At 41.0% G+C, this 72,089-nt stretch overlaps 1 protein-coding gene across 1 annotated transcript; it reads right to left on the bottom strand.

The window, feature by feature from the left end:
* Positions 1-7,054: 7,054 nt before the first annotated feature.
* On the bottom strand, positions 7,055-50,914 carry rtn4r (reticulon 4 receptor). The gene is made up of 2 exons (XM_078251315.1): positions 50,382-50,914; positions 7,055-9,118 (listed from the first exon to the last, which is right to left on the bottom strand). Exons 1-2 carry the CDS (start codon positions 50,401-50,403, stop codon positions 7,737-7,739), a joined length of 1,404 nt encoding a protein of 467 aa, XP_078107441.1. The 5' UTR covers positions 50,404-50,914; the 3' UTR covers positions 7,055-7,736.
* Between the last annotated feature and the right edge of the window lie 21,175 nt (positions 50,915-72,089).

Here is a 72,089-nt window from a genome sequence, read left to right on the forward strand (position 1 = left end):
AACAGTGATTTCTATTAAACAAAAAACAGCAGCAGTGTTGAATTTCACTGTTGTGAAATAAACAGAAGAATAAACAGGGAAGCCTGAGCAGTGATAGCCACCATAGCTGAATCACTAACAACAGACAAACATGAAAACAGCATTGTGATTTAACCCTTTACTTTCTGAAGAGATTTTCAGACCAGAGATTGATTGGGTTTAGTACAGCACTTGCTGTCTCTTGAGACAGAAAACCAAAATCTAGGAAAAGGATGCTGCGGTGGGACATGTAGGTAACAACTGTGCCATGTATATTGGTCTATCAGGCAAACGTGCATAAAACATGCTTTTCTGTAAGCCTTATTCAGACAAGAAGTCTCAGTCAGAAGACATGAGATTTTATATTAAAACTCTAAATTCTAGTGGAAAACATTAGGGCTTATTATTATTATAGGTTATTGTTATAATAGGAAATGTTTAGAAATATTTAATCTGAATACAAATTCTGACATGTATTGTCACTGCATATTATATTGTAAAATATGCAGTGTGACAGAAGAATGTGGGATACAAGATACTTCTCATTCAATTGCAATAATGTATTTAAAAAAGTGAAAACATTGTTGGACCTAGAGCCCCACCAAAAAATAGTGTTTGATGGTCCATGCCACAACTTTCTCTTACATTTTTATGATTTTTTGCCCAGCCGCGACAGCCATGCTGCATGTTTTCACCTTGTGAAAAGAAACGTCACACCCCGGGATACGATCCACGGTCTCTGGGGGACACGCGACAACAACAACGGGACGGCAGAGGTTGGGTTTAGGAAAATAAGAACAGGGAAAGGACATCTCACACGTTGGCCATGATCCCAGGTCTCCGGGGTGAAAGTCCTGTGTTGTTTGACCCATTCACCACCCCAACAAACCTCCTTACGCGGATTTTCGGCATTTCATACTACTCGCTACCGTAGTCATGCTGTGATCACGACATATGCTTCCCATTGAAATACATTAGTTTACATTTTTGTGCTGGCCACCACGAAAAAAAATGTGCCCGTGTTTTCATGAATCAATAGATTAAATAATGTGACCATTTCACAAACTGCCGTTAGACAGGGTTGTACCAAAAGTCTTTTCGAATTCTTTTGAACATTACAGTATAAGTGTAGACATAGAATAAAGGAGTAGCAGGCCCTTATGCACAACAGCACTTTTAACAGTTTAACATATGAATGGAACTCAGACAGGGAGTGCTTTTTCGATGATTGTCTGAGCAGATATACACAAGAGGTTAGAGTGAGTCAGACACAATTACTTGCATCCTTTCAGCCTGCAGCTGCTTGTGGTTCAGCAGAGTGTGACTCTGTTGGAGGGCCTTGTTGATTTCCCCTGTTGATTCCTACTCAAGATCGATATCTTCTCAGGGCCCCTCCAGTCCTTTTACTTTCCAGGTTAATCAACGACAATGGAAAGCTCCAGGGATTTGTATTCCCTTCATTCGAATCCTATCACTTACATGTAAGATACATTGAAGGCTGTTGACACGACTTTGATCAATTTGGTACAGAATATAAGTCTTTACATTATCCTGGCCTGTGGACAAGCCAGCATGGACCCACCACAGGCAACCCGCCCCAGAACTGTATGACAAAGTGACAGTTCAAAAGCTTTAATTATTATGTATTCAAACGTTAAATCTGGTGCCATGTCAAGAAAGCAAAACGGTACTTAATGTGACGCCTTGAGGGTCTCTTCTGCTCTCAACGTCAAGTGTGTGATGTGAGAATTCACTTTTATAGTACCACAGCATTTTCATTTTTCATACACTGTTTAATAATTCATTCAAAATTACATGAAATGTGGTAGTGTTTGTGATATACATAACTAGGTCTAATGATATGCATAATTTTCTCAAGCTGCCGGGGGCATTTTATTCAACATCTTCATGTGCAGCAGTCACTTAAGACTTGTAAATATACTTCATGTATGAATGTTGATGTTGACCTTGTTTTAAATTGCATATTATAGCATAATCATTGATTTGTTTGATCTTTCAGAAAGCCTTAGGAGACTATTTATTGCTGCTTTTTCACTGCTCTTTGTGCTCTTTCATCATTTCACTGCATTTGAGCTCACATAGGTCTTATCTGTAAGTTTGTCCAGCACTGCAATGCCAACGTCCTGAAGAGGCTTATGAGAAAACAAACAATATCTGGACGCCTGAGGTTTGGGATGAGGCCAGATTTGAGAAAGCAGTCGGTCATCAGCTCCTTACAATCCTGAAAACAATGAACACGCCACAATAGGCCCACCATCTGTTTGGGAGGAAGAATGTTGTTTTGCTCTCCATGTGGTTAGTGAGAAATACTATGACCTGCTGTTATTTGCTAAATTGAAATGCATTTTGGTACTCAGAGCAGTTTTGATGACACAATCTTACATAGAATATAGTCCCTTCTACTGGAGCCTTTCTTCACCTCCTTAAAACAGTATTAATAGTATATATAACAAGTATTAAGTACAATAAGTTTGTCTTTACTATTTTATTCTTGGGGTACTGGGGCTGCAACAAATGATTTTTTTCATTGGTCAATCTATTGAATATTGTTGTGATTATTTAGTCAATAAAATTGTTTTTAAAAACGTATATTAAAATTTAGGGCTGTCAGCATTAACGCGTTAATCGCGATGCGATTAAGGGCCGAGCATAATGCGTTAATTTTTTTTAATCGTATTAATCGCATGCCGCCATTTATTAATTTATTTTCACTTCACTCGGCTTTGCGTCGTGCCTAACAAACTACTATTTTGCCGTACTTCCCTGGAACACATCCGGTTGGTGCCACTGATATGTCTGCACTTCTCTCTGATGCTCTGAAACAGACATTACAGGCAACAGAAACCTCGCTGCACGTGACGCTAGTTAACACTATACTCGACAGCAGCTAACGATAGCCTACCGCTAGCTAGTAGCTGGAATAAACACGGTTAAAATGCTGACAGCTAATGCTAAACAATGTAAAGTTTGTCTGTATTTTACTGTAGAGGATTCAACACCGGGATGTAACAATCTGCAGCTGCTGTTGTCAGAAAAAAACAGACGGTGCGTCTGGTAATTTACAGCCTCGTGCTGCATTCAAAGTTGTTAAATTCAAATGTGTGACTAGATTAAATATATAATAAACAAATACAAATCTTAAAATCAAGTTCATAAAGTCACTTTCTTTGCATTCATTTGATTCCCAATCAAGATACACTGGTAAGAATTGTTATACATTGTTAATATGTACTTAAAAACAGTTCTGAAATGCAAAATAATAGAATTTTGATAAAACATGCGATTAATCGCGATTAACTATAGAAATTCAACGATTAATCGCGATTAATTATAGAAATTCAACGATTAATCGCGATTAAGAAAATGTAATCGTTTGACAGCCCTATTCAAATTTTGAAAAAAAATCTTCAATTTGCAACACTACTTTTCCACCACTGTAGCCTACGTACAGCGGTACTTACTTAAGTAAAATTACTAATAGCACACTGTTAAAATACTACAAGTACATTTTCTGTCATACCGTTTTTTCTGATTCTTCAAGGACAGAAAGTGCAGTTTAGAAATCCCTCCCCCTGCCAGTGTGCAGTGTGTTTAAAAATAAAATACATTGTGTTCAATGGAAAACAAAGTTGTTGTTTTTTTACCCAGACATTTAAAAAATAATACATTTATAGCTGTCACTACAATACCGTGATACTGTGATATTTTTGCTTAAGGTTATCATACCGTCAGAATCTCATACCGGCCCATGGGGAGCTTGTCACTTCCGATTATGCTGCGTTCCATTGTAGGCTACTCGGAAATTGGGAACTTCTGACGAGGAAAGATGCAAAGAAACGGTATGTTAATCGGGCACCTACATTTTATTACTGCTGACTCACAATGGCGGACCAACAGACGAAAGAAAACAGTTCAACTTCCAAATAAAAGTAAACAAAAAACTAAACACCCACACCCACAAGAGCACCGAGCTGATGTTGGCTGAGATCACATCTAAACTTTTGCCATTGACTGCGGCCGGTCTATGTGTGCAGCTTAGGTGGGACACAAACGCCTCTGGCTCGGTCTGCCCTCTCTGTAATGAACCACCTTCTCTCCACGGAGTCGCCTTTTTGGACGAACATTCAGGAAATGATAGCCAGGCTGGAAGCCACCAGTAAAGCCTTAGAGAAGCTGGGCTCTCTTCTCCGCCCGCAGTTTTTCTTCCCTGCACATTCTGATGCTCAGGCTGGTTCAGATGTTAGCACTGTTAGCCATGTTGTGTCAGCTCATAATGTTGGCAATGTGAGGCGCGGATGGGACCCTTTCCTCCTCGGGTAAGACGAATAAGGGGAAGGCGGTGTGTGCTGCCCGCTCTTCCTCGGCCTCCACTTCATCCAGCCCAGTCTCATGGCAGTTCGTGAAATGGTTACGTTATTGAATCTATTGATTCATGAACAGGACACGATTGTGGTGTTTTTTTCATGTGGTGATTACGAATTTTAATTTAATGTATTTAAATGGGAAGCATTCTTTGTGATCACAGCACGACAACGGTAAGGAGTAGTATGAAAAGCAGAAAATCCACGTAGGGTGGGTGGGTCAAACAATACAGGACTTTCACCCCGGAGACCGGGGTTCGCGTCCAGCGTGTTGCAGTTCCTTTCCCCATTTTTCTTTTCCTAACCTCAACCGTCCCGTTGTTGTGGCGTTTCATGTCCACGTTGTTGCTTGCCACAGAGACCGCGGATCGTGTCCCTGCACCGTGTTGTTGTTGTCGCCGGCGTGTGGAGTTTAATTTCCCCGTTGTGGTGTTTAATTTACCCATTGTTGCGTCCCCCAGAGCAGCCCAGTGTCATGGCAGTTCGTGAAAAAGTAACGTTTGAAAATTGTGACCTGTACATAAATAAACAAGAAAATCGTGAGCTGTACACGAATCAATAAATAAAAATAACATGACTATTTACGAACTGGCATGAGACCGGGTTGCTTCATCAACTAATGTGTTATCACATATCACAGTTTGTGTCACATTGGTTAGATGCCCACCGCCGCTTGGCTAAGTACACTAACGTTACCCGGGATGGGCGTGCACTGGCTCATTTTTACTGCTAACGTTATGTGGCTAACCTTGCTAACACGGTCAACAGTACGTGCTAACGCAGCTAGCGGGATTACTCCAGAGGGTGTCGGGGAGGCGCAGTGTGTAAAACTTCATGCCTCCACGACCCCCTTGGTAAGTAATCCCACTACATTTACACAGAACATTTTGAGAATTAAACACTTCATTTCCTGCATTCTGGTGAATTTGTATGCACCTATTTCTACCTTTTTCTGAATCAATTCATGCTGGAACTATCTTTTTTGTAAAGGGAAACATAGATTACAATCCAAATATAAAAACATAATGGAAAATATTGCAATAAGGCTCTACTATTTATTCATATCATAGCATCATTTACTCTTCCCTTCTCTTTTGCATCTTTTGTTGAGGAAGTAACTTCCTTAAATGTGCATATGACAATTATTCACCTCAATGATACATTAATCATACATACATTAATTCATTTTAATTTATTAATAAACCCCTGGACTGTAATATTGTTAAGTTTGAGCAAGAGTTCTGCTCATGTTCAAAACTTTTTGCACACTCAAAATATATCTGTGTTCTCTGAGATTTGGAGGCGTCGTGATATTTTGAGAAAAATAAAGTTATAATAGTCACTATATTTCAGAAAATAATCTACCTGCACCATAGTCTGCTGTGCTATACGTGATTGTTCTGCTGATGCGGTAGATCTCAGATCTTCTGACAGACACAGAGCCACGTTTGGGTCTCTGGTCTCTGAATGAGCGAACGTTTAGGGAAGTGTCTGTACGCTGCTCTATGCTCTTTTTTTTTCATTGGTTGTTGCGTTAAATCTTACCCAGATACAATAGTGCTATTTTCTGATTGGCTATTGTGTAGCCCCTTTCTTTTTTTTGATTGGCTGATAAGTGGCAGGCTCAACTAAGAACTCCAGGGAGACGCACTTGATTCCTGCCGGTTCCATAGCAAGAGCGGCGCGCCAGAGAAATGTTGTGCGCTGCGGCATATTAAATATATTATAAAATAGTTTTTCCGCGTGAGAAATACAATGTGTGGCGGGAGTGCATGACAAAAGACTGAAATGAGTGACTGTCACGCTCAATGCGTGACACTTGAGAGCCCTGCAGTTGACACTGTTCGTTTTCGAAAGGAACTCTGGGAGATGAGGGCCCAGAGTCCCACCTGCAATTACATCTTACCGCCAAAGCTGCCGCTAGAAATAACTAAAATCTTACTGACTAGAACTTTAAAGTATGAAAAGTAAAAGTACTTATTGTGCAGTAAAATGCTCACTGTCAGTGTTTAACTATTATATATGATGTTTTTGGATTAATATCACTGCTGCATTCATGTATATGTTGCCTTTTACTGCTGTAGATGGTTAAGGTTGGGCTCATTTTAACTCCTTTATATACTGTTCGGTAGTTTAATCTACAGCAATGCATCATATTCTATAAGATCATCATATGTTTGTAACATTGATGTCCTGTGAGAACCAGGTATCTCTACAAAGGTCAACCTTTGTGTCAGAAAAACAGCCCTGTTTTCAGCTTTGTGATGATGCATTTTCCTGCTAATCCAAGAGGCTTTTTTAATAGTTTATTCAGCTTCATAAGTAGGATAATTTTCTCAACATAAAGGAACACTTAATCCTTCAGTTCATCACAAACATTCAAAATCAACACATCTGGAGATACATGGTTTTCACTGGACAGGAAGGGGATGATACTGTTGTGGAGCATACGGTACAATATGTGCCTCTGAGATGTAGTGAAGTAGAAGTAGAAGTTAGCAGATAATGGCCAAGTACAGTACTTGAGTAAATGTACTTACAGTAGTTACATTTCACCACTGCAACACAAGACAAAGGCAGCAAATCATCGCATTTAAGACGTCAGAGTCCATGTGTTCTGTTGTACTGGAAAATACCACACAGTATCAAAAAGATCTAAGAAATAAGAACTTTTATTCATAATATATTCATACTTGTACACAAGTAAAATAAAATGCATATCTATGGTTCCATTGCAATCTCCATACACAAATTGACAGCATTCTTTTGGTAAATGCTACCCATAAACCCTTTCTGTCATGAAAATAGAACAAAAATGTGGGGAGATAAAACTTTTGTTTTTATAAACATAAAAAACATAACATTACCCAACAAATGCATCACTTTGAATAAATAATAGGGGGGAGATTGTTTATCTTCAACGGACCCAACATTCTTTGTGTGTGCTCTGTCTCTGATTTCCTGTATTTGTTTTTTGTTCTTGTTTCTTTTTTTCGTCTTCCGGTGGTCTGTCTAAGCAGTAAAAGCTTTTGAGAGGGAAAAAGTGAGGAGTCCTCGAACTGTAGCTTAGACACAGTACAGTTAAGTACATAGAGAACAAACAATTTTGGGCACCAATTAATTATATACATTAGATCTGTAGTGTTCTGTAAAGGCATCCATTTTGTTAAATGTAGATGAAGTCTTCATCATCATTGTTTGTCCACGCCCACAGTGGGTCAATGTGACTCCTCACTTTTCAGTCAGTGTCTGTTGTAGATGTCACTGTATCTTCTGTTATCATTGTCATGAGCATCAACAATCTTGAGTCCTGTGTTCAGAGTGAAATCAGGAGTCCTAAGACATGGCTAGCGATATCCAGATCATGGGAATGAAGAGAAAGTGCAGCACTTGCAAAGTAGAACCTCGGCCTTTGATGCAGTGGGCGTCTGATTTGGGCTTTTTGGAGCACTTCTTTTTCTTTTTGTTTGATGCTGTTGATGATTCCAGATTGTCTATAAGGTCAGGGTTTAGATTTTCCAAAGACTTGTCCAGGGTGTTGGACAAGGTTCCCAATGGTCCATCATTCTGCTTGTTTTGGGTCTCGTTTTTTGTTCGTTCCGGCTCCTTATACTTAGTCTTAGACATGTTCTCCTTTTCCTTAAGGGGGTTGTTAGTGATTTGGCGGCTTTTGCCAGACAAAATGGAGGACTTGTCATTATCTCCAAGGCAACATCTGGGAATGGTGTCCCCGAGAGGATTTTCAGTGGAAGAGAATTTCCCAGCCTGTCCCTTGGAGTTGAAGAGATTGGTCTGGATTTGAGGCGTTTCCACACACCCCTCCAAGTCTTCACTTTTCAGTCGTTTCAGGTCCTTTCCTGCCAGGAATTCGGGAACAATGCACTCCAACTCTGAACTGGAACCTTTGAAGCGTTTGAACCAGTCCCACAAGGTCCTCGCCCGGCAGTCACAGATCCACTGGTTCCCGTTCAAACGCAAATACTGGAGAGACTCCAGCGCGTCCATGGTTTCCCCCGTCAAGACAGTGAGATTGTTAAAGAACAAGAACAAGGATTTCAGCTTACCAAGATCACTAAAAGCCCTTGGTTGGACATAGATAACCCGGTTCTGGTGTAGCAGCAGCCTGTCCAGATTGACTAAGCCTCGAAACATGTTGTCTGTTACTATCTTGATCTTGTTATTGTGTAGATAGAGATAGGTGAGGTTGGCAAGGTCCAGAAAGGTGTCATCATGCAGGGTTAGAATGTTATTGTCCTGCAGGTAAAGGTACTGTAGGGAGAACATTCCTCGGAAAACCCCAACGGGGAGCTCTGACAGGCCACACCTGTGCAGGTGGAGGGTGTGCAGCTTAGTTAAGCCCCGGAAGGCTGTAGGGTTGATGGTGCGGAGGTTGCTGTTGTCTCCAATGTCCAGTTCCTCCAGTCTTTCCAAGCCGTAAAAGGCACCAGCCTCGATGTAGCTGATGTTGTTGGAGTATAGCCATAGAACAGTAAGATTGTGGCAAGAGCTGAAGCTGGTGGACCTCACCACCGTTAGCTTGTTGCTCTGAAGGAATATCCGTTGGCTTCGCACAGGGATCTCAGTAGGAATGGAAAACAGTCCGTGTTGTTGGCAGGCCACAGTGGGCTTGGGCTCACTGTAGCACACACACTTGGCAGGGCAGCTGTCACTTTGAGGCACAATGTTCAGCCACATCACCAGAAACAGGAGTCGCCCCCCTACGCAGACAGAGAAAAATCAGTGGTTAGTAAATCATGTATGTAAATATTAAAAGTCACAGTTCTAATATAGTCGCAGAAATTTGTAGAAATAGATTAATTCAGGTCAGGATGTAATATGCATAAATCTTTGAAAGAACACAGTACATTTTAATCAGACAACATAATTTGAGAAAAAGAACATGAGGATAGCTATCATAAAGTGTAGAAGAAACAGATGTCTAGTTTTTGTTATTTTTTATATTTATATGACTGAAAATAAATTTTTGAAAACAGTATGAGCAATAATTGATATACACAATGTAAGCCTATGATACTGCACACACCATTAAATCAAATAACTGAAAGTTTAAAAAACAAAAACATTTTTTGTAAAGTTCAGCACATTACTACAGAATAGGGAATTCTCTACATAACAGTGATTTAGCATGCATTTTAACAGTGATGTTATTTGGATCTGGGGACACATCTCCTCCCTGCTACTTCTGCTGACATGAGGATCTAAACAGCTGAAGAGAATCCTGTGAAGGCAGACTCATTTAAAAATGATTGGGTGACTTTTATGTGGAATTAGCTTGCTCTAATAGGACGGACATAACTGATGGTGTTTCAGCATTCCTGAGGTTGACATTTAGCAGAGGCTGAAGCTGGGAGATAAGCTTTCATGCCAGGCTGAAAGATTGATACCTAGGGCCAAGGTGGAAAGATGCCTACAAAGGCCCTGCTAGAGTTTCCACTGTGCAGCCATGACTGAAGCATTTTTTTCTAAGTGCAGCATGAAGATGAGATATACAAGAGTTGTGGTAGCACTCAGGACGAGGCCCTGAAGGCATCCATGTTTAAAATAAGGCGTGTTCATGCATTTGCTCACATTAATTATTTCTGCTTGTCCTCTGCCATGGATCAGCTTGATACACAGTGGAAATAGACTGGATTACCACATGTAAATGATTACTTCTGACATTTACTTTGTAAAAATTAAGTGCATCTATTGGGGCTCAGACATTCCTTCATGTAGAGCCTCTGGTGTCAAAGTGTCACAGGCATGTCTAGTAGCAGCATATAATGACAGGTAATGCTTCAAATCTCTGAATCCTCTTCAGCTCCCTGTCCTTACTGAGGATTTCCAATCTCTGCTCCCATGCACATGTGAGGAATCCCAGGCTTGCAGGCACGACAGGTAGCAAGGCTCTGGAAAATGCATGAGCCTTACTCAGCCCTCCTTCCATTCCCACTCTCTCTCTCTTCTCATTCCTCTGAAATGTGTTGTGGTGCAGCTCATCTCTGGACCTTGTTAAATGGAGCTCTGGTGTGGCCTGACAGCAGCCCTCTGCTGCACTTTCCTTCCAATCTCCCTGCTCAGCCGTCAGACTGCCACCGGAAAGCTGTCAAGACTTTCCACTCTTTCTGCATCGCAGCACTTTTCCCTCAGCACTGCCTAACAATAGCCATATTTTATCACACAGCACGCTTCGTGTATCTCCTCTGCTGTCTTCATCCCCCCCCCCCTTTGCTGTCTATTCATTAACAGGGTATTTCCACCCACGCGTTGCATGTCAAAGCCTGGTTTCCTCAGCTCTCAGCATAATATGTCTTGTCTTTGTTAACATCTGTTGAATGACAGCATAAGCCCCACAATGTCATCAACTCCGTCCCAATCACCTCTTTCCCACTAAAACCATCTTCTGATCTGCATCATGATTGCCTTACCAGATGTTGCAAGCAAACATCTGGGATTCATGGCTTCCTGAAATCTTTGTACTCTTTCGTTATCACATTTCTGAATAACCTCTGCATGACTTCTTAGTTACACATCTCACCTTCACTCTAGAGACTTGTATCTATGGACAGCTGATGTACAGTAACAGTGGCGTTCACACCATTGATTGGTCAACAATGTTGGTCTTCCCCCTTTTATTTTCATCACTACTGTGTTGTCTTTGTTCCAAATCTAAACGGTTGCAAAGATTACACAAAAAGGAACTTATGTTTAGCTGTCCTCACAGCTGTTGTTGACACAAACTTAAATATCTTAAAAAACAGCAACAAGGTTGCGGGTAAAAAATAATAAAAATAATGAATTCCTTATCGTCCTCTGCCAGCTTTGGTTTCAACACTTAATCTTCCCCTATCTGCTGTGTCAAAACATGGCACCAAGCACTGCCTTCCTGTTTCAGGCCCTGCCAGTGGCCTTTCTTCCGAGTGCTATATTATTGTACAGTAGCAATCATCACTCTCTTTCAGAGGAGACATTCCTCTTTGTTTCCTACCAACTGACACCATAGCCCCTTCAGCTTTAAGTAAAGTACGTCACATCACCCACTCCTTGTCCTCCAAGAAAAGCACTTCTATTTACAATATGAGCCTGACGATATATAGCAGTTTAAAGAATTGTGGCCGACCAGTATTCTGTTATATAGCTTCCCTGCTCGACTAATTAAATTGTCTGTCAAAAGAATTTCTCCAAAATGATGTGATGCTGCTGAGGCACTCTGATTAGGACATAAAATTGGGTTGATATTGGTCTTCTACCAAAAAATTGGATATTGGCCTCTTAGTGTCCCTTTCTTTGATTGCAAAGGTCAAGATTTTATTCAACCAGCTTCAGACCTTGACAATCTGAAAGACCTGCAATGAAACCTGTGTTTTCCTTCCTTACCAACTCACCTAAAAGACTTGCATTAGTATGGATTTCAGAGAGAGTTTTGTCCTATGGTCAAAAGAACGATTCAGGCATGACAGTGAATAAATAATATCAGCTAACTGCAATTTCAATCGTAAAAAATACTGGTACCAGTTCTCTAGAAGCAGCTAGAGAAAACATTCAGTAGCAAAACAGAAAGATGCTCACAGGAGTGGTATGAGTGGCACAGACAGCTTTGTTTACTTATTGTATGAGTGCATCACTAAGCCGAGGAGTCTAGCTCATTTGCATGTGTCCCTGGCATGTTTTGGAGCTCTAAACAAACTATCAGCGCTCCTCTGTCTTATTGTGACAATACAACACACATTTAAACCCTTCCTCATGCTTTGAAACCCGCAAAGAACACAGAGGGCATGTCGGGACAGCACATTCAGAGGGCCCTGCGATTCATCACGGTGGCTTTACTTTGAAGGCCTGGGGATTGGGCAGGGACAGCTAACATGACAGTCTTATCCCCTTGGCCCAGAGTGGAAGTGATGTCTCTGTCAGAGATGAATCATAGTAGTTCTCCAGAGGATTCTCATAGCCTCTTTCTGAAATCATGCATTATTGTGTTGCTCCGAAGCGGGCCTGCATTTATTCATAGTCATCCTCTCTCTGAGGTCATTTATCTTGTGTGAACCCGTCCATGCATACATACATTGTTTTTAAACCATGTTGAAAGAAATAACAAATAAACATAAATAGACAAACTGTACAGGATATGACAGTTGCATGAAGCCCAATTTTAGCACAGCCAATGCAGCTATAAATGACTTTGTGAATTGAAAGTAATATAGGGCAGTAACTCGGTGCAGAACTCACAAACAAACTTCTTACAGCTGGAACACACCGCACAAGCAAGTGTCGCATAGCGTATATAGGTGCCTGATCGTGCGCCTGGCCATTCATACCGGATGCGTATTTCTATGCACTGGTCACCTCTCTCTCTCTCTCTCTCTCTCTCTCTCTCTCTCTCCGATAGAAAGAGACAGGATGAGTGGGGAAAACTGTGGTAATTGTAGCTTAAATGTGGCTGTGTGTGTGTGTGTGTGTGTGTGTGTGTGTGTGTGTGTGCGTGTGTCTCTCTCTCTCTCTCTCTATCTCTCTCTCTCTCTCTCTCTCTCTCTCTCTTTCTGTCTGTCCGTCGGTCTCTCTCTCCGTGTGCCTGATCGCGTGCCTCGCTGTGAGTAGTCAAGACGGCCAAAATCACCATAAACCTGGCTGTTTTATTTTAAAAGTGTTTATTTTGGTAAAATATCCAGCTGCTCTGTGATCTTCCTGTATGTGATTACCTGCCTGGCTTGACACATACGCTTGCGTATCACGCAAGAAATAAAGGAAACTATCGCTTCAGTGTGCAGGCCTACGCGGACGTTACGCGTCCGGTGTGGCCGGACAGATTGGATAACATGGGCGTTGAAATAAAAATAGCTGCGCTACACTGCTATTATGAGGACATTTTTTTCTTTAGAATTCCTACTTTATATCTTATTTTTTTAAACTACAGTTTGCCTCTTTATTATATAATTTCCAAGTTTAGCGTTTATACCTTTAGATAGGCAGGTGATTGGGACAAAAACATTTTTTGTATCAATTATACTGTGTTTGTCTGTGTTGGATTTGTTGATTTCTGTTTTTTATTTCTCAGGCCTGTCATCAATGGCTAACTGTTCTGCTTCCTTTTGCTCTCCCTTCTGGTACTCATTTTTCATGAGGTCAATATGGCTATCTAGCCATGCTAAATCCTTTTTAAATTTTGCATAAAGTAGGTGGTTAGTAATATAAAAATGTTTCTTAATCACACTCACCCAGAACATCAGCCATGTTATTTTTAAGTTCAGGCCCACCCTGATGATTATGATTGGTTCATGACAAATAATCCTGCATTTTTCTTTTCTCAGATAAGTGGGATCAGTCTGACACTTCTCCTGTGACTTAATCCATTGTAGAAACTGACACACAGACAGTGAACAATGGGGAAACTGAACATATATTTATGTTTTTTTTAATTTCTGAGTGATTCATCAAGCCTTCACTTTTGGCTCTGATGGGGTTTTGAGTGATGCCGTCTTGCATATAAAGCAACTAATTACATACTCTTGTTCTTGTCAATGAATCCCTTTGTCTACTTGTACTTTTCTGAGTACAGTGCCTCTACTTTGACTCAAGTAGACTTTTTGATAAAGTACTAATTTTGAAAGGCAAGAATTACAGAGTAGCCTACAGTTACACTGTCATGGCAGACCAGGAGAATATTCCATTTTAGATGGCTTTGAACCTCTTTTCATTCATAAGCCCGTAAAAAAGGTTTTGTTAAAGAGAATATATGGTCTTCACTTTCAAGCATCACTGAATTGCAGAGGGACTGGTTGGTAGGAAAAAGGTTGGCCCTTTTTTTTTTTGCCTTTTATGGCTACCACATTGACCTTCACAGTGTTCAAAAGAGCAACTTTTTTTCTTTAACAACACAATTAGTCTTACTTCAAGGTCAAGTTATATTTCTTAATTTGTTCATTACAGTACTTTTTCAGCTGTGATGCTGTCTAATTTCACTTCTGATGTGTTAGCCACTACGATGTGATTCTGGTTATAATAAAAAGTGCACAACCATTTACTTTTGACTTAAATAATGAGTGGATGTAATGTTTATTATTGACAACGTTGCCTATATTTCTGTATCTCAATGGAAACATGAGTCATCTTCAATCCACTTCTTAAAAGAACGCACAAAACAAACACACAGACCAGCACACAGGGACAGATTTGTGCTTGCCCGTACAACATTGATGAACCAGATGCTATAATCTTAAATAAAGATGCACACATCAGATCAAACAGGTTATTTAGGACATGATGGACCAGAGAGTCGAACTAGAGTCCCTTGGGTAACCATGGAGTGTTGCATGGGCATCAGTGGCGGCTATAGCATGCAGATGCGAGGACACAATTAGAAGACGAACAGGGGGGACGTATGAGGTCCTGTTTGACACACATCTGACACAGCACTTGCCCAAGCAGATGGCCCATGAATAACTGAGGGAACAGAGGTCGGCAGGCAGAAGGAACTACAGAGACAGGCAACAGTGTGTGTGTGTGTGTGTGTGTGTGTGGGCTATATAGATCTGTTGTTAGCATATATGTGAACGTGTGTGCACTGCACAGTCATGGGAGAGTCTTCATGTCTGTGAGAAAGGCAGAGGGCTGGCGATATCCTGACAGTGAGGGAATGAGCTTGCAATCAGGGGGCTGTCAGATCGAATCCCTGCTCGACTGGAGAACAATTGGAAGCGAAAGTGGAAGGGAAGAGTTCTCCCTTTCAACAACTGACATCAAATTAGTATCGAGCCTTGAGTGATGCACTGACTCAGTCAAGACTGTGTTGTGTTCAACATTTACAAACTGTTGTTGCTGTCCACAGTGGTATAAAAAAAACTTGATAAAGTAGATCTACTCAAGTACTATACTTAGATACAATTTTGAAGTATTTGTACTGTATTTGTACTTTAATTGTATGCCACTTTAGAATTGTACTTCACAACATGTAATATCCAAATATTGTTAGTTATATTTAACATACATCATCAGCTCATAGGATAACATACCTTGTTAAAGACTAAATTACCTTATAGTAAAGGTTAAGGTAACGCTAAAAGTTCACATTTGCTCCACCATAACCAGCCACATTAAAATTCTACTTGCACATTCATTCTTCAGTAGTAATAATTAACACAGATAATTCTGACTGCATGCTGTAAGTGGTACTTTTACTTTTGATACTTTAAGTGCTGTTAATACTTATGAGGTTGTTGATTCTTACTTGTAATGGAGTGTTTCACTTTGCAGTATTGCTTATGATCGTAATTTAGTATTGCGCTTCTATCAAATATGCAGTGGGGGACCGCAAAAGCTCCAAAAACAATTGATCCCATAACTACTACTGCAAATTGAACACCAGACAGGAAAGGTCTATAAACGATGGTTATTGCCTATATTTTTCAAACCCAATGATAGTGTGTATTGCAGACTTTCCGTTACAAATTTATAGTCTATAAGCTAAGGTTGAAATACTTCGGCGTTGTAAACTAAAAAATATCTCAGGCTTGACAAAGCTCCTCCAGAGCCACAGAAAACATTATTTCCCTTACTTCTTACACCACTGACTGTATATATTATGGGCAGCACTCCTACAACTATAAATCAGATTAGTTGCTAAAATTACAATGCTTTTTCTTCTTAGTTGCATTTAAAGCTATAATAGAGTTATATATAATATATAATAGCTGAAATAGAGTTAGGTATGGTATGCCACTACAGAGGATTAATTGTTGAGTGGGGGCGAAGCGCCATTGGATTAGGGGGCAAAAATTGCACATTTCTCACAACACTATTGTATAGTTGGCAGCAAACCAAGTTGCCCTTAGTGCTGCTAAAGCTCACTATGAAATGTTCCACGGAAGGCGTTGGGAGTCAAGTCTACCCGTGAGGTTTAGCAGACTGGCTCAAATCCAGCTTTGTGCCCGCCTCCACATGTCACAGACATGGGCAATTTCCACATATAAAACCATGTAAAATGCATAATTCAAGTATCGTAAGTGGAAAATAATGCAGGCGTCAGTTGAGCATGAGTGTGTGGGGGTGTCCAGATGCACTCTTCAGGCCACAGAGGAGTGGAAATTTGGAATGCCCTACTTTGGGGTTTTGTACCATGCGGGCTGCCAGTGGTGCAGCCAAGGATTTTTGCTTAACAGAGTGAATAGGGCTTTATCTTATCTATACATGGCTGGAGAGAAAATAAATGAGGGCAGCTGCTACAGTACTACATGCCCCATGTGTCTCGGTGTTGCTTAGCTCTCAGGCAGACATTAGCACAGATGTTAAAAACATTTTAGGAGGCATCCTCTTTTTGTTTTTAACAGAACATGTCATCCTCCTCAAGTCCTTAAGAGGATTTGTGTGAAAATATAACCTGCACAGAAATACACAAACATGAGAAAACAGCATTATATCAGTTGGGACTGGCACTCCTAAGTATCAAGTATCCCATTCAAGTGCTACAGCTGAACTCTAAGCTGTTTGTTTGTTCCTATAAGTCATTCTATGTCTATTGTGCCATGCAGGATAGCTTTGACATGTCATTCTTTTGTATGTGAGTGGTAAAACAAATGTAAATGGGAAAAATGAATATGTTTTGAAACATATTACTTGTATTTGAAATAGTTTTTAGTTAGTTTCTTTTTTTATTTGTTTTTCAGCTAAACTTAGACCCTTGATAAACCTTTTAGGCTTTCGGCCTCTCTTGCATATTCCGTTATTATTACTAGTGTTCTTTATGTGCTTATGAATGAAATTAATGAAAATACATGTTCATACATGTTTAAGGAAATGTTTTATGCATGCCCATAAGCTTTCAACACCCCATAGAATGGAAAGAGGAGATTGTGATATGAGAATATAAGGACATTTTATACCTTAGTTCAGTAAACACATGATGATAGTTAATAATGATGCTCATTTTGATGATTTTAACTTCTATTTATTTTATCCTATTTTGATTTGAATGTTTTGAGTTCTGTCACTACAGGTTTTTTTCCTGATATATTTGTTAGTTAGATAGTTTCTAGCGTTTCATGTTTGCTCTTTAATTAGCGACATACATTTAATAAGAAATTGATTTACTATGTATTGTAAACATACATTGATATCACTGGATTTACTAAGTGGTGTTGATTCCAGCAGTATGTGTATCAGGTAGTCGTGACTCTGAGAAGTAGGGGTGTATCATATTTTGAATGAGGTCCTTACATTTCAGGTGTTTTAAAAAACACCACTCTCAAAACTGGTCTCTAATGCAGTTCTGGGGCTCTCATGTCAACAATTTGAAATTGGTGAGCATGCGAGCACTGCACTGGCACAAAAGTAAATGAGGCCTAATGAATCACTGCTGTATCAACTAAAATGGATAACCGCCCCAGTACAGTAAATATCGGATGATAGCTTCAGATAATGCTAACACCTCCTCATGTGAAGTGCCAGCTGGAGAGGGAGACAGCAGTGACAGCACCCACAGGCAGCCTCGTATATTTGGGCAAGTGAGGATGAGAAAACACATTGAGGTGGTCTGCGCAGAGAACACGCTGTAATGAGTGGTTACACAGTTTGATGTCATTGTAACCTGTCTTTGCTGTAGGCATAGTTGAGCTCTCAAAGAATGGTGTATTATGTTTTCCAGGCCGGGATGTAGAGCAGGTGCAAACATTATCCACTTCACATCTTTCTGACACCTTCATTACTACAAAATTCCTGTATTTGGCAGCGACCCTCTTAGACTGGCACTTGTTGTGCTTGTTGAAGAGGAACTAGCTCCTGATGGAGTGTTGTGTTTGTGTGAGTTACAATTGGGGGAAAATACAGGCACTTAATCTTTGACCAGTCTAGACTAAACCAAAGCCATTTTGTAAGTAATCCATGTAGTTGGTTTGGAGAATTGTTGTGTAAAGTGTAGCTGTAGGGGAAACCAAAAAGGATTTCTAAATTGCCAGCCCCTTTGTTCTTGACATGGGTGCTCTTTACCTTGCAAAGCCCTTGTTCCCAGGATAGAAACAATTGCAAGCACACACATTAGTCAATCCAAGGTTATGCATAGGTGAATGCACCCTACTGTACAGCAAAAAGTGGTATTTTGAGTGGGAGATTTCTCATTAATGTGAACAGGCAATGTATGATACAGGTAGATCCACTGCCTGAGGCAAGATGTGGTGAAAATGTGCCTGACAATTCTTCACAAGACAAACCATTATTGACACCCTTTTTACTGTCATAATGTATCATCTAACCTTCTTCTGTCTTCTCCAGTTTCGCAACATTGCACCCTGCTGGATTAGCTAGCTGACAATGCAGATCGTCTGCAAATGTGTCAACTGCAATCACCTCAGACTGACTGAGACAGGGCAAGCCCAGAAAGACATGTTTTAACCGGTGAGTGTAGCTGCAAAGAACTGCAAACTCTGAACTCATCTTCACTGGAGTGGATATAATACCTACAATGCCCACGTCTTGGCACGCAAAAACACACAAACACATACATGTGTACACAAATCCATATGGTTTTAAAGATGTGAGCAAGCCATTGCATCTGCTACCCCAATATTCACACATTTAATTAAACGTGCATGTTTCTTTTTTCCTTTTTTACCTTCCTTTCCTTACATTCTTATTAATAATACAAAAATCAAAATGCATTGATAAGACTAGAGGACACATCTGTTCCTACATAAGTCAACTAGGTATTTAAAGCAGTTAATATTAATATAGTTATATTAACAATGTTTAAATCACTACGTGACTAACGGAAGATGGACAAACTTAGCAACTAGCCGGTGAACATAGCAAAGCATTTAGCAGCTAAAGAGACTCCTGAAATTCATGCATTCATAGCCAGAAACACAACTCCAAAAGAATGCTAATGTTGCTCCATATTTGGATAGATTGGATAAAGTAACACAAAAAGGGAAATGTTTGCCAACAAGTTTGCCATATCAACTCAAAAGTTGTTAGTACAGCTTGTTTCCCTAAAGGGGCAAGAATATTGGTTCATGCAGGTTTAAAAAACAAGAAAACCAAATGTAGTCTGCATTTTATTCAACTTATTTTGGCACATGGCTTTTGAGTTTAAATACAAGTTTAGCAGTTTTTGTACTTAATAGGTTTTTAATATTTACTTTCCAATTATGTAGTTTTTGTTGTGGACTTTTATCAAATTTCTATGTTGGTGGAGCATCCTCATACTTGGCCATATGTGTCTAGTTCTTCATTGGATAACTGATAAAGAAAACAAGATAAGTATGCATTAAAACACCCTGCACCAAAACAATTTGTTTGAATAGAGTGTCAAAGTCAGTTAGTGTTGCAGTAAGTTTCCACACTAAAAATGCAGACAGAATGAAATGAAATAAAAGATAAATGAGACAGATATATTGGATGTGGTGGTCAGGTGGTGACCACTTTGCAGTTTGTGGTGACTGACAGGTTTGTTGTTGTTGTGCGGGTGGTATTTACATGCTCTATTTAATCACATCAGCAAGTGTCAGCATGTTTAATCTCTCAATTCATACGGCATATTCGATTGCTCCATCTCACACGACACATGCTCTCAAGTATCATCTCATATGGTAGCCATTAGTTATCCATTATCTCGAACAATGACTGTTTAATTTCTTTTTGGTCCCTGTGCATGACTCATCAGACACGCAGTGGAAGGAATCCAGAGACACAATGTGCCCACAAGCATCTGTAAGAAATCGCCAGAGGAAGAAAGATTTCCTGAGGGTAGCGGAAAATGAAAGGAATCAAATAAATAAATAAATTAGGTAGATTATTGTGCAAGCGTTAACTAATTCTGGCCAGCTTTCTTGTAGATACATCTATTTTGGATGTGTAGGCAGCCCTGGAGGCATGTTGACCTGAAAAAGACAAACCTCTCCCTTCCTTTCATCTTTTGAATCAGTTTCTGCAAGCAAATGTATTAGGGCCAATCACACGAGGCCTACTTCTGCTGTTCTGCCCTGTAACAAGAGCAGTATTCTCAGCAGTGTTTTGCTCCCATCACATTGGATTTTTTTTTTTACACGTCTTTTCTTCCATACTAGTGTTGTCAAAGGGATATGTTCGGATTTGTTGCGCAATGGAAACTATTGAAAATTCAATAAATATATGTGGGGGCTACAATATTCTCTATGAGCGGAGGTGGATTTTTGACATTAGTGAGGCACAGGATCTCATATCTTCCCCTGCCTCCGCATACATCTGATTCATTCTCTATCCTAGACCTTCCACTTAAACCTGATGCATGTGAAAACTGCAGCTTTGAAATGAATTTGGCCATCCTCTGTTTGACTCATATATACAGTATTTACTGCATATATTATTAAAGCATAATGGAGAATAGAGATCTTCAAGCACATTAGGTCTCTATTCTCCGCTGTGCTTTGAAGTAAAATGGCAACCATTGCACAATCGTGACTGAAAATGAAACAACACTGGAGTGGAGTTACAGAATCGGTTGAAAACAGGAGGTGAACAAAAAGATCATCTTTATTTGTAGAGAAAATGGGGAAAAGAAAATCCATGATGAAACTCAGAAAAGGGAGGGAAAGCCAAAAAGGGCCATGCCAGAGTAAGTCACTTTCACGTCGAGGTTACAGCTTGTCAGAAAGGTGAGCAAGCTTTCCAAACTTGAATTTTATCGACCATTGCTTTGAATCCTGTCCAGAAGATAATGGCCATCTGCTCCTCTCTTTCAAAACTTACAATTCGAAGCAGCAACTAGGCAATGTTATCTTTCTGCAAGAGATGAGGCACAAACTGAATGCAGGATGTCTGCAGTGCACCACAGCAAAAGCCACACTTAGTGACTTTTGGAGCTCTATGCACCTCCCATTTGGATTCATCTTTAAAGCAACACTATGTAACCTTTAGCTACAGCTGTAGTTCCAAATAGACAACCTGTAGGGGGACCGAAGCGGTGGGTAGCGCGAGCTGTAGTTCCAATGAGACAACCTGTAGGGGGACCGAAGCGGGAAAAGTTACATAGTGTTGCTTTAAGTTTCAATGGGTAAGAGAATGGGATAATGGGCCCTTGCAGCAGAAATTTTCTTTAGGGACATTTTCACTTCTTCCTCACCTTGCCTCCTAAAAAAAGGAACAGCAATGGCTGCGGCCTGGCTGGTTTAATAAGCCCACTTCTGAGAGGGTCTTAGTGAGCGCCCCCTCCATTGGAAGCATTAAAGGAGAAAGACTTGCATTATTTACCACCCACCTCAGTACCGCCGCACCCTGCGCAGACAAAGCGACCTACTGCAGGAAAATGGATTTTTCTACAGAGGAGCTCAGATAAGAACGATAGAGGGAGGAAAGGAAAGAAAACAGAAAAAGGAAGGGATGAAGACTGAAAGACATTAGGAACATTCCCACTCAGCCAAATTCCAAATCAGTTACATTTCTTCGCACAGGCCTTTCTGTTATTTCCTCATCTTCCTCCCTGTTGGCCTGATAAGGGCAGTTCTTTACATCAGAGGCCTCCACGGATAACTCACCTTTTTCACTGCAAAGGTCTAACGCTGGCCCATAACTCAGTTCAAGCTGGGAAGTTATCATTCCTGCCCTTTATCTCCCAGGTGAGGAATGATCCAAGGCTAAGTGCCATGCCAGTCTGCCCCCAATATGCCCTCAATCTCCTTCAACATTTCCCTCGCACCTCCTTAGGCTGCATCCAGAGAGATAGGAGGAGAGCTAGTGACGTGTGAGCGTCGGTTTCACAACACCTCACAGCAGAGTGGCCATCAGATAAGACCAGAGTAAAGATCCAATAGTGGAAAGTCTTCACAGTGGCGCAGCAGTATCTGAGCGATGGGTTGGTCAGGCTATCTCCCAACACCACTCGCTTCTGAACGAGTGAGCCACAAGATGAGAAGATGGGGTAAACACGTCAGCATATGGCAACCACCTGAGACTTTACCATACCTCCCAGAAAACAAAACTCTCCCGCAATCTGCACACATCACTTCCCTGGATTTCAACACAGGTGTTTGTGTGTTTATGGGGACTTTTTGGAGTGTACAAGTGTATGTGTGTATCGCTGTTGTTGTCACAATCCCAAAACGACTGTAGCACTATAAGTGATGCGCTGGCGCAATTTGCGCGTCACTGTACTGTGGGACGACCCAACTGACAAGACTCCCTGCTTTGCTGCCTGGGTAATGAGTCATTCCAGCCCTGGAGAAAAACAATCTGGTATTTTTAAACTGCATCCTTCAGCTGTTCCTTGCTCCCTGGAGCTCCGGCTTGTGAGCTCTTGCTGGCTTGTAAAATGAATGCCATTTCTAGTTCTTGTGCTAATGGGCCTGATATGTCTGAATAATACAAAATCATTATAGTGCTTTCAATGGTACTTTTGGTTCATCTATGCCCTACTGATTAAGACTCAATGCTCTGCACAATGCAACACAATACCATGTGTGTGTGAGTCCAAAACCTAGACTGGTGTTATTAGTGTGTGTGGTAAGGTTAAATGCTAAAAAAAGGGAACACTATTAGTTTAACCAAAGTGTGACAAAGCATTTTTCCAATCTACCCAAGTGTCTCAATTTCAGGAGCGAAACAGTACCGGACAAGCATGTGAGTATTGATTTGTTGAACAAACGTGGGGAAAATTAAAGATATAAAACTAAAGAGATTCAGTCCCTAAAATTACACGGCACATCAATAATTAAAGAAGTCAATTCTAATCTTACAAAATCTTAGCCTTCTTTTATTTTTTAGCAAGTAACTGATGACCCGATTTACTGTTAAAACCTTTGTAAATGCTAGTGTTCTGCTTTGTAGTATTTTCCTTTTCATATATAGAAAAAAATCATCTACATGACGACTGGTTACATGACAGTTAAGTTTAGCCGAGGAAAGGTGATTGTGAGCCAGGTAGAGAGCACCGTGAGGTCCTGGTCGTTTCAGCGGGCGTTGCCATTAAGTTTAGCAGACAACAGGTCACAATTAAATATCAAAGTGGAAATACCTCAATATTGTACATATGTACAGCAATTGGGTAAATTACTGTCATAGTCTTTGGGATTTTGCTTCACTCACTCTTCTGCGTCATGTCTTGTTTTACTTTCTGTCTGTGTTTTCGAGCCTGTTTACCATCGCACCTGTGTTTATGCATTATCACTTCATTCCCCACACCTGAGTTTCTCCGCCCATCTCTCCAGCTGCACTTCATGCCCTCGTTAATTAGTTTTAAGCCATGGCTTTCAGTTCAGTCTTTGTTGAATCCTTGGTTTTAGTTGAGACCAGTTTTGCCTTTCCTGCACTAAACCTGCAATAAAGACTTGTTTTCATGTTCCTGTTGTCTACTGTCTCCTGTGTTTGGGTTTTCACCTGCTCCATTCAACTGTGACAGTTAGAAATTACTTAGTGTTTTGCAGCAATGCAAAAGTAACTAACAGGCTTAAATTTAGATTTTTAAATGAATATGACATGATAAAAAGAACTTCCATGGTTCAATGATCAACTTCCACATTTCTTGAGGTTTTTATAGGTTATTTATAACCATAACATAACCATACCCATAAGATATCGCTCACTCGGCATGGACACATCCAAGGGTCTGGTTACAAGAAACCATCAAGTCTTTTAAGTTAGTCCACTTTTCTACTTAACATCCTTTGATTGATTGTTCGTGTTAACTTATGTGGCAGAATGTGTATTGTATTAGCTGGTGGTTTGTACAATTGCCTCTTCACATTATGCATGCGTTTGCTACATGTGACATGCGGTTCTGTCAATAAAAAAGAGAGAAAAAGAACAGAATGAAATTCCTCCTGATCCTCTCTCATATAAAAACCTCTAAAGTCACTCTGCATCTGCATTCTACTTAGAGTGGTGCAAGCGTTGTGCCATATCACCTGAGCAGCCATCACCTGACAGCAGGAATTTCAATCACTCTGCTGAGCTCGTAACCCCGTCCCCACCACCGCCCTCTCCCTTATTCCCTAACGCAGCCACCCGCCACTGTCATGCTAATTTACTAGTCTGCACTGATGTGAGCACTCACGTTTTATAGCTTTCTCATAGACCCCATCATGGGCTGGCAATTAAAGTTATGCATGGTTTCAAACAGGAGCACAAACTATGATAATTCTGCTCTCCCCTGAAGAAAATCCGCTCAATCAAAGGTCATGAGACAACAGTGCATAGTTATACACTCGTTTTCCAAAGAGGAAAATAGCTTCTAGGCAGAAAGCATTGAGCGTTAGTTACAGTACATGTAGCTTCACAGGTACACCAGTTCATTTCTACAGGGTATCTACAAATAGCTATGCAGCAACTGAAGTGGTTAACAATAGATTATGTTTGCTCTTCCACTTTTGTTGGCTATATCTATGGTAAAGGGCCTCCGGTAAAGTAAGGTAAACAAGAAAATAGAGGCTCTGTGTCTGCTCAGAGCAACAAATCATTCTCCCAGAGATTATCATTAGTCTTACCAGCCAGCAGAAAGCAAGAGAAGAGGTTTGTGCTGCAATTAATTAAGCACAAATTTGGTCATAAAGAAAAACACCAAATCACAGTGTGTTTGTATGAATCCAAGTTAACCAACAGAACACCCTGATCGGCTAATCTCTACATAATATCCACAAGCCTCTGCATGAGCTTTTGAAAACAAAGCACTATGCAATTTCAGAGCTCATCAGGAGCTTATGAAGCTTCCACACTTTTCTCGAACATGACATGCCATTTATGATTAATGACATTACCAGCTGGGCTAAGATAAGAGCTCAATTAGCTGTGTGGGCAAGGACCTTGACTCTATCTCCAATGACTAATACCATGGCTTTTGTTATGATTAGCAAGAGCAGACTTTTAATCTTGGCTTCTGAGTGCCTGGTATTGGATTGAACACAACTGATTCATTAGCAGTTAAAAATGCACTTCTGTGAGTGGCACAATTCAGCGCTGCATGATGGTGGCGGCATGGATGTTTATATTTCCCAATCTTCCAATCTCTGCCATTTATGTGCTTTGGCAGTATCAGTGGCAACACTCATTGGCAGACAATTAAATTCAGTCTTTTAAGTGAAATGAATCCATCAACCTTGTTAATATTATAGCAAGAGGGGCCCCTTGTCATCAGTAAGCCCACTCACTCTCTCGGGATGTGTGTGTGTGTGTGTGTGTGTGTGTGTGTGTGTGTGTGTGTGTGTGTGTGTGTGCGAGTGTGTGGGGGACGGGGAGGGGGGGGTGTCCTGCCTACATGCTTGAACCAATGTTTCCTCCAAATATATTTCTAGCTGCAGCAGCATTGCCCAGGGAGTTTTGCTGAAACCCATAATCTCTACATAACTCGGAAACTTTCAAAAGACTGTGGATCTCAGAGTATTATAGCACAAGTAGGTCCCCTAACGAGCTCTTAATAATTCACCATATATCCATTGAAAACAGTCAAGGACAATCCTTTCAATCTTGCAGCTTTAATTTGGTATGAAAACTTTTAGCGACGCATTGTGAGTATTAAATATTTAGCAAATGAATATAAGGATAAACCTTTCAAAGAACAGGAGGGAATGTTACAGTATGCAGGGAGGTACAAAGATAAGATGGGAACGCTGTGCATAGAATATGATATAGTGGTATTCATCTGTGCTGCTAGAACGCACAAAGTATCAGAGTTCTACTGTGGTAGTCGTTTCTGCAGTAAAACCCATCTTGCATGATGCTGCACTTTGTAGCACTCTCACTCTGCAGGGAGAAACGTAGCGCACCATCTGTTTGCCGATCCCCGGCAACAAACAACAGACAGACCAACGCAGCAGACAGACCAGCAGACACAGGCAAGCACCACTCCCGCACCAGCAAAGAATTGTGGGAAACAGAGAGACAGATAAACGGACGCAAAGCAGCTAAATGTGGGATGAAAGCAGTCATCAGCTGCTTGATCAGGAGGCCTGAGCTGACACCGCACACCGAGGAATGATGCAAATTGAGGCAGACACTGCAAAGGTCGCAAAGGAGTTGCCGTGCAATGAGAGAGACTCTTGATGGCGAGGGACCAGGCGAAAGGGAAACAATGGGTTGGGGCAAGAGACGAAGGAGAAAGAAAGCAAACGCAGCCACCATACAATGAGAGAGCCTCAACAGAGTAGAAAAGCTGGAGAGAATAGAGAAACAATTAAAGGTTAGTGTATTTTAAGAGACAGCCTGCAACAACAGACTTGACAGTGTGTGTAGGGGTTGCAAAGAGAGAGAGAGAGAGAGAGAGAGAGAGAGAGAGAGAGAGAGAAAGAAAGAAAGAAAGAAAGAAAGGGAAGAAAGAGAGGGGAAGATTTTTTTAATCCAAAATGTTGGAAGTCCACACAACTTGCCTCAATCAGAATGGTACATAGTCCAATACATGTTATTTTTGGATTACGATTAATATGGGTGGCTTATCACACACAAGCCCACACCCAAACAAATATGAACAAAAGAGGGACTTCACAGTCTGTTACATGCATATACCACTGTGAAGCAAACACACAATCTAAAATGTTAAAGGATTGGGGAGAAGAGGGGAGATATAATTGCCTAAATATGCTATGGACATGTGAGAAAGGCTTAAGCTTGCCCCCTAGTGTTCATTCCCTTCCCTGATGGCATCCGAACAACAGTGTAAAGCAATCTCTGTCTAAACAAGATATTATGTCTGTTATTGCATACTTGAATCTCATTTTCTTAGAATAAGCACAAAAAGGTCTGCCAATAAGGTGGTGTTCGTGTTCAGCACATAGTATTTTGAGATTTTTCTTTAACCAAGTGTCATTTTCTTGATTTAAGTGCATCTGCCTTTTCCAGTCTGGTTTCAACATAGTAATGCTCATTTCAATAAATCTTGACAGCTACATTGGGAACAAGTGAAATAATCGGGCCTAATTGGGGTTTAAATTTCTGTTGGCTTGCTGTTAATGGTCAAGGATCCTTTTAAAGCCATCAGTGTTAAGTGTTTTCACTGTTTTGACTTAATAATTTGCAAAATCAGATCTTTGTATCTGACAGCATTTGTCCTATTTTAATATTACTGTGGCACGAGAATACATTATGCCGTATAGTCATGAATAAAACAGGATATCCAGCATTTGGGCTGACGTTTGACCACCTTCCCCTCCCTTTTTTTTAAATAGATAGATGGACAAATATATATATATATATATATATATATATATATATATATATATATATATATATATATATATATATATATATTATGTACATGTATATGTACATGTGTAAATGGGAATCCAGCATATGAATGTTTTCTGCTACTGGGTTTATAAGTTTGTTGATGAATAATCAAGCGGTCTGGTATCAGAGGCCATGAAAAAAGTATGCCTTGCAGTGAGAAGTAGACAGCTTCATAAATAATAGTGTAAGCCTGTGAATCGACATCAAAGTCAGCACTACATTAACAGAAAGATTAATTATTTTAAAGATAAAAAAGAATGTGATCCTTTAACTAGACCTTCCGCTTGGCTCTGGAAATTCTCCATTTTGTATTGCTAGCAGCAGATTTGATTTAATAATTTGCAATGATTCAACACTGAAATGCCAGGCCCAGGCAAGCCAAATTAAGAAAACACAAAAGACTATTTACATTCAAAATGCTTGGACAAAGGAAATGACAAAGGTATTTTAATGAAAATGAAATTGGATGGAGACACTGTCTTATACAACAGCATCACGTTTCTCGCCTGCAGTGCTGTTTGTCTTGCATGCAGTTCATTTCCATTTTTGTTAACCTTTTCCAGCTGCCTAGGCAACATCTGTCTGTGCATGTGATTAAAGGCATATTCGTGAGACATGTTGCCCTTGTGTCCATGCTTTACACCAGAGAGATGTTCTAAAATGTTTTTGTGTCTTACATCTCTTTGTTTTGAGCTAAGCTTTGCAGTTTGACAGCTCAAATCCCAGTAGCCTGTGGTATAAAAGGCAAATCACAGCAAAGTGACTGGAGCAGCTTAGCTGTCATCAGCTTAACATGGTTATCAGTGGCGTTTTTTTTAAATATCAGTGAACAGTGTCATTAGCCCTCATCAAGGTAAAATCCTATAATCAACACCATGTCAAGAAAGGATTTATCCTCCGGTTAGGTGATAATAATAGCAGACAAGAGGACAACCTCTGAAACCTAAACCCTGATTAATAGTCCATTTGTACACCAAACAGTAGCTTGAAACAATTAGCCAAGCCATGAGTTGGCATGCATTTTATTAGTTTTTCCAAATTTGATGCCTCACATGAAAGTATTAAAATATTACAAATATTTTTGGTGTAAGAACCAAAATTTGACCATTGCATCAACAACAAATTGGACTTTGTTGGCCATGGACCAATATAGAGATGCAAATAAAGATTACTTTCGTTATTGTTTCATCTGTTGATTACTTTTTTAAATTAGTTGATCATCACAAGTTCCCAGAACTAATGTCATTACGTCACTTGTTTTGTTTAACCCACAGATATCCCGGTTAGAAATGGTAAATAGTTGCATTTATATAATGTTTTTATCAAAGGACTTTACAATTTGCATCTTATTCATCCATTCACACACACACTCCCACACACTGATGGCAGCAAGCTACCATGCAATGAGCTGGTGGCCTAACCATCGGGAGAAATTTGCAGTTCAGTGTCTTGTCCAAGGACACTTACACATGTGGAAATGAGGAGCTAGGGATCGAACTGCCGGACATGTGATTAGTGGACGACCCGCATCCTGAGGGTCCTGAGCCACAAGCGAAAAAATGATATTTATTAAGCAGAAATGCCAGCTTCCACCTTCTCAAATTTGATGATTTGTTCGTCTGACTCAAGCGATTAATTTCTGTTGATCAACTTTTGATCAACAATTTTTCAACGTTTCAGCTCTAGACCAATGCACATTAGTGAGTCAATTGTTAATTCTGAACCTCATATTTATATTATTGTAAATATTATTCTATACAAACATAGTGGTGTTATTACTGTTACTCTATGGTGTTTTTATTCCCAAGCTCTGCAGTCTGGGAATCCTAATATTGGAAACCCTAACTGTCTATGATGCTGGCTCCCAGTCAAAATTCTTGCTTGTTGAGGGCCAATTCTTGGTTGGGGCAGGAAACGCCTATGCAACAACAGTCTGTGTAAAGACAAACTGCTTATTTTGGTTGTATGATTTCACAATTCAGAATTTTTTGTTCAAGGTAGTGTTAGGCTAAATACCAGCGAAAGAGTCAAAAGCAGTGCCATAAAGATAGGAAGTAATGTGACAGACAACCATGGTATCAGCGTAAGCGGCCATCCTTGGTAGCATAATGAGATGATAGATGTCCATGACATAAGGAATTTCTAATCAAAGGTTGCTAACTGATTTCTACCTCACTCTTTTAACTTTTAGTCTCTTGTCGTGTCTTCTCATTATGATTTAACAGGGCATAGAAAAACAAGGCTGACATCCCCTTGATACTTAGACCTATTATCTAATAATTTCTGTCTCCCTTAGTGGAATAAATTGGTTGTCTTAACCACGACTCCCCTTACACAGTGCAAGATACAAAAAGAGAAAAGGCCACAGGAAGAAAAGCACATGTTTCTCACAAAAGAAAACATCTCATTAAATGGATTTTTCTACAGTATGTCCCCTGGTTTTTCACTTAAGAGCTTGTTCCCCTGCGAGAAATGATCGGTCGACACAGGAAGGTTATGATCTAATGTCTCCACACCAGATCAGTCTGACCAAAGGATCCTATATGGACAAGATAAGCACCTGCCCTTTATAACTGAACTAGCTTATTACATGGGTTTGTGCAATCTCCTCTTTGAAGGCTGCCCTCTGATACAGCCGGCAGAGCTTAGCAGTGAAAATGCAAAGCCATCACTTTATTGCAAGGAAAGAGAGACTTTGTGAATTACAGTTTTTTTTTTTAAATATATCACAGCACAAAGATGGAATAAGCAAACAACAGCAGAAAATCCACTTGTACTTTTAAATACTAACAGGCCTGTTTGTGTTTTAAATAGTTTCTTGTTTCACATTTCCATATGTGTGCAAAGGGATTAATTTATCTGAGAAGCTTGCAGGCTGACCAGCTAGACATTATTGGCAACGGATTGGAGCCAATAGTCGGGGTGAAAAAAGACTCCAGATCAAAAGCAAACATCAATGGACTGTTGTCACCTTAGCTATTGCCATTATTCAAACTCCAGTATTTCTTGTTCTGTCAATAGGTTCTGGCACCGAGCACCAACAGTCTATTGAATTTTGCCCTCTCCTCAAGACTAATATCCTACCAGGAGAACTCATCTAATGGGACCTTACACTTAAATCAACATTTTGAAGATCAGGTCTGAGGTCACTATTCTGAGTTTATTCCTTAAAAGAGCTTATACTTTCTTGTGAGCATTGAGACTAGACACACTCCCCAAAATGGAGTCGATAAAGTATCTGCTCATCAGGGGAGCGTGACAGCCTGACAGATGAGACCACATCAATCATGTGGACTCCAATAGCCACTCTGTGACTCAGATAAAATAGGGAGCGCAGACAGTCGGCTCCTTAAATAGGCACCAAAGGAGCCAAGTGGAGACCTTCTCCATCTATCTTATTTGGAGACAGGTCAAGAGGTCATTATACCCTCAAGAACTTTTGGTTCTTTCACCGCTGCATTGATTGAGAACCAAACAGTTCCTGAATCCTAAAATGAGCTCTCTTTCTTTTATGCTTCCACTAATGTCAGGCTGATTTTTCTGAAGTGATTACTCTATGCAAGATTTGCCCATACCCTCTGGGAGGAAATCAAATGCCATGCACATTTCTGAATAAAAAGGAAGATGAGACCTGGTAAGCCTTTTCATGTTCACGTCTCATTTCTGCCATAACAAACTTTGCAAAAATGCAAAACGGGATGCATGATGAACCCAAACCAACTCTGGCATCAGGCTCCCCAGGGCAACTTCAGAGCAGGCGAGTCACAACAGCAGCAGCTGTTATGTTCTGGCACCTGTTGACTACGGATGTCACCTGAAATCTGAACACGTGTCTGTGAGCTACTTAGAAGAACACTGCCTTTACGTATATTGCTGGGGAATCCTGGGTGTTGTTGGTGGTGTGAATGCATTTAGACAGAGGTCCCATGCCGACTTCTGACATACTTGTTTCTCTTAAAACTGTATTTTGACATTTTCTGTCAAACATCGAACCCTGCAGTTAAACATTGGCATTTGGTTTTTTAAACAAGTCATGTCAAATCTTTTCACAGCGCACATTTACTTTAAAAATACCATCCTGTTGTGTGACGCATTCTTTACAGCCTAAAAAACACCAAAGTATTTTGAGGTGAACAAAAAGTTACTAAATGTAGGGAATAAAATCTGGTATTTAATCAATATGGCCTCTGCCTTCTTGTGAGTCAAACAGCACTATAGAACTTGTGTCAGGGAAAAATTAAGCCTTTTTACAATCAAAGCTAATGCCTTCTATGGCTCTGAAAGGAGCGCTCATGTGTCCAGAAAAATATAACTCATATGATGATTGCGAACGCCATTCAACTCCGTTCTGCTGTTCTGCTCTTCTGCTCTTCTAAAAAAAAGGACTCCCTGGAGTCTTTTCTGAGGTTTTATAGAACACATTATTAATCAATTAAATTCAGAAAATAATCAGCAGATGAATCAATTACGAAAAATAATAGATGCAGCCCTGGTTTAGTACAACTTTCATCTTGGGTCTTATTTTTGTTGATTTAACTGTCATTTCTATCACTTATGATGACATACTCACTTAAACAAAAGAAACAAGCAACATTCTCAACAAAACAAAGTTAACTCACCAATGTTAATTGCTGTGCTCTGGGAACATCTGGGAGCAGTCAGGTGATCTGACGTAAACAAGTCATCTGTTCATTTGGATATTAAACCAAAAGTGTGCACACCAGAAATGTCTATAATAATCCCTTGATGCACTGGAAAATGCGGGCATGCAAACAGTAATGGAACAGTATAGGTCAAAGTTGAAGCAGGAAGCTGTAAACTGTGGTGGATGTTTGCAAAACTATTTGGGTAATAATATTTACTGTTCGTCTTTCTTCCAAATAACCTTCTGGGTTTAAAAAAAGAAATTCTTTAAGAAAATCTGACTGGTTACGTGTCTTGACCCATCTGACTTCTTTTTTTTTAGATCTCAGGAATTAATTTGGCGAGTGCAATGTAATTATTAAGGACGAGATCGATAGCCAAAACTGCATGAAATCAAAATGTCCCTTTGCAGTGTTTTTTTTTACCTTTATTTATCCAGGTAAGTCGATTGAGAACTGACTGACTACCTGTCACATTCACACAGTTACACATTCATAACTGGAAGCTGCCCGGCCACTGAGCAGCAGTTGGGGTTAAGGGCCTTGCTCAAGGGCACCTCAGTGGTGGTAATGAGGCTCTTTCACTTTGGTGGTAATGAGGCTCTTTCACTTTCCCCACACAGATTTTTTTATCCTGTTGGTCTGGGGATTGAACCAGACCTCCCGGTCACAAGCTCAATTCTTTAACCATTATGCAACCACTGCCCTATCTCAACATATCTCAGTATATGACCAAGGCTATGTATGGCCTAATGGGCCATTGGAAATCCCCCCTTTGATCTCTGCCTCTACCGGAGAATCAGCCAGCATCAGTCACTTTCATCTGTTTTCATTACCTCTTCTCAGACAGATAACCCGTTTGAGGTAGGTATTCACTGCGGTACAGTATGCAGCTAATGACACTAATATACTACAGGCACCCGTCATTTATCTTCTTACTACTATCATTTCTAAGTCAATTAGCCCAGTCAATATGTTGTGTCAGTTATTACCCGCAATATACCATAGGTAAATGACTTCTATGCAGTGCAGACACCTTTATCAGGTTGACACCAAGGTAAAGGCAGTTGGAGGGAAATCAGATTGACGGCACAGAATGTAAACAAGTTAGCTTGTTGATTCATGAGGGCTTTAGTGGGGAGGTTATATAGTTACAGGAACATTGTGTAGGAGGAATCATTACATGAAAATAGTGAATTTTAAAGTTGAAGTAAAGACCTCTATATGCAAAGTAGTGAAAGAGAGACAAGAATCAGCAGGGTGGCTTAGTGAGCATGCTTCCCCTTTCCTTTTCTGTCTTTCTCAGTTCCCAGAGTTCTCTACTGCAGTCTGATCTTCTGTGCCATCACCAGCCCTGCTACACCAGCTTCCAAGATTCTTTATTTCCCATTTTATCTTAAATATGCTATCTCGGTGACAGCGACTTTCCATGGGGAAAGAGCAGCTGAAATCTTCTTTTAGAGAAGCTGAGGAAGCAGTTGTGACACTCGATCTCTAACATTACGCTGCCAGCTGGCTCCGCAGAGAAGGAAGAAGGATGTATACCCCTGTCGAGGGGACATGGTTAAAAGTTACTACACATTTTGAGATACAAACAAGAAACTTTCAAAGAAACACAAGGCTGATGAAATATATATGGGGTGACAGAGAGAAACAAGGTTTATCTTGCAGTCACACAGCTAGAAGTACGTTTGATTGTGTGGTGGCAGTCGATCCAGAATATGCTATTTCCCTTCCCCTGCTGATTTGAACAGCCCATAGAAAGCCTGTGTTGACTTCTATGGACTTTATTTAAAACCCCTATTTGTTATTCAGAACAAGTTGCACTTGGCTTAACTCTTTTAATTTCCACACCACATTTGGGAGGCAGTATTGCCTCATCAGAAGCTCATTTTTTTTAACAAACTGAGTACAGCTGCAAGTCTGGAGATTTTGTTGCCGACATGGAAAACAGTCATTAGAGCAGTTACTTGGAGTGTTTGTGGAGCCCAATTTGCGTACCAATGAAAAAGCACTGTCACCTGGGAATCAAGCAAATTCACAAAGCAGCATGCTTGAATATTATGAATATTATAATTCAGTATTATTAGAGTGTTATTAGGTTTACTGACTGAACACCTAAATAATGATTTATATAAAAAATATCAATGAAGGGCAAAATGTCCCATTTAGCATGGCTCAAATTTCATGCAGATCTAATCATATCTGAATGATAATGACCCTGACAATTCTGTGATTAAAATATTACACCTGCCACTAACTTGTATGATTTCAAAATATCTTCTGTAATAATCCTCTGTAATCAGTCAGGATTTTTAAGAGTCCGTCAGTAGAACATCAGTACACCTTATTTAGTTTGGTGTAATAGAATGTGGACAGTACAACAATGGATGAGTTGTAGGTGGTGCAGTTAATACGAGCGATGTTGTCTTTCTAACAATCAGTGTTTCCAACCTGATATTTATTTTATTTTTTATTTCATTCCTTCTCCCCTACCTTTGTGTGACTGATATTTTAGGTTCATTTCACTCTCATTGTATTTTAATTTGGACTGGCATTCTTAAAATTAAAGGAAGATAAAAGGGAAACTGGCACTATGTTAATATCTCTTTGAAGATGGAGTCAATCTGGCAACAGAATGCCGAGCCCTTATTTCCCCGTCCCTTTCCCCCCTTCCTGTATTCAGCACAGTGAATAAGAGATAACTGCAGACTCAGCTTAGCAACAGCTTACTTTAGGTGGAGAAACTGTTAAAGCCCTCTGCTTTCATCTTGCTCCTTGTGGCAGAAACCAAGCTTTGTTTAGTCTTTTCTAATCTACATCTGGACACTGAATATTTATCTATGTAATTTCTGCTTATTCCTACGTCCTCCCCTGCAGAGATACACAGACTGCACCTGTCTGGCTGAATTTCCAAAGGTATAGACGGTTGTGGAAAAAGTATTCAGATCTTTAGTAATTTACAGAAGTTTATACAGCAAAATGTAGTGTGGTATTATATGATTGGATTATTACAGATGTATTACTGTATATGCAGCATTTTGAGCTGTAGCAATTTATCATGCATCATAATTTATAAACTGATCATAAAGTTTGTATTTAAAACCTTAATCTGCAAAGTTACTCATAACTATAGCTGTGAAATAAATGTAATGGAGTGAAAGGTGCAATATTTTCCTCTAAAATATTGTGAAGTAGAAGTAAGTAACATGGAATAGAAATACTTAAGTTAAGTACAAGTACATCAAAATTAGACATAACTACAGTACTTCAGTACTGTTACTTTCTACCACTGGATATAGATCAACCTCATTAATGGTTTGTATGATGGGAATGTGTGTAAATCAAGTAGGGGAAGTAAAACACTTTCTGCTCATAGGCGGCAGGCTGTTGTCAGCCACTGTTTCTGTACAGTAATAATGACGACGTGTGTGCAGTCGTAACCATAATGCAAGTCCTTCATGCAGTTAACCTGTATAATCCTCCATTAGAAGTGCAAATAATGAAAATGTTATAAAGTAAAAAACAACTTGGTACATTGCGGTACAAAACGCAGTTAATCGGCAGACAATTTTATGTAAATTCTGATTATGTAACCTGTAAGAGTTACAGCACCAGAACGTGTAACTCAAAAAAGTGCTCTTAAAAATTGCTTCAAAGTGAGGCAGAGTTTCTGAAGTTGTAATACCTTTAAAAGCAGTTTTTTCATCATTTCCTCAAACACCTAATTTCCACACCTTTACCTGCTGCAGGCTTTTTATATCTTATTCTTATCATCTCTGCCCAGCAGATAAAGTACACAACGCACGTAAAGCATTTGATGGACATCTAAGTTTCATTACAGACATTCATTTGTTTTCCAAGGGTCCTTGAGGAGAGCTTTTGAACCAAAAAGTGTAAAGTGTGAGAAGCAATCTGCCGTGTTGACGACATCCGTATCAGGACTCTACACCCGACCCTGCATCTTGCCTCGTCTAAGAGCTGGCCTACACGTCACACTGCGACTTTAAAACCCATTTAATTACTCTCATCTTGACCTGCCGGTAAAATGAGCCCGGCTGCCACTGCCGCCCATGTTTCTGTTATCTAGCGCGTGCCCCCTTTAACGGCTTTAATTAGTCGTAAACGGAGCTGATTCTCCAGTTAAGTGGACGAGGAGTCGATACTGTAATACAGTCCTAATATGCACAGCTCCAACTCTATCTCATTGAGAAGGTGGTGCACAGGAGGATAGTCTGCCCGGTAATGGCAGAAGGCGGAAAAGATAAACCCTTTCAGTAATAAAGGTATCACATACAGAATCATATCAGGCAGTATGCTCACTCACTGCTCTGAAAAGGACATAATTAGAGTGCTGTTGTATTGACAGAAGAATCCTTATAGAGGAGCAGTTTCAATGTCAGTTACATAATGTAGAATAAGTTTCCACTAGAGGAGATTAAACATCAGCAGGGCTTTTTGGAGCGAAAGGGACTTTATTAGTCTCCCTGTCAAAATAAAGTAAACATATCCTTTAGATGAGTGGAAAGACTATGGGTACAGCAAAATTGGAAAAATAACAAAAGCTACAATAAGTGCCCATTTTTTTCAGTCTTTCATGAGTGAAAGCTGTCTAAAAAGAATACTGGCAACACAAACATTGTTATTTCAGCATTAGCCAACGATGTTTGCCCAATAAACACTTCCCCATATAGAAAACCCTGTAGGTTCAGTAAATAAGGCTGCTTTGAGGAAGAGAGACTCATAAAGTCCATGTCAGTAAACCATATCTTCTTTCATATGCTCATCGCAATAAAGTTTTCAGTCTCCAGTCCATCCATTTGCTGAGTAATGCCTTGCCCGGCCGGTGGTGAGATGCACTGTTCTCACACTGGAGGAAGCTAATGGCTTGTTATGGTTTCTAATGCATGATGCTAAAGCTTTTGCAATAACAGGTCTCTATTACGACTTTGTGTGCAGATAGAATCCATTGACGGGAAATATTGCGATACCACAAGTGACCTCCTAGAATTTCTGAATGTCTTGTCCTATTTGAAGAAGCCTTTTTAATGGAACAGTACCTCTATAGGAGGAGATAGGGATACTCAAAAGTCATCCTCTTTTCCCAAAAAACAACTCCCTTTAAGGTAAAGGTACTTTATTGTCACATACACATAGCAAAATTTATTCCCTGCATTTAACCCATCCCTCAAGGGAGCAGTGGGCAGCCATTTACAGCGCCCAGGGACCAACTCCAGATCTGAGCCAGTGCCTTGATCAAGGGCATTGACTGGAGAACTTAGTACATGTTTTTTGATGGTGGGGGAAACCGGAGCACCCACATGAAACCCACGCAAACATGGGGAGAACATACAAACTCCACAAGGAAATTGTTTCTGGAAGAACATGTTGTACTTGTTAGATTCTTTAAGCATCAAAAAGAAAATTCCATTCACCCCCACTGTATTAAAGTGGAGGCAGAAATCTCAGCAGCAGATATCTCAATCTAAAGACTGCATGGAGTATGCAGTCTTAATTGAAATGCAGTATTGTATTGTATTATTTTTGTATAATTGTTGTCCCCAAGCCAGTTTTTGCTTTTAAACTACATAACTTTAAATACTGTACTTTGGATTTGTCTTTGTGATCTCAATTGTGATACATCCTTGTATTTTCTTGTTCCTTATTAATCTATTTAAATGTATGCATGTTTTTTAAACTTTGCCGTATTCTTTCTGTGATTCTTGTTATCTGCTGGTTCCTAGAATAATTCATGTAGACATATGGATGTTAACATTCTTTCTTATACGTTCTATTTACGTATGTTCAAGTTGATATGTTCAGATATGCTCTGTGGCATACTTGATTTGAAAAGCCCCTTCTAATTAACTAGGCTATATACACGCACTGATCACTTTATTATGTACAACTGTCCTGCTTGTATTTCAAATATCTCATCAGCCAATCACGTGGCAGTAACTTAATGCATTTCGGCATGTAGACATGGATAAGAAGACCTGCTGAAATTCAAACCAAGCATCAGAATGGGGAAGACATTTGGAAGAAACATGGCATGGTTTAGTCTGGCTATCACCAGACCAAGCTCAATCTTTTAAGATTGAACATTAGTCTGGGGAGTCTGCTCTGTATTCTCTCTGCACAAGAGGCGTGATCAACAGGCATAGTTCAAATGACTGTACGCAATTGGATAGTCCTTCAACCAATCAGACCAACAATCCGGGTGACGTAGCAGTGACAGCGGCATCAACGGGTTGCTGCCATGGAGTGCTGTGCTTTGGTGGCCGGCTTGTTGAATGTAAACAAAAAGCTGCTTGGTCGCTTCTCTATCGCCATTGTGTTAAACCCGCCAATAGCATGGCAGGTGGATAAGCCAGTTTGTGATTGGTTCCTGCAAATTTGTAATGGAAGCAGGATAGATAAACGTACAGGTTTCCAGCTTGAGCTGCAGGGCGAAATCAGAAACTACCAATCTACTGTAATGGTCCAAAAAAAACCACTAAAAGACACTATGCACTGAGCAGCAGTTCATTGTGCAAAATTGCCTTGTTGATGGCCAACCCGTTCTCACTCCCAAAAATACTGACACTTGATCAGGGGCTCTCAGCGTCAGATACCGACCCAAAAATTCTTTAGTGCCTGTATGGGACACACCGGGCAGAGTAGTAGCTTGACCACAGTGCTGTAAGATGACGTAGTATTAAGAGATACAACAGTAGCAAGTAAAATTAAAGACCGAAAATCCAATGATTGGTTGGGGTGGTGGATGGGTCAAACAACAGAGGACTTTCACCCAGAAGACCATGGTTTGTGTCCCGTTCTTGTCCTGCATGTCCCTGAAATGTACATTTTGTTACCCCATCCATGATCTTTTCATAAACCTAACTGTCTCATCTCATTCTTGTGCCACATGTCAGATAAACGTAAACCTGCCAAAAGTCCCGACGCAGATTGTCAAAAAGTGACGCCAAAAGTCCCAACCAAGTGCGTCTAGATATGACGCTAAAGGAGACTTTTTGCATCAGTAACAAACGCCAAAGGCACCTGACCAAGTATCGCTTTTTGACGCGATGAGAGTGAAAATGTGTTGTGATGGCAGAGGTCAGAGGAAAATGGCCAAACTGGTTCAAGCTCATAAGAAGGCAACAGTAACTCAAATGACGGCTTGTTACAGGGTGGCAGTAGCTCTTCCCATAGGGACTTGGCTTGGGAGCTGGATGTTCACCGGTTCAAGTCCCTGTGCAGACCAAGTACGGACTGTGGACAGGTAGCTGGAGAGGTGCCATTTTACCTTCTGGGCACTGCCAACTCACTCTGACATCTCTCCATTTGTGCATGTATAGGTCCTGGGCATGTGTGTATTTAATGCCATGTGTAATGTGTGTAATAACAACTGAGTGTAAAATGTATTTTCCCCTTGCGGAATTAATAGTAAGTATATCTTAATCTTAACTGAGGTATGCAGAAGAACATCTCTGAACGCACTACATGTGAATCCTTGAAGCAGATGGGCTACAGCGCCAGAAGACAACAACAGGTGCCACCCTTGTCAGCTAAGAACAGGAAACTGAGGCTACAATTGGCACGGCTATGATTGAAAAAACGGAGTCTTGATTTCTGCTGCGACATTTAGATAGTAGGGTCAGAAATTGCCGTAAAAAACATGAAAGCATGAATCCATCCCGCCTTGTATTAATGGTTCAGGCTGGTAAGGTTGTGGTTAGATGGGAGATTCATGTCATGTGTAATGCTATCATGTGTGATGCTATCATGTCAATATGGACTAAAATCCCTGAGGAATGTTTCCAGCACCTTGTTAAATTTGTGTCACAAAGAATTAAGGCAGTTCTGAAGGCAAAAGGGGGTCCAACGAAGTATACCAGCAAAGTGTACCTAATCAAGTGGCCAGTAAGTGTACAGTATGCCTATTTATTTCCGATGAAGTAAGGTTTTGAACATGTTGAACATGAAGATATTTGCAGAAAAGACAATTGATAAAAGTACAGCTCCTTTTTCTTCACTCTGGTGTATTGCAGTGAAAACTCTGAAAATCAATATTTGTTGCTAATAACAAAAAACACATTTATAAACCATCGCAGAAATATATTTACATTGGTACATTGGGCTGTTGTCTAAACTCTGACTTTTGGAGTAAAAGTACTCCAGCACTTTGATTTCTGTTTCCAGTATTCAGTAGATGAATTCCTAGGTGTGATTTTAAACTGCTCATCAGAGTCTGTGGAGTTTCCAGCCCTAATTTCAGTGTAACTGTAGAGGGGGCAACAATGAACAAAGGAAAAACCAGGGGAGGCTTAAGTTTCTGGCGAGGTGAAGGTGTACCTATTTCATGGCAGTTTCTCCAGAGTTAACTGTGGGAGATGGGAATGTAACATGTACCACTCACCCTACCTGAAATACGGTCCGCCTCCTAAACCTTGTGTGAGTCAGCAAGCAGCAGGGGGTTCTAACAGCCAGTGTCAGTGTGTGTGTGTGTGCGTGTGCATGTCGAGCTCATCCCGCTGAAGTGTGTATGAGCTGGGAGGAAAAGTGGAGGAAGAGTGTGCCCTCTCTCCTGTCTCATATTTCTCTGCGGTGTAATGTGCCGCCTATTCATGCGATGCCTTTTAAAAGGCATGGTGGGAATCGCTTCACAGTCAGGCACGAAACTCAATATGCTAATGCCTTCCAAGGGAGCGATGGAGGGGGAGAAAACATAACCTGTCAATTATCCACGGCAAAAACCACTGAAAGATTTATTAAAAACCACCAGAAATTTCCACAAGACAAAAGAGCTTAAACATGCGATAGATCAAAACACAAGCCACCAGTTGTTTGACTAATTACAAAACCATGTCAGTGAAATTAACCTCCTCTGACTTAATGGGATCAATTTGAATTATATTACATTCAAGGGTGCATATGGTAGTTTTATCTTCATCAATTACTTCTTGAAAGTGCCAGGTGGAAATTTCCAGCTTTGATTTATGCAAACAGAGAAATAAACTGGATCTGTCAAAATTCATTATCCAAACAAGTGGAGCGGGGTTTGTGTTTTTGATGAGAGATGCTAAACAGGTAAATACAGCCAGGGGAGACAAAAAAAATCAACATCAACATCACAGATACACCATATGTACATCTGGAAGCACTGCTATAACAGCCAGCCATTCCTTCAAGTGGTGGCACAGGTTCACCCCCATGAGTGTTTGCTGGCTGAGGACACAACAAGTCACAACGGGACCATCAGCATTGGTCTCAGATTATTTTCTTTCTCACACAGACATCATCAAGACTCCTCAGCATAATTTGTTTACAGCTCAGAAAAAGAGAGTGTTGGCAGTGCTCATCCCCCTCACTGGAAAAATTGCTGTGATGATAGGCTTTGCTGGGAATACGGGCAGGCATATGAAAACAAGCACAATTTCTGATTAGAGGTTTTGGAAACCGAGCCAAGCTGACACGTATGATAGCAACATATCCCCAGAACAATCTATTCGCTCATCAGATCAATCCTTTCTTTTGTGCTCTCCGATCCCAAATGTCAAAGGGATTCCATTGGGAATTAATTTTTTTACGCAGGTCTCCCACCCGCTCTAAAGTGTTGTGAGTTGTGTCAAAATGCTGTACTGGATCTAAACACTCTATATTATACTGACACCCAGTGTAGATCTTGCTTGGGGAAATTCACTACATGTTGCATTTCTAACATCAGCACTTGTTAGAATAAAGACAAAAAACAGGTAGTTATCATGATCACTAATGGCTACCATATAGCTGAACAGACAAATATTATCATACACGACTGAAACTAATACTTTACAAGGGAAAATGCAAGGAACACGTAACACTAAAGTTAAGTTAAAGTAGTGGAAGAAGAAAAAAAAAGGCTTGGGGGGGTATTTTCCATTAACACAACATACTGTATACAATGGTTCATGACCTCAGCTTTGGATGTTGTTTCAGCTGTTGATGGTACTCTAATTCATGGGACTTAAACCCATGGATGACATATGGTCCTGTAGTCCACACAAACTTCATCAGTGGAGGAAAAATCCATGTCCGCTATCCCCTGCCAGCCACCAGATACATACTGAATCCCCCTCCATCATCATCCCTCTATCTTCCCACCCATCCCCACTGCTTCCCCTGAGCCCAGCAGATTACAGATAAAATTATAATGGACGTCCTGGCAGGCTAGCTGTGGTCACATTTAATTTGCCGTGGCCTGTTATCTACACAAGATAATCAGCATTTACACCTGAGAGTGAAGACAGAAAGATGAGTGACAGTGTGTATGTGGGTGAGACAGTAGTAGCATTGGTGTTTTGTGTTTTAAGCCCCCAACGTCGTCTTCCAGGCAGCGCTGCCTGGAAGGCACTAGAATTAGGCAATGGTTAGGGTTAGGGTTAGGTGCCTTGAAGTCAACGGTCGCAGCGCTGCCTTGAAGTCGACGTTGGGGGCTTAAAACACCATCGAGCAGTAGCATTAGAGAGGGAAGACCAACACAGTGTGAGAGGAGTAAGCGAAAGGGAGAGTGAAGGAAAGATTGCAAACAATTGAAAGGAATATGTATTCAGCACACAATCCACTGGGACAAAAGGAATGTAACGATGAAGCGCACCTGTCAGATTTGCATTCTAATAAGAATGACCTACTTTGGGCCCCTGAGATGACTGAGAGCGAAACCTGATTGAAATGAACATCCCTGAACACAGACGTTACATTTTAGCTTGGAGGGAGTTACCTTCCCTTCATACTGCATTTTGCTTTGCGAGGTCAGCCCTGCCCAATTACATCCAGATAAACAATAGTGTTCTTTCAAAGAGAAGGTTATAGGGCACTCCTATTGTAGCAGACAGGTGGGAATCTTCATTGATTCCACTTTTATACTTGTGAGTATGTTTGGAAAGACTTTACTCCTGCAGCTGCTGCCGGATTATGCATTTCCTGCTCGACAAATCCTTTACTCCCACCTGCCGTCAAAGTCATGTATTTGTGTATAAAAGAAAGTTATTTCTGCCACCTTAAATTTGTGGAATTCTTGTGTAAAGCCAACAGAACAGGTATCTATTATATATATATTTAGCACCTACGACGGAATGAGCCTTCACATCTATAAAAGATCAATTTCCTCTGAGCCAGAGGAGTGGCGACCTATTTTCTTTGAAGGGCTTTCCATACATATTTCAGCTGTGAACTACCTACCAAGCTCATAGGGAGACATTACTGTTGTAAATGTATTGCAATGTAACTGTTTAAAAGCACAATCTGTCTCTGAGTTTCTGAAAGGCATCCATCTTAACAAGTCATTTTGACTTAAATTATATTCCCAAAAAAAAAAAAAAAAAAAAAAAAGAAAAGTCAGCTCAGGTCTCCTGCCAAAGAAGTCAGGTAATTCCACTTGTTCCAAATTACATTCAGTTATTCTCTCTCTACGTAGTATTTTATTAGTAGTGACGAAGCCTGCTCAGAATGTGAATCCCTCATGCCTACCTAAGCATGAGGGATTTGAATCTTTGGAAATGAGTCATGCATGTAATCCTGCACAATTTCATCTCATTGATAACAGCCTCACTGTTTACTGTTCACTCTCTTTACATCATGTTAGAGCTTTATTAAGTTACAGCTCATGCAAACGGAACAACCTTTTGCAGCTTTACATTGAAGACGTTCAACTAGCGAAACACTTTAATTGTGAAGCAGCCACAGAAAACACTATGTGTTTTTCACAGTGGTTAGCGCAGACCATGGTCATTTATCATGTGATATGGGACACTGAATTTGATGAATTTACTGTTCATCAGACCACAAATGAGACAAGAATTAGCTAGCTAACGCACCCCGCGGTCCCTCTGCCTCATTCCTTTCCGCTATAGGAGACTACTTCATCGGGAGGAGAGCGGGGGAAGCTCTGGAGACGAACATTTAGTTTGCAGTTGTAGCAACTGGAATTTAGCCAGTGCAAACCCCAGCCCTGCTGCCGCTGGGTCTACCTACCTTGAGATGATAAGACATTTTAGAAAGAAAATTCTAAAAATGAGCATCACTATCTTGAAACAAGACTGGAAAAGACTGATACTGTAGCACAATCAAAAAAAAAGTCTCTTGATGAAATATTGTAGGATGTGATAATGGGCACAATACGTTATGATGGAGACATTTTTTGTCTGTTGTTCTAATACATACAGAAAAAAGGTGTTTTTTTTTCTCCCCACGCTGTAGAACTACCCTTTGAAAGCTTGCTAAAATATGCAGTCTGCAAATTCAGCATTCAACTTCCTTTACATAAAAAAACATATGCAGCCTTCTGAAGGGGTCTTTTAAACTTTGTCTTGAATGAAGATGAATAACAAAGAATAGGATTAAACAATGCATACAGTAGAGAAAGGTGACCCCCGTTGGCCTAAGCGCCTCAACAACCCGGTGCCAGGGATTCAGTGAGCAAAGCATCAAAACACCAACTCCCATCTGTCGAGTTTGCATACTAATAACAACAACAGGCAGACTCACAAAGGATGATCACAAGGATTGGTAGGGAGTACATTTCACGTCACTAACGCTAATGAGATCAACATGGCTAAAAATACCAAAGAATATTTATCCATCCATAAAAGATCCGCGGTTCTTCCTTAGGATAGCCTCCCTCCAAAATTGTCGTGTTGTTAAAAGCGCAGCAGCCAATATTGACTGAGTGAAGACTTCGGATCAGATTGTACGTCAGCAAAATGTGACCAGTTATATCAAAATGTCCTCCATGCTTACTGAAGCTAAGTATTGATGGACCTGCCTATTTATCAAGCTTTCTGCTGTACATCTATGAGAACTGAATGTTTGTAATATGCACAAGGTATACTGTATATCCAAAGTTTAGACATATCAATCTTGCCTTATATCTGTAAATTATGTATCTATTTGTCCAGGTCTGACAGATACGGTTTCTGATAATTCTGTATTCATTATGTTGTTTGATTCTCTGTTTTTAAATATGACAACTTTTGTGCCCTTTTTATATTACAAGTAGTCACTTTTTATACTCTGAGTCAGCATTGATAATTAAAAACTTCCATTCTAACCAAATATAAAAATCTACAATTTGAAAAGGTGTGACTAAAAAGGTTATCAAAATTCTTTAATAAAACTTGAACACCTGAGTTATATACATTATCTATCTATCTATCTATCTATCTATCTATCTATCTATCTATCTATCTATCTATCTATCTATCTTATGCTAACCCTCCTCCTAACAATGTGATCAATGACATTGTAGGTGTGCTCACATCTTGGATCAGCCAGCCACTTTATCTATCTGAGTGGCACTGCAGCCTGCAAGAAGAGGAGCGGAGCAGGGTTGACTTATTAGGCTGACAACGGCTCCATTCATGCGTCTAATTTAAGAGCGGCTTCTGCTCTGTCTAATTAACAATTTACTAGGCCATCAGTCAGCCTCCCTATTGTGGTATAATCAGCGTTCCCAACGTTCAGGGAGCTCAATGCACACTTTCGCATCTGCAATAGGATTAGAACAACCATGCAACTTTCTTGGATACATAGACAAAAAAGTGGAAACGGCTAGTTCCAAGGACACAGCGAGAGCAACTGTGAAACCCCAGATTGAAAGATGACACTGTGCAGTGTAATGAGATGGGCAATGTGTTACAAATGACAAATTAGCCAGCTCTGTTTTTGCATGCTAGAAGTTGCAGCTATATAATGTTATTGCCGTGTTAAAGGGATCAACAGATGCACATTTGCTCCCCTGAGGGGGCTTTTGTGTTGCTTGATGGCTCAACCGGTCGGCTGGTGTCAAGACTGGTGTGAACGCAGCTCTGATGCAACTGCATATTGTGTGCAAGTTCCGCTTGTCTTTCATTTAAGGGTTGGGCCTAGGCACATGTGAGGTTTTGATCTGCTCGCTCATGCATAGGCACCTTTAAAGGATTATGATACATTGTCAGAGTGGATTTTTGTAAATAAATCCCCCCATAAAGGCTCCACCTGCCTCACCATAATAAAGTTGCTAAACACTAATTATTCTGGTCCTCCCTCTTCTCCCACACTCTCCTAAAGACAAGAGCTAACAGTTATTGCTATTTTTTTTTATATTTTAGGAGAGGAGTTTAAGGAGTGGGGGCGTCTGCTCATTGTCCCTCCAAATATTCGACTATATAGTAGAATAATAACCCACAAAGAGGATTAATCTGGAGGAATAGTTTATTCCATTTCTCCTGCTTTCTGTATATGTTTCGCCCCTTAGCTTCCTCTGTATAAATAAATAGAATTTTACTTGTTTATCCACTTAGTTTCTTCTGTCTTGCTGATTAGCAATGAAGGACTAGGAGGCTGGGATAACCTAGAGTGCATGGTTCCAAGGATATCTGAGGCCAGCACGCCTGTGTGTGTGTGTGTGTGTGTGTGTGTGTGTGGGTGTGTGTGTGTGTGTGTGTGTGTGTGTGTGTGTGTGTGTGTGTGTGTGTGTGTGTGTGTGTGTGTGTGTGTGTGCATGTACTGTATAAACAAATGCAGTGTTACTTGAAGGGCCAATTAAAAAGAAGCCCCTGAAGGAGTGTGCTCATCAGGATGCAGTGAACATAGCAGATCCACTCTCAGATAGCCTGCTGCAGTCTGTCACTGTAACTAAGGCATTCATACCACCAAGGCTGTGTAGCACAATATATTGACATCTTCATCCTTTAGAAACTGAGAAATTGATAAGAAATATGATTAAAACAATTGTTGTTATGTTATTATAGCATGTAATGCATTACCTGAAAAGAACCATTACATTTTAGACATATTTAGAGGGATTACATTTTTTTAGATACCATTAACAAACAATTATTGAACTGCCAGTTGCTAAGAAACTTTAATTATGAATCTGGGTGAGCAGGTACATCTTGGGATGTGAATGTTTTTGACTTGTGAGAGAAACAAAAAGATTACATTTGATGGAACAAAAAAAACGCAGTGTGGGTGCAGATAAGACAAAGACCATTGGGGGAAAAAAGCACAATGTCTGCATTGGATTGCACCCTTAAACACTTTATGTATTTACCACTTATGTCTCCTGGATCCAGTGACCACCCAGAAGACAATGCTGATGTGTTTTGTGGCAGTACACAACTGAATTACCAAGCCAAACCCTCTGTTTACCCCTCTCAGGGGTAAACAGAGTGTGGTAAACAGTGGTCTGTGATTTGGTCTTAGGTTGCAGCCAAATGATGTTGCACTCATTATGACTGTGTTGACTCCTGTTGGCCGCAAAAACTTCATCACAAAGGGACAATAACCAATCTGTGACATTGATCAACCTCTATTGGTGACCAGAAGGAATTGCAACAACTTTGGCTGAATTTATCTCCTTTTCTTGAAGCTGCTCAGGTCTCTCGATCAGGTAATGAGGCTTATTAGTCATCATAGCTGAAAGGTCTTGCTCATAGCACAGTCCTCAATTGTTAAATACTTGAAAAGTGAATAAATGAGCCCGGGGAGAATGGGACCAAAGAAACTAGTAATGAAAGCCAGAAAACTCAGCACCTGGCAGAGTAATCAATGAGTCAGTTGTATTGGACAACCGTTCCAGCTACAGATATTATTGTCATTTTGTACGGCAGGGAGTTAATATTTCAACATATTTCCCCTTGAATGCCTCAAGAGAGGAGTTGTGCTTTTATTGGTGTTGTTGCTGACTATGGCCAATTAAGAGAAAAAGAAAAACTCGAAAAGTAACACATTCCACATTGATGGAGTCAATGTTAACAAAAACTGCAGAGCTTTTAATTTTCTATCGCTGTGCTACAGCATCCATGCAGATGACATATTGACTTGATGACAGACAATTTAACTGGAAACCACATGGTGGCAGGTATGATAAGTTGCACAACCTTCTCACTTCTCAATTTCACATGCATCCTGTTTTGTTGTTGTCTTTCTTTCTCTCCTCTGTCTTCATCACACCTCCCCATACTCTCATAGAACGCTACACCCACACACACATTATCCCTCCAAGACCTCCCCCTGTGCTCATACACACACCCATACAAACACAAAGATGGATCAATTTCACATTCCCTTTCAGGATGCGGAAGATGCAATAGTGTCTCATTGTCAGTTTACGGCACAATGTTTGATCCCACCTAATGCCGCTATGCAAATCAGCCATTGTCATTGTTCTTTTTTTTTTTTTTGCGTGCCATCTTTTTTCTTTACGCCTTTATACGTTCTACACAATTATCTCGCCACCACAGATGTTGCATCTTGTGGCCTATTTTTAAAAATAGGGCAGAGCTTTTGGCAAGGCACTGCCAAAGCAATAAAAAAAGTTAACTAATTGAAAAAAAATGCCCTCAGTGTAGTGGTTTAAAACTCCTGAAGAGAAAGCTTTCAGTTCCACCATAATGGTTTTATCCATTCATTTGGGCTTTATTGGCTTTGCTTGGCAGTAGACAGGGAGCAATGGCACCCCCGAGCATCAGCTTTCTCACAGAGTCATTTGATCATATGCTGACTGGGTGAAGAAGAGTGTGAATCAAAGTCCCTCATCATTCTGGCACTTTAAACACAAGACAAGACAGGCTGTATTTTCTCAGCCAAATCAGAAGCCTTGAGAGATGGATACCAATTATAATTGCAGTGGGGGAAAAATATATATATCAGACATAGGTGTGTGTCAGAAGCCTGGTGCTAAATCACACCAGCAGTTGGATGATGAAAACCTGCCCGAAGGGTCTGAGGGACCTAGAGCCATTCTGTGCCAATGAAGTGGTGTGCACTTGAATTTGCATCACCCTGTGACATATCAAAGAGAATGCACAAGTAGACGCGCCTCTTTGATTTTGCTATTGTGAAATGCAAAATTGCTCTGTAGGCCCACACTAATCTGCGGCTTCCTTACCATAATCCTGCAATTTTAGCCAAGTAATGAACAACGTGACGAAGAGGGAGTGTGTACAGCATGTTGCATAAGCACTCTGTCTGTGTGTGTCTGTGTGCGTGCTGAGGCAGTGTGTGCAGGGGTGGGGCAGGGTGGAGATGAGGGGTTTCCACAAGCTCTTGATTCAACAAATTGGATGTTGCATACATGCACTTATCTTATCGTGTTGCTGCTTATCAAACATCACACACCATGCCATGTCTTATTCTCGCTGCACTGCTTTAAACATATTTACACAACACAGGCACGGGTACAATCAGGCGTGCACGAACACATGCACTGACATGCCAGGTGCTTCCTCCCACCTGCCCCTCCTCCCTCCACTTGCGCACACACACACACACACACACACACACACACACACACACACACACACACACACACACACACACACAGCCTAAAGCATGCTTCTGCCAAGAAATGACATTCTTAGCCATTTCCGGCGGGAATGAAGGAGCATTTCTGTCCTCATTAGAATAGCTCCACATCCAGTGGGTGAAAGCTGTGAGGCCCAATTTCCTGTCTTTTTGGCGGCACTCTGAGTGTGAAGATTCCTCAGAAACACCAATAATAAGCCAAGGAACTGGAGAGTAAAGCGGTATTATTGGGACGCCAAGCGGACAATCTGCAGACTTCATCAAAAGCTCAGCCCATCACGTCCAGACGGGTTGATCGGATGCCCGGGTTAAGTTGCGATATCATGCAAAGCATATTGACCACCACAAACATTTTACGGCCTCTCAATCTCTCACGCGCGCGCGCTCGCGCACTGATACACGCACGCACACACACACACACACACACACACACACACACACACACACACACACAGAGAGAGAGAGAGAGAGAGAGAGAGAGAGAGAGAGAGACATGCACAAAATCTGCTCTGAATTATTACTCAATTAAGAGACACTGAGTCAAGGTCGTTTACAGCCGCAATATCCATAACTGATATCGACGCTCCATATCCGCTCCAAAAAATAAGAACATAGTGTGTTACTGTGCAGATTAGAGATGTTTTTGCGCAGATTATCAGTCATGTACCAGTTTAACCAAACCCCGGAGGAGCCAGCAAAGTAAACTCCAGTTAGGACATCAGATTTATCTTTGGTTGTATCTGTTCTCCACAGACCAGTGCCCTATGTGGATTTTATCATTGCGCAGTAACCAAGCAGGATCATCCTGTCTGCTTTATGTTAAAACTTTACAAATATGTCCTACTGTCTAATGCTCACTTACCATCAATAATAACGCTCTTCATGATTTAGATGTAGGTGAAATCCAGAAGCTGTATAAATCCAGGTCGAATGAATCCCAGCGTGTGCGGAGACAGATAGGATATCCGCTATTTATTGCAATGTATTGGTAATTGCAAATCGAGTGCACGGTGGGAAACGGACGCCCTTGCACCCTTCAAACTTTAGCCGTAGGTCTTCCCGAGTGGGGAGCCACGTCTCCATCTGCACCCGAGTTCAGTCATTTGGACGAGGGATTCAAAAATAGTCAGCAATAAACATCCAAAATTGGGAGACTCAACACACCAGTCGACACCTCCCCAAAATATAGGACGCGCAAACAGCTCCGGAGAAGAGCTCAAAGTGTTAACGCATAACTGGAGAATCAAAGACACAGAAGAAAAAACAGTATTGGATCCATGGTTTGAAATCGCAGCACATATCCAGTCCTATCACTTGCCCCGATGTATATTTCCCAAGTAGGCTACATAGAGAAAAGTGTAGTGGATGCGCACGGATGTCAGCCGCACTGGTGAGTGTCAGTGTGCATTTACCACAGGGAGGTGGATGGAGGGCGGGGCAGCGAGGTGCGTTTGGCGGAAAGAGAGAGTAAGAGGGAGAGAGATAATTCAGAGATGAATGTTTTATAGGTATATATCACGCTGCAAAAATATCTCTCTTAAATCTCAAAAATGAATTTTTACACTAATCAAAGGAGATTTGATGTATGTATTTAACGTGTTTTCTGCCTGTTTTCCCTACATTTAGGCTAGGTGTGCACAAACAAAAAATGTACTGGGGAAATAGGTTATTTTACATTACTGATATACTTTTCCTAAAGTGAATCTGAGACTTAATGACTTATTCAGACAGTCATTTTTTGCAGGGCTGCGCTCTAATGAATGTTTTATGTGCATGGGGTGGTGGTGGTAGTGGTGATGGTGGTGGTGGGTGGGTAGGAAGGTGACGTGAGGCGAATCTATTTGGATCGGACACGGTCAGGCACGCACTTGCATACGAAAATACACCCAAAAGACAGGCGAAGAGCCTGGCCTGCTGGTGGGTCCCGCGCTTCCTCCTGGGAACTGGACAATTTGGCTGCTGTGATGTCGTAGGCGGAGTTGTCATAAACAAAGATTTCAGTTCTGCTTGGTTAACCGGACAGGCAGAAATAAAATGAAATCCTCTTTCCCCTTTAATTTTCCCCATTATAGTTTTTTTTTGCTCATATTTTGAAATTGTACAGAAAATATATTTTTGTATATTATTATTATTATTATTATTATTATTATTATTATTATTATATTCAACTCATGAGGTAGACAATTTCCCTCGGATTTTCTGTCAAAGTGTCTGGAAGCATAGCGTGTCCTTGCAGAGAATCTCACATTATACATTCCGTTTCTAAGCATTTTATATTATAATGGTTGCTTTTACAAAGTAATTAGACTATTGAGCAGCAGAGACACACTCTGGCAATCCTGATTGGACCGAAGACCAGTTCACCGTCGCTCTAGTCTGCAGCTATATGCTTGGTTTGCTGAAATACAGGAGGATTGGCTTCACAGCAGTGGTGCTATTATCTTTAGGTGTCACACGCCCCCTACCGGCAAAATAAAATAAAAAATAGATCTTCAGCACCATGGACAGACAGAGAAGCCTCATCTGTGTAAGATGGTTCCCTGCTCGCCCTAAGAGACAGTAAGGAATCATACTTACTGGCTGTGTGTTTGTTAGGGAGAGAAATTATTAAATTCGCAGTGGAGACAATGTTGTTTATATTTATTGTGTTCCCTAAAAGGAATCTGGAATATTTCCATCTGCTGGCATACATGTACATCATGCCAAATATGAGAAACTTCCCAAATTGCACACTTAATCTTTCACTTGGAATAGCAGCTTAGCCGTTTTAAAATTGTGACACATACAGAAAATACTAGGTTGTGTGCATTATGAGGCACACTGGCACATTATCAAATGCTTGTGTTAATTATACTTATATATATATATAATATATAATTATACTAGAAAAAAGCCAACAGATTACCATAGGGATGTGAATGGAAACCACTGCCAGGTGGGTGGTGTAGTCGAGTGAAATGGGGGTATGTGAAGCAGGCTAATCCCAAGCTTACAACTACCACCAATATTGAATCACACCATCAGAATATGTCAGTGAGCCACTCGCCTGGTATTTGCTCACAGTGGAGACCGGCAGAGCCAGATGGCCAGTGGAGAAACAGTCCAAAGCCGCCACAGCGACCTGCTGAGAACGAGGTCACCCCGTGAGAATAGGAAATGCTGTCACCTTTCACGGTCGTCTCTGCATTCCTTTATTTGAATGCAATCGTGCGGGCAAACACGTGTGTGCATAATCCTGTCATGCATTTGTATGCTGTGTGTGCCCTAAAGTGTACTATAACAGGCAACGTGCCATTTCTTGTGCTGGATCTTTAACAGGCTTTTCTCAAGAGAAAAATGATAATAATACAGTTATCACCATTACTAACAAGGCTGGAGGGCAACAGACGGAATACACTCAAATGCTGCATTTCCTAAACCAACAATCATATATTTGCTGTCATCTAAATACAGAATTATAGACTATAGAAAATATATTCTGAAGTAACCCAGTTCTGGAGACATGTTATATACTTGCTGTGAAATAACTTTGTTTGTATATGGGAAGTAACCCAAACAGAAACATCATTAAATAGAGAAGAACTTGAGTTGCATATAAAAAAGGATCTTAATTAAGTCACAGCTACAGTGTTGACATGATTGCCAAAAATTGGCTACAGCAATACATAACCAGAGTATAAACCATTCTTAATATATCCCAACCCTCATTTGGCCCACTGGTTAAGGCGTCTCCTTGTGCCAGGAAAGTAAAAGGTGTACTGCAACTGATTACTATACATCCCCCAGCTCATTATACAACATGCCCACTCTTTCCTCCTCTGCTCATTCCATTATAGTATATCACAATGATATGTGGCAGCAAGTGAAAAGGACACAGGTAAATTATCATGGGAGCTTTGAGGCTGGAGGCCTTGCACAACGAACAAGTTTAAATTAACTAAGGGTGGATCATTGCCATGCGAATGGAAAAAACGGAGATTGGGGATCTTTAATTCATGACAGTAATGAAATGAGTCAAGCTGTTGAGTCTCAAAGGCAGCGGTCCCCTAGACTGGGGCTCTACTATTCTTTTCATCAGTCTGACGGCTCAAAAGGAGAACATAGGCATAAATGACTTCCTTTGGTAATGGAAAAGTTAGTTGTGTCCCACTGCCACTGGAGCTCCAGTATAAGAACCAGTTAATTACAGCATATGAATGAAAGCTCAAACTGAACGCTCACTCCAGACTATGGGATGAAAAGATTGGTAGTTCATGTTATGTGTATGTCAAGGTCATCAATCCATCATAAACTCACATCAAGCATGGCTGGCGTATTTTGCCTTCTTGACTGAGCATTCATCTCTGCCATGGTCCTCCAAAATGTGCAACTATTCAACAATGGCACAATAGATGCAGGCTTTTGCCTTTATAAGACATCCTCTGCTGCATTTGGCCATGGCTAGGCCATAACTGAGCTGGAAATGTACATTTGTCACTTTCGGCAATATTACTCTTTTTACAACTTCTCCCCCAAACCCACAGCGTGGGGCGACTAGGATAAAAACATGCCTGAATTAAAAAAAAAGGAACAGAATAGAAAATCTAAAATCTGTGTAAAGAAAAGGAGAGAAAATGTAAATTGTCCTAAGGTCCCTGCTGGCTAAGTTTTACAGTATGTGTTGTATGTGAAATATGTTATTTTTCTACACTGATCGTTGAAACAAGATTGTTATTGGTCTCGTAACACTGCACATAATATCATTAATATACATTATTATGAAAAATTAGTATAAATATAAATTATTAAAAAAATAAAGCTGTGACGTATTAAGCTAATAAAACAATATTCAGTATGTTTTTGAACCATTAAAGATAATCTCCAGGACCCCATACAGAACATTAAGGTTAGGACACATAGAAGACCAGCAGCATTTTTACTCCCCTACTTAAAATTTCAACATATTCCCAAAAATCATGGAAGACAAAAACATATGAATTAAGATGTTTAGACAAGACTTTATTCTGGTAAATCAAACTATAGGGGAATATATGGACTTTACCATCCCCAGGTGTTTCATCAGCTCAAACAGAAAACAGCTGTTTACAATGTGACAATGTGAAGCCAATGTACAGCTTGTACTGTATATGTGTGCATATATTTGCTTTTGCTACAATGGCTACCCAGTCATGCAAGTAAAGCATAATCACACTTAAACTAGTATGGTATGGACAGGGCCCTATAGCAAGAAATTTAGAAACTGTAGAATGTAAATATCCCCCAAGCAGTGGCGACTGGTCATTAGGGGCAGGTGGGGCACAGCTCTACCTCTTGTCAACAGAAAGAAATGCAAACAAACAATTATTTTTAATTAATTCAAGATTATTTTCATCTATCATTTATTATCTTCTATGAATATACCATCTTCCTAAATTGCATTTAATTTGTGGTAGGATTTTTATTTCACAGCCCTGCCTTGCTGCTTCAGACTGCGTTCTCCAGTGTCCGCGGTAGACTACAGCAGCCTGAATGTGTCAGAGTGGGGCTAGCCCCTCTCACACAATGCAATGTGCATTGTTCGTGGGAAATGATTAATACGCATTTTCAGAGTGTTAGTGTGTTTAATGTAGATCACACAAATTTGACGGCCAGTGGGGCTGACAGCCCGTAGCCCCACGACAGCGTCATTCCATATCTCAGATATGATTGGCTGTCTGGCGCGGCGCCAACAGTCAGCAAGAAGAGCAAAGAGGGGATATTGTGTTATTGTTGCTAGCTAACTCGGAAAAATGATCAAAGTGGATTTTATACTCAAGCACAGGTTTGAACCCTTTGGAGGAGAAACTAGAATTAAAACGACTTGGTGCCCACCAACCTCGGGATATTGTTATCACTCAAACTGATGGTAAAAGTAAGTTGTTAGCTTACAAAATAAGTCAAGTGTGCCCGGAGGAAGAAAACCCCTCAGCCTTGGTGAGCCCTCAGCCTTGGTGAGTGAAAAAACATTTTATCATCCTGCCTTTGTGGTGCTGGTCCATATGTTGAGTGTGTACATGCTTAGTTGTTGTCATAGAATGGATCTGTATGCATCGCCGCATGACGTTAACTTTTTCTGGCTAAACTCTAACGTTACTACCATGGCCCCTAAAAGCACCGTCATCTGGCGATGCCTGTAGCCGGGCTTGCAACTACCTATTGACGGCTAAACAACTGTGTTCACGTTACAACTCTGTCTGTTTTGTGAAGCCATGCGGTTTGTTGACATGTTAAAGCATAACTCTCGCCAAAATGCAACCTAGGGTCTTTTTGTGAATGTATCCGAGTCAAACGTTTGTTTAAAAGCATATTTAGGACGGAATCGCCACTTTTAAGATTTACCGTATTTTAGTTTTTCGGTCAAATGGCCTTTTGAATGAGAGTGTTAGGGGCACTTTTATGCTAGCCTCAAAATAGCTATTTTTAAAACACTAAGAAGGCTCGACATAAAATGAAACTTTGCTCGAAGTATCACCAGGGGCTCTACACCTTGACAAAAGCATTGACAACATTGTTTGTGTACCCAGAGTTTACTAAAAAGAAAGGTTTTGAACAACTCACTGTAGGTCTTGTTGTTTCCGGCCGCAGCCATTTTATCAGTCAAAAACAATCGATTTCCGAATGCAACATAACAGTAAAGTAAAGAGGCGAGTAAAGATGGAAAGCTCCTAAAGCTTAGTTCCATATAAATGCACAGATTATTTCTTGTTTTGTCGTTATTGAAAAACAATATTGACCTCCTAAAGGAGCCTCATATGGAGTCCGTTCATTCGCATTCGGATATCCACTCGTTTTGACTGCCAAGGTGGTAGCGGGCTTTTTGATCCCAGTCCGTCACTTACCAAGTTCCTAGTAATCCCCCCCCTAAAAAAAAAAGAAGAAATCCAGGTCGATAACCTCAGTGTCCTTAGTGGTAGCTAGAGCCTTGTGTTCTGGGTTCCAGTTTGTAAATATGTATATAACTGCACTGCACATGTAGGGTTAACCATTATGCATAGAACCTCTTGCTAGGATAGTAGTTTCAGGTGCCAACTGTGAAATCAACTGTAATCAACTTTATTACTACTACCTAAGTATATCTTTGCATATCATTTTGCAGCGTATAATGAAACACTTTGAGAACATTGTTAATTTTCCCATCATCACACTGATAAGGCATCTCTGAATTGAAATTGCGCTGAGGAGCAGAATCCAATCCCAGCGATGTATTCCCTCACAAGTGCCTTCACTCTCTGTGCCATCCACTTCTTGTATTTATTTTCTTGCTTTTCCTCTCCTTTCTTCACCAAACTTGCAGGACAAAGAGTTCACTCTGCTCTTTCTGCTCCTGCTCATTAGGCCTGGGAGTCAGATATTAATTCTGGCCTGGGTGAAAACCCTGTCACCATTAAGATCAGGTGACAGCTCATTTTCCTTGGTGGCCTGCCGAAGACAACAGCAGTGATGGAATTGTTTTTTTCCAGTCTGTAACCTCATTAACTCATTGGAATAAAGACAATGTGGAGTTGTTTGCATTACGCTGTAATTATGCTGATTTACTCACTTTCTCCCTCTCTCACTCATTCTCTCTTCCTTTTCCATTTGCCATTTTAATTAGATTCGCCTCTACTCAAACATTGACAATGTGGACTTGTGGCTTTTGACTCATGAATCAAGCACCCACCCATCCACCCATCACTTCCTATATGAATTTGAGTAGTGTGTGTGTCAGGAAAGAGAAAAGAGATAGGAAAAGGAAGGTAGGGGGTAACAAAGTGTCCCATGCAAACATGCCATATGTCTTCACTAGTCATTACCTTGCTTGACAAGGCTACATTCCATGAGACTGTCAGTGGGTCGGAAAGGACAAGTATGTGGAAATTTATTCTCCTGCAACTTCACGTGATCGGTGGCCTGACCTTGATTTTCTCTTCCTTTTCAAGTGAGAGCCGGAGAGGGAAAAAAAAGAAAAAGTAAGCGAGAGAGAGCGAGAGAGAGAGAGAGAGAGAGAGAAAGAAAGAGTGATGCTTGGATGAACACAGTCTTTGTGCATCTGCCTCATGTGGATTTTATTTGGTCTTATCTGCTGGGTGATGGGGGCAGAGATAGCAGATGTCAGCCATTACTTTTTCCCGCTGCCTTTCACAGCAGAGTACACAATCTTAACGTTAAATAAATGACAATTGTTCTAAATTATGTAATCCAAAATTCCCAACTTACTTTACAATTGATTCATGAACATGTGACCAAATGAGTTTAGGAAAATATTTTGCAGCTGATTGAAAGATATTGGTTTGTGGTTGATGACAACTTTTACCTGAAGCGAGAAGATTGTAGATTTTACCCTTAAGTTTGCTCATCTGTCTGCCTGCAAGAAATCTTAAAGACCTATGAAAACTGGTGCCCAAATCAAGCCTTTGGGCCTAGGAACATTTAATTAGATCTCTTATTTCCACAGATCCAAAACAAACCTTTGGTTCCAAATGATAAAAACCATTAACTCAGATTTAAAAATCAAATCTCCAGTAGCACTATATATAAAGTAGCACTATAATAAAATAGTTAACTTTTGGCAGTCTCTGGGTGGCTGATAATAGTGGGTAAGTCATTATTTAAAGAAGATTATTTGAGTTGCCAAACAAGACAAGTTTGAAATTGTTTTTAGGAACTTATGAAAACCAGTTGACAAGTACACACATTTTTAGATCAAAAAAGGGTTAAGGGCTAGCAGTTCCCAGAGGTGTGAAAGTGTTGGAACAACATACTAATAATTATTATTATTATATTTTTACCTGGAAATATAAAGGATATATTTTCAGATTTACAGACAATGGAAGACATTAAAAACACCAGAGTGATGTGTCCCATCCATCCACTGTAAAAGGGATACAAGTAGACCACATTGACAAAAACACACACCAGGACTGATAAAACATGCAATAAAAAATGTGACAATACTGTAAATACATTTGATTATTTTAGTATTTATTTTCTTTAATTATATTTATTATTGTGTGCTTATCTGTGTCTTCTACTTTTCCTCTTATCCCTTGCTGCTGCAACAGTGTGAATTTCCCCACTGTGGGATTAGTAAAGGATTTTGAATCTTTGAATCTTAAATCTTGAAAAATGACTTTTACTCAAACTATAGTCTGGATCGATGGCGATCCATATACCGGATAGTTCTGGATGTCCTGCTCTCTGTGTTTCGGTTAAACTCCGGTTACAACAAACCTCTAAGCAATGTTACACGCTGGAAAATGGCAACTTTTGAAAAAAATTTTTTAATTGTGCAACAAGGCAGGCCTGCTTGGTTCGTTCGGGGGAATGATTGTAAAGGTTTGACGTTTTGGGGCCGATTGGTGGAAATTTTTGATGGATAAAATACACACGGTGATACACTGGTAAGAGCAAATTACGTTTAACCACGTATACAGCTCATTAACTTCATTTAATATTGTATGTGGCATTTTCTTTTGCGGGGTGCAAATGTTCCACCGAAACAAGTTCCTTCCCAAGACTATTTTACAGAACCACAGTTCCTGCATCCTGGGCTTAGCACTGCCCAAGTGATTGGGATTGGTTTAAAGAAATGCAAACAACCCAGAATGTATGCTCCTGTTGCCAGACCTTCCTAAGCAGCACTGTGGAGATAGGTCTGGCAAGCAAGACTACTCAAACTATGCAGCCTGCACACTAATAACGATCGACTTTTGATGGACATTAGTCCCCCACAATGCAATGCAAAAAAGAAATGGAAGAGCTGCTCACACATGAAATTTCTTTTAAATAAATTGTCGGTGCTGGTGAGGCAGCTCCAAAACAATGTTGGAACAAAAAATAAATAGGGCCTACTAAACCTTGAATAAGACATTTTGACATTTAATTTTCTCTTTCTGAAGTTTGGCATCAGCATTCAAAAGTTGCAGTTTGATTGTTGTCTGATGATGTGTCCCTAAGAGTTTACAGCCATGCTAGCAGCTTTGTGAGGCTCTAGGCTATGGGCACAGTGGTGTTTTGAGCTCAATACTAATGTCAGCATGCTAACAAGCTCATAATGACAATGTCACATGCTGAGGTTCAGTGGGTATAATGTTTACCATGTTCACCATATTAGTTTAGCCAGTTAACATGCTAACATTTCCTAATTAGCAGCAAACACAGCAGTTTCAGATATTTGGTCATTAACCAAAATATTACAAAACTTGAAATGCTGACCTGATGGTGGCACTAGATAAAAAGTTAGGATCAAAGTCAAATGCCTGTGCAACATTTGGTGCAAATTTGTGTGTGATGTGATATTTCACAGGATAAGTGAAAACCTTGATCTGCTGCTGGTGCTAGATGAAAAGACAAGTTAGAGGATTCATCTCAGAGACAATGTCTACACAAATATTTTGAGAGCTCATTCTGTAACAAAGTGTTGGACCGACCAATCAAATTGAAATGCTGGTTTTACTCTGAAACTTAATACATGAGCAAGTCTAAAATTCTGTACATTTTGGCGGGCAGAAACCGTTATCTTTAGGCCTCCTTTTAGGCAGTAGCAGGGGTCAGGCAATAATTGGACAACATTTTTTGTAAAAATAAATATTTTACATGCATCTGTCACATGAAAACGTTTTTAAATTCAACATTCATAAAGGACAAGGATTTATTGGTTCTTATTTAGGAGTGCATGGTCATTGCATTTTAAAAACAAGCTCAACCACCCTAAGATCAAACATGTGGCTTTTATATGGTCTGCTTTGTGTTACTGTGTAACAGCCAAACTCCATAACATTTTGTCCTGACTTGCCCCAAACAAAGAAACAACTCAGAATAATGGAGTCTCATATAAAGAAGCCAGATTGCACTGCCTTGGATTTGAAGTCGATGGAGGTCAGATTCAAAGTCTACAAGGTGAGGTGACAAGCGCCAGCTGAGGCACTACTTTCTGGGTTCCTTATTTCTTAAATCCTTCTCAGTCCAGATTATTTAGGGCTCTAATACCATCTCCACGGTAGATAAAGCCGATTACACACCGTCTCTAAATGGAATTAGGTAATTTGCCTCACTTCATATATAATGTAATCTCCACTACAAACTAATTTCAACTGCTCCCTCTCTTGACTTGATCTTTTCCCTTACCATCACATAATCATGTACATCACAGAACCTGAAAAATTGATTGGGATATGCTGAAAGTATAGTTAGAGACACAGTAGCTAGTTATCTTTTAAATGTAGAAGTCACTCATTACATACCACTCATCCATATATGATGAGTAAACCACAGACAAACCGTTGCCTCAGTTTTTGTTAGGAGCTAGTTCTGATCCAGAACGCAGAGATATCACAGACAATGTGGAGCAGTTTTAAAAGGTTTAATTAAACAACGTGTACTCAGCGTTACAGTTGATTGTGTCAGGGTGGGAAAACTCCTGGCTGGTCCGAGAGAGGCGAGACGACGGGGAAGAGTCCAGGTGGTTTTGGGACATGAGGGAGACAGGCAGAGATGAGTACACTGGTGGTTTTCCCAAAGTGGAGACTGAGGGTGGACGGTGAGGCTGGGAGCATGCAGGCACAGCGGAGAAAGCAGCAGGTCCGAGCGGGAACTAGAGACACACAGGGTAAGTTTAAGCACAGAGAACAAAAGGCAAAACTAGAATTCTTCTGGGACTTGGAGCCAAGTTACCACATGGGTTGTAATTAATGAACTGGCGCTGAGGGAATGATAAGCCCAGGTTTAAATACTGCTGGGTTGAATCTGGATGATTAGCTGCAGCTGTGAAGATCGGCAGTGCATGATAGAAGCGGTCATGCGCCTTGACCTACTTTCCTCCAGACCACGCCTCCAGCACTCCAAACGGAAAAAACAAACACAGGAAAGAAGAAAAAAAATAAATAAAAAAGGACATCGAAAGCAGGGTGGAGAGAGAGCTGACCATAACAGGACCACCCCCACAACAGACGCCTCCCGGCGTCCCTCTAGGCCTCAGCTTGTCAGGGTGAGCTCAATGGAAGTCCGTCACCAGTTGCGGATCCAAAATAAAACTCCTGGGGATCCAAGAACACTCCTATGGTCCCTAACCCTCCCAGTCGACAAGATACTGGAGCCCCCTACCCCGCTGCCGAACATCCAAAAGCCTTTGGACAGTGTAGGCTGGGTGGTCGTCAATCATACGTACAGGGCATGGAGGATCCGCAGGCGGGCACAGAGGACTGGACGAGACAGGTTTCAGTTGCAACACATGGAAAGTGGGATGAGACCTCATAGTCTGCAGCAACGTTAGCCGCACAGCACAGGGATCGATAATGAATGGACCCAGAAACCGAGGTGCCAACTTGCGTGACTCGATCCGCAGAGGAATGTTCTTGGAGGAAAGCCGCACCTGTTGTCCCGGTTGGTACTGGGGAGCTGGGATCCTGCGCCAATCTGCCGAACTCTTGTTCTGCTCCGCAGTCCTGAGCAACGCCTCATGGGCGTTGCGCCAAACCTGATGACAGCGACGCAAGTTCTCCTGAACTGAGGGGACAGCCAACTCTCTTGATCAGGAAAGAGGTTGATACCCCAGCGACGCCTCGAAGGGGGATAGGCCGGTGGCAGAGGTGGTCAGGGAATCATTGGCATACTCTATCCAGGGAAGGTGTTTCGCCCAAGAAGATGGATGCTGAGCCGCCACGCAGCGAAGAGACGCTTCCAGGTCGGCTCTCTCAGTCTGGCCGTTTCATTGCGGACAAAATCCTGAGGTGAGACAATTGCGCCAAGAGCAGAACAAAAATCTTTCCAGACTTGAGAAATGAACTGTGGGCCTCTGTCAGAAACAATGTCTACAGGTACTGTAAGACTAAGAGGTCCGCTGCCTCACTGGCAGTCGGTAATGCTACCTAGTGAGCAGATGGTGAGTATTGTATCATTACCTTCAGACACAGGGAGACCGGAGACAAAGTCCAGGGCTATGTGGTACCAGGGATGACTTGGAACCGGCCGAGGCTGCAGTAAACCCGAGGGAGACTTTTCCTCTGGCACAGGTGGTACATGCTGCCACGTGAGCCCGGACGTCAGCTTCAGCTGACGTCCACCAAAAAGGTCTTTTGAGCAACGTTAGGGTACGTTGCATCCCTGGATGACAGGCGAAATGGGAAGAATGGACCCACTGCAGCACTTCAGACCACACAGACAGAGCCGGCCAGGTGGTCCATCTGTGGTCCAGGGTCAGATTCTTGGGCCGACTTGACGAGGGATTCGATTTCCCAACGGACTACGGCCACGACGCAGGATGGACTCAGGCTCACTGGACTCTTCCAAGCATCACGTTTTACATTGCGAGAGCCAGGACGGTAAGTAAGAGTAAAGTTAAACCTGCTGAAGAAGATGGACCATCTGGCTTGGCGGGAGTTTAGTCTTTTAGATGACTGGATAAAGGCCAAGTTTTTGTGGTCGTTCCAAACCACAACAGGCTGCTCCGCCCAGCCAATGTCTCCCTTCCTCCAATGCCAGTTTCACGGCCAGCAACTCCCGGTTCCCCACATTGTAGGGTCTCTCTGCTGGTGACAATTATTTGGAGAAAAAGGCACAAAGATGGAGCTTTTGGTCTGTGGGGGAGCGTTGTGAGAGAACAGTGCCAACACCTGAATTTGACGCATCCACTTCCACAATAAAAAGGCAACGATGTGTCTGGGTGAATGAGCACTGGGGAGGTGGAAAACCGTTCTTTCAGGGTATTCATGGCTTGTCTGCTTCAGGAGACCACACAAATGGGACTTTAGGGGAAGGGAGCTTGGTGAGGGGAGCTACTACCTGACTAAAACCCTGGATAAATCTCCTGTAAAAATTAGCAAAAACCAGGAAGCGTTGCAACTGTTTGGTATGGGCCATTCAGTTACTGCTTTGATTTTTTCCAGGATCTGCAGAAACCTGTCCCTTCTCTATGATGAACCCCAGGAAAGGAACTGACTTGCGATGGAATTCACATTTTTCCGCTTTTACAAAAAGCTTGTTCTCCAAGAGGCGTTTAAGGACTAGACGGACATGGGAGACATGTTCCTCAAGGGACTTAGAAGGAAAAAAAAAAAAAAAAAAGTCATCCAGGTAGACAAACACAAAACGATTTAACATGTCTCTCAAAAGATCATTCTCCGTCGCTTGGAATACTGCTAGTGCATTTGTAACTCCCAACGGCATTACCAGGTATTCGAAGTGTCCAAGCGGTGTATTAAAGGCCGTTTTCCACTCGACCCCTTGCCGAATCCTGACTAGGTGGTAGGCATTGCGCAGGTCCAGTTTTGAGAAAACCGTGGCGCCCTGAAGGGGTTCAAAAGCAGAGTTTGAGTGGCAATGGGTATTTATTTTTCACTGTAATATTGTTCAATCCGCAAAAATCAATACAGGGGCGTAGTGTCTTGTCCACAAAGAAGAAACCCGCCCCCACAGGAGACGTTGATGGGCGAATAATACCTGCAGCCAGTGAATCACCGATATATTTCTCCATCGCCTATCTTTCAGGCCTGGACAGGTTGTAGAGTCGGCTTGAAGGCAAGGGGGCTCCTGGAAACAACTCAATAGCACAATCATAGGGTCCGTGAGGTGGCAAAGATAAAGCCTTTTCCTTGCTAAATACTTCAGCTAAATCCAGATATTCTTTGGGGACCAATGACAAATCAGGCAGTTTCACAGATGCAGTCGGGGTTACAATTTTGGGAGGAATAGCCGAACCGAGACATGTGGAATGACAGAAACTGCTCCAACTGTTTATAGTCTTGTTGCCAGTCTATTTGAGGATTGTGTAACCTGAGCCAGGGAAAACCGAGAATGAGGAGAACGATGCTGCCATAACCTTGAAGATGACCTCCTCTCGGTGGTTACCGGAAAGAACAAGAGTTACTGGGACTGTTTACTGAGTTACCTTTGCCAGTAACTGACTGTCAATGGTCGCCACATTGATAGGAGATGGGAGTGAGTCGAGGGGAATGTTAGCCTGCTTAACCAGATTAGAGTCAATGAAATTATCCTCTGCCCCCGAATCAATAAGTGATAGTGAACCAAATTGGAGAGTTGCAGGGAGAGATAAACGAGGGGATGTGGGTTCAACTTCAGGAACTGGGCTCGCTAGTGTATCCACTCTCACTAACAAGCCTCTTCTTTTGGGCGTACAGGACAACTAGCGAGGTAATGGGAGGAGTCTGTCCTGTCGGCGGCACAAGTGATCAGCTGGGGGTAACCGAGCCCGACCCAATTGCATGGGTTCCTCCTCATCCCTCGTAGCGGGGACCGGTGCTGCCGAGAGCTCTCGATGGGGAGATGAGGAACAGGACTTTGGTGCCTTGGATGCCCGAACGTGTGTCTGCTCCTCTCCTGGAGCCTGTTGTCGATCTTAATGGCTAGAGAAACAAGACTGTGCAGGTTACTGGGTTCATCGCGAAGAGCAAGCGCATCTTTAACTGAAAGGTTCAAACCGTGCACAAAAACTCCCTGTAGTGCCTCATCATTCCATTTGGAATCAGCTGCTAATGTCCAAAACTCAATTGAGTACTCAGCCACACTCTCAGTACCCTGTCTTAGCTCCAGCAGTCTCGTGGAGGCGTTTCCGACATAATCTGGGTGATGAAAAACGGTTCTCAACCGTGCAGAAAAATCTGAAAAGGTTAAACTGGTGAGGTGTTGATTAGAGCACATAGCTTCTGCCCACACTAGTGCCTTTCCCCTGAGTAACCCCAGTGCGTAATGTACCTTAGATGATTCCGAGGCAGACGACAATGGCTTCTGTTGAAAAATGAGTCCGCATTGGAGCATGAAACCTCTGAATTTGTTCAGTTCTCCAGAGAATGGCTCCGGTGGTGTCACTAGGGGTTCCCGGGGGAATGAAGCGGAGTCCATGGCTGAGGAAGCAGACTGAGAGGGAGGAGTGGGGAGAGGTGAAACACTAGGTGCACTGGGAAGAGACAGAGTAGCAATTTGAGCAGACAGCTGTGTCACTTGATTGAACAATTGCTGATTGGTCTCGAGTAATTTGTGAATTTAGTGGTCGTGCTGCCCTAACAAAGCTCCTTGATTTTTGATGGCACGAAAGATGCCGTCTTTGTCTGTTACGTGTGAAATCTCTGCAGGGTCCATGGCCAGTTCGTTCTGTTAGGAGCTAGTTCTGATCCAGAACGCAGAGATATCACACAGACAATGTAGAGCAGTTTTAAAAGGTTTAATTAAACAACGTGTACTCAGAGTTGCACAGTTGATTGTGTCAGGGCAGGAAAACTCCTGGCTGGTCCGAGACAGAGGCGAGACAACGGGGAAGAGTCCAGGTGGTTTCGGGACACGAGGGAGACAGGCAGAGATGAGTACACTGGTGGTTTTCCCAAAGTGGAGACTGAGGCTGGACGGTGAGGCTGGGAGCATACAGCGGAGAAAGCAGCAGGTCTGAGCGGGAACTACAGAGAGACACAGGGTAAGTTTAAGCACAGAGAACAAAAGGCAAAACTAGAACTCATCTGGGACTTGGAGCCAAGTTACCACATGAGTTGTAGTTAACAAACTGGTGCTGAGGGGATGATCAGCCCGGGTTTAAATACTGCTGGGTTGAATCTGGATGATTAGCTGCAGCTGTGAAGATCGGCAGTGCATGGTAGAAGCGGCCACGCCCCTTGACCTACTTTCCTCCAGCACTCCAAACGGAAAAACACAGACAAAACACAAACAAACACAGACACACAGGAAAAAGACATCCAAAGCAGGGCGAAGAGAGAGCTGACCATAAAAGTTTTACCTATCAAATTATTCAGAAAGTGTAGGATTTTCCTCCAAATTCCAGGCTATGTTGGGTCCTTCTGTTGTTCACAAGCTGAGTGAAGGCAGATCTCATTGTAGTTCTGAATCAGATTGGATTATAAGCTTAGTCTATTTTTTCTGTTCTCTCATTGTATTCGTTTTAGGGGAAAGCATCACAAGGAGTGCAATAATGCAGTGCTTTTCCCCAGCACAATCAGATTTGTCGAATTCCTCAAGACAGTTACCATCTAATCTCATTCCTTTTCACTATATGTAACATGATACGCCACAAAGTTATTTCAGAGAGCTTTGATGACCGTTTTTTTAATTTTTTTTCTAAATGTATTTATTTATTCTGGACAGTGCACATTAATGAACAATCTAACATTTCTGTACAGACTGTAAATGAGCCAGGTTATAGCATAAATGCTAAAATTCACCTGTAGTCCTGAGGCAGGAAGACAACAACATACAAGATAATACAACACAAAAGAATATGACAATATACAATATCAAGCAAGAAAAACATTAGCTCACATTCAGGCAGATTACATTACATCAATAAAATTTGTCAAAATGATGACATAACTGACCGCTGCAGTTTTATGGTTTTTTTTGTGAAAGTCATAGCCACTGTTTTCTTTTTGTTCAATAATAGGCAGGATTTAAGCAGCCAATGCTGTATATTCTCCAGTGCTGATGTAAGGATGGATGATGCTTCCTGTGTGCTTTTAGCAGCTGTAAAAATAACCGCATCATCAGCATACATTTGAAAATGGTCTTTTTGACAAACATTTGGCAAGTCATTTATATATACAGAGAACAATACTGGTCCCAAAATAGAGCCTTGTGGGACCCCTGCTGAACATTCAAGGTAAGACGACTTAGTGCCACTAACACTCACAGATTGTCTTCTGTTGGACAAGTAAGATTGAAACCAAACTAGTGCATCTTCTGCAAAGTTGAAGTGAGTCAGTTTAGACAGAAGGGCTCAATGATCTACTGTATCGAACGCCTTCTTTAAGTCCAAAAAGACTGCACCAACACAGATGGTTTTATCAAGCAAGGATTTCACTGTTTCTATGAAGACACAGTTTGCCGTCTCTGTGGAGTGATACTGGCGAAACCCAAATTGCATGGAATGCAGGAGAGAATGGCCATGGCTGAGATGTTTATTCAGCAGCTTGGCGATCCACTTTTCTGCAACCTTAGATACAACAGGGAGTATGCTGATGGGGCGATAATTGGAAATGTTTGTTTTGTCTCCTGATTTAAAAATTGGTGAGACTATAGCCACCTTCCATCCTGATAGAACAACTGCCATTTTAATTGATAGATTTATCAGATGTGTTATCGGGCATACCAGCACGTCTTTGTGTATTTTAAAAAATTGTGTGTCAAGGCCATACGCATATTTGGCCTTTGAGGGTTTCATAGAATTAATAATGTTAGCCACTTCCAGATCAGTTATTTGCTCTAACCTGAAAACCGGCTGTCCAGGATTAATAGGCTTACGAGCTATCTCTGAGGGACTAAAAATTTGTGTTATTTCATTGACAGAGTTAATAAAGAAATTATTGAATTCAGTTGCTAATTGTTTTGGATTATTTATCAGGTCGTTGTTAACTTTTATTTCCAATCGATCATTGTCCATTTTATTTTGCTTTCCAATTAGTTTATTAATATTTTGCCATATTAGTTTGCCATTTCCATTTGCACTTGTAATGACATCCAAGAAAAAATTTGCCTTGGCTTTACATAGGGTTTGAGTTGTTTTATTTCTCATGGAAGTAAATCTTTGCCTATCAATGGTAAGACCAGATTTTAAAAACACTTTAAGTAAGATGTCTCTTTCTTTCATAAGTATTTTGCAGTGATTATTAAGCCAGGGTAGATGATTTCCCCTTTTTTTACCTTTTCCTCTTTTTATGAAAGGTTCCATAACATCTCTAATTTTAGCGTTGAGTATCTGGGAATTGGTTTCAATATCAGAAAACAATTCAGACCAATTTACTTCATTTAGAATAATATCAAGATTTTGATGTAGATGTTTTGGAATAAAATTGTAATGGTTATGAAATGTAGATGAATTAGATTGCTTTTTACTTAATTTTCGGGCAACAAATACAATATTGTGTTCAGAAAGCCCTGTAATGAGATTATATGTTTTACCAATCCTTTCAGCACGGTTTGTGAATAACAAATCTATTAGAGTTTCCGAGTGGTGTGTTATTCTGGTTGGTGTTTTCATCATTTGTGTTAAATTAAAATAGTCAGTAATTTGTTTAAGAGTTGTTCGTTCCCTCTTCACATTCCAATTAATATTAAAATCACCCATTAAAATAATTTCCTTGGTTTTATCACAGTGATTAAGGAGAAGTTGTTCATAAAAATCATTTTTTGCAGTGGGTTTTCTATATATACACACTATAACAAAAGACATTGTTGCAGAAAGTGATATGTTAACACCTACACATTCCAACACAATTTCACTTGGCCATTCAATCATTGTGCACTTTAGAGTATTTCTAACATACATTATTACTCCCCCACCCCTCCCATTATTTCTGTCTCTTCTAAATACATTATACCCAGGCATATTTACAACAGCCTCAGGGAAGAATGGGTTAACCACATCTCTGAAAGTCCTAAAAAGTCAATATTGGAACTGCACAGTAGATGTTCCAATTGTTCACGTTTTGGTTTCATACTGCGTATATTTAAGTGTCCGCCAAATAGTCCCTTTACTTTTGACAACGGATCCCAAACTACCCTTGCCTGATTTAATGTGCGAAATGTTTTGTTGGTTCTGTGCCATTTGAAAACTGGATTCCTATGTTTTATTCGAAGAGTCTGTTGATTAGCATTGCAAAAGTCAGCAGAGTCACACGCTCACCAGTGGACGCTCCCGCGTTCCTCCTGCAGTGCTGCCTCTCCGGTGAGTGCGCCGCCACTGGCACGATCCCTGCCGAGTCCACGAAGAGTCCCAGTCCGACAAAGTCAGCAATGCTTCACACACGGCGAAACAGCCCCTCCAAGGCTGCCCACGTCCCCGCACGCCGCACCACCAGTCATCGACACACCCGCGCCGAACCAGGGAGGCGCGCCGGCAGTGCCACAAGCACGCAACAGCCCAAGACGCGGCAGCCCCACAGACCACAGCTCAGAACGCAGGAGCTCCACAGGGCCCACAGCCCCCAGAGGTGGGTCAAACAGGCGTTTTGACAGTGACCAGATGGTAGTATATTGAGGGCCGCTATTCGTTGGCTCTGTCGTTTCTTCTGTAGCGCCAATAATGTTGTCTGCTGGACCTGGATTGGGCCTGGATTAACTTCGATGTCTCCAGCCAGAAGTAGCACAATCACCAATTGAGTAGAGATCACATTAATGTTGTTTGATTGTGATCTCGCACACGCCTTAGATGAAGTTTTAGGAGGAACATTATTGAGGAATTTGGAATATAGAAGGTGATAGCTCTTGTCGGTTTGTGTGTACACGCAGTTTTGGTTCTCTTGCAGACAACAATACTTGAGAGACACAATTAATAGTGTCACAATGTACAAAATTATTATCCAACTTTGTAAAAGGCGTTCAGATGGCTGCATTAGATAGTCTGGAGGTCTTAGAAGAAAGCGCACAGCTCCTGCCAAACTGTGCATGCCCCCAGCCGCCATCTTGAATATCTATTCGGCTGGCAACTTCCTTCGTTCAATCCACTGGAGTCCAATATTAAAATTCAAATGCAATCTCTGGCCACAGTTACTGAGATTATAATGTGAAATCATATAATTAGATCTTTTTACTCCCTAGATATGAAGATGGTATCATACTACGATATAAAAAAATTGTGGTATAAATGTATTGCACAGTGATAGACCCAGATTGATACAGTCTGATGGTGTGTCTATGTTTGAATTTGAAGGTTGCCTGCTGTTAAATCTTTCAGAAGAATATGATTTCCTGTAAAATATTGAGATTATGTGAAAATGTACAATCAATCTTGCATGGAATGTAAATCTTTTTTCTCTAATCTTACAAAAGGCGATAAGACACGAGCATCAAGATTGCATGCCCCTGGTCACTAAAAGAATGACCCATGCCCATGATTAACCACAAAAAACATACTATATTTCTCAGATTGTGAATAATCTGCCAGCTATTCATTTTCTTTGAAAATCTCCCCTGCCTGCCAAAAACAACCCAAGCCTTTAAGCAAGACATAGATATACAGTACATAGTTTCCTAGAAATAGTGTGTACATCTTCCTTATCCATTTCACAGGTACTCTGCCCAGATTAATTACAGATGAGGCAGTCCATTTGATTTAAGGAACATGACCACGTACAAGAGGCTTCAAAGTAGCCCTGGGCAGGAAGTGAAAGAGGAAGCTCCGTAACCCTGAGCCTGGCAGGATACATCTGCTTACTTTGCCAGCTTTGCCTATGAAATTGATGGAAAATCCCAAGGGGTTTAGCCTGAGACTTCTCTACTTAGATATCCAAGTAACAGGACAATGGTATATCCAAGGTCTTTTTCAAATTCAATTTGGGTTTAAAGTAGAAGCTTATTTATTTCACAACAGACAGAGCTAATGTCTTTTCCACTGGGCATACGCATCTATCCAACAATGCATATGGCTGCCACTATTTACATTTAAACCAATACATGATCCACTCTACAGTAATTGAAATAATGACTCCTACCCATGCTGGCATTATCTCTCAAGAAAAGCATGGTGCTCTATCAACTGAACACAAGGCACTCATGAGCTTAGTGGATAAATTAATGAACGATGGATTGAAATCCATTATACTCATAACAGGCACCAGGGGAGCACATGGAAAGACCATGTATTGTACCACAACAATGACGGACAGTCGAAATATTCAAGAGTCAGCTAGAAGTGCATTGCCACCTCTCTATGTCCAAAACATTTCTGAAAAATTCCCAAGTGATTGATGGCTCACATCAGTCTGTGACACACTTCACGTGTCCTGCAGTCACAGATTTGACACTTGCACCTGCCATCTGCAGAGCCAGGCACCACACCGAGATGGACCATGTGTTAGCATTTAGGTATGTGGCTCTGCTGGGCATTTCTAATATTTATCAGTAGAAAGATTTAAGTTTTGATGAAAAATTTAATTATTATATGTGTAGAATTCAAGCAAAATCAAGGCAGTCCAACCCTGAACGATACTACTTCATGCATTCAAAGCACATGAAATGATGGTACTGATCATTACTTGCATTAATCAAAAAACATGATGATTGATTATGGGTGGGCTTCAATTCTGTATGGAGTACTGCACATCATTTTGTGGGCAGTAGTAGCCTAATGGTTAGCAAAGCTTGTGGCTAGGAATTTCATTGATTTAAAGGGGGAAACATTGGGTGGGAGCAGTTTCTAAGTAGCACCCTCTCTTCATTTAGCATGTCTTATACTTAAACCCACACTGCTTCTTAAAGGTCAACAGGCTTGTACTGGAAGCTCCCCTGTTGTTAATGTGTAGATCTACATGTATGGGAGGCAATGTGCAATGGGTTGCTTGATGTTTGCTTGGTTCAAATTATTTGCATATAAAGAATAAAGCAATTAGGCTTGGAGAGATTATAGATATCCGCTGTGATTACAGGTAAGGTGATATTAGACCTGGGATGATGTGCTCAAAGGCCTGACTTCTACCCTGCTAAAGTAGAAGATCTGGGCAACTGCCTCCACACAATCCCATGGCTAACAGCTCTCACTTTGTCTCTCTGCAGGCGTCTGGCCCGGGGCTACTGGCTATCGCTGCAAAAAGGTCAGCAGGAACCCTCTGGGCTCATAAAGACA

The sequence above is a fragment of the Sander vitreus genome, chromosome 5 (genome assembly GCF_031162955.1).
Source record: "Sander vitreus isolate 19-12246 chromosome 5, sanVit1, whole genome shotgun sequence".
Lineage (NCBI taxonomy): Eukaryota > Metazoa > Chordata > Actinopteri > Perciformes > Percidae > Sander > Sander vitreus.

Coding starts and splice junctions, on each gene's coding strand:
- rtn4r (XM_078251315.1), bottom strand. CDS start 50,403: ATGAAGAGCGTTATTATTGATG. Junction 9,119..50,381: donor GAAGAGCGTTATTATTGATG/GTAAGTGAGCAT, acceptor CTGTCTGCGTAG/GGGGGCGACTCCTGTTTCTG.